At 37.6% G+C, this 61,336-nt stretch overlaps 1 protein-coding gene across 1 annotated transcript; it reads right to left on the reverse strand.

The window, feature by feature from the left end:
* Nucleotides 1-2,003: 2,003 nt before the first annotated feature.
* DCDC2C (doublecortin domain containing 2C) lies at nucleotides 2,004-39,931 on the reverse strand. The gene is made up of 9 exons (XM_064508090.1): nucleotides 39,633-39,931; nucleotides 36,244-36,295; nucleotides 31,808-31,884; nucleotides 26,635-26,793; nucleotides 20,760-20,897; nucleotides 12,345-12,399; nucleotides 6,198-6,351; nucleotides 5,009-5,109; nucleotides 2,004-2,105 (listed from the first exon to the last, which is right to left on the reverse strand). The coding sequence occupies exons 1-9, from the start codon at nucleotides 39,929-39,931 to the stop codon at nucleotides 2,004-2,006; spliced, it is 1,137 nt and encodes a 378-aa protein (XP_064364160.1).
* Nucleotides 39,932-61,336: the final 21,405 nt, after the last annotated feature.

Raw genomic sequence — 61,336 nt, forward strand, 5'->3', positions numbered from 1 at the left:
AACTTCAGCAAAGACGGACAGCGGCTTCAGAACTCCCATAAAACATGACATTGTCATCTGGCCTTTTAAAAATACCCACTCTGTCAAGGCCCTGAGCGCACCAAGAGGCTCTGCCACCTCTCGCCCTCTCCTGGGCGCTTGGCCACGCGTGCTCAAGGCCAGCGCTGGCACCGTGCGGCCGTGCAGCAGGGAGGAGGCTGCTGTGAGAAGGGCTGGGGGAGCGAGCTGGGAGAAGCCTTGCTGGGGGCTCCCCCTCCGCTCGGGAGCTGCAGGTCAGCTCGGGTGCTCGTCTGGGATCCTTGCCTGAGCTATGGTGCAAGTATACACATTTTTCAATAATCAATCAAATCCTGTTTTTAAAATGAGATTTGCCTCTGTTTTCACTTCATTAAATATACTAAGAACCAGATTATAGGCATTCCTTTTATCATAAGTAACAGAAAGACATGTGGTTCAGTGATGGAGAGATTTTGACATAGCAGCAATGCTTTCCAGATTAATCATTATCTCATAAAGCATACACACAAGATGAATTTATTAGCCCTACTGAAGTCAGTGACAAAACTCCTATGAATTTCAATGAAATCAGGATTTCTGCCAGAGCATTCAGCACATAAATCTCAAAAGGTGTCTTTTCTCTTACAATACTTTTCAAGAATGAGTAAAAATCTAAGTCAAGTTTTTAAAAGACAAGTACCTAATTGAGGTAAAACCAAAATAAATATATTTGGGCAAACAGACATATAAATAGACTTACTTCCACTGCTTCCATAGATTTACAGCTGTATGGTTACATTGCATTTTAAATTTCGACTCCAAAAGAAAAAGGGGGTAACGTTTGTATCTAAATGTTAAGTCAAATAGAGTGAAGTTTCCAGTTAAAATTCATTCAATGACACAGAAATTTCATGAGTTACTACTGTAACAATGACAGAAATCTGATTACTGAATCCTACAGGACTTTCACCACCTTTTAATAATACAGATGTCCTGAGATAAACGGTTTAGTGAGATTTCGGGCACATTGGAATGAAACAAAAAAACCAAGCTCATTAAAGTCTGCATTACACCCTTTAATCAAAACTAGATGAATTGGTTTCATGTTCAGAATCAAATGCAAATGCATTACACTCTTCTTTAAAGATCTAGCTTATATTTAAAATATGTACACTCTCACATCTAAAAAAACAAGAAAATCTAACCTCATTCATAGCATTGCTGGTAGGTGCTGCAATTTCTTCCTCTTGTACAATCTCAGCTGCAACCTACATATATAAATATCAAATTAGCTCTTCCTAATTTACAGACTTTGTAGACTAGCCATTAAAACTTCCCTTATAATAGTTGCATTCTTACTTTTATCATTAATTTCATCTTAATTTTTGTTTGTTTACTTTTAACTAATATTCAGTGATAAAATACAAAAAAAATTAATTTCTTTAATTCATGAATCAAAATATATACAGAAAAGCATTTACATATATAGTAAGAAACAGAAGGTCTGATCTAAAGACATTACTCAAGTCAAAACTCTTTTTACTTCAGGGGTAAGTATACACTTCAGTGAGATTTTTGCTTAAGCAAGAGCTGGAGGAGTTGGCTCAAAGTAGTGAAATAATGAATTGTGCTAATTTCATATTCACAAAGAAATTCAGGACTTATAAATAATTTAGCCAAATCAAAATTAATGATAGTGTTTGAAAGTGAATTAGAACAACCATAGGAAAGGAAAGTCTCACAATTACAATACTAAAAGCATTATAACATTCTGCTAAATTGAAAAGGCTAATATTTATCTTATTATAGGGTTACTGAGAAAACACTTATTTTAAAGAAGCAAGTGATTAGAATCTAACTTTTGATCTTGTTAAAATTTACAGGAATTTAAACAAACACTACAGTTTTTTAGTATTTTAACAAAATAAGTTGTCCCTTCCCACTCTTCTCCTGGCACGTAAACTAAATATGCTGGACCACAATCAATTTGTATTTTTAACATGCCATCACTGTGGCATCACTGGTACTAGCAGAGAAAAATAAGCAGCAGTCTTTGGTCCACTGTCCAAATGCTTGATTTTCTTTTCAATACTGTTATAAAACTTTATCTAAAGAAATACAAAAGTTTTATTTTGCTAAGATAAATGCAGATATGTTGGATTTTATCAAAAGGGATTACACATAACCATTCATGGAAAACTGGGTAAAATGGGTAAAAGGCAGAAAAGAGAAAATTTACCAAACGGCTTTGCTAAAGAGGAATGTTGCAATAATTACATGGAATTACGGGAATCTTATTAGATGAATAAAATAAATATGTGGAAACCACCCAACTAAATGCATTCCAAGGACAGTATCATTTAAAGTGAAGACATAATGCAAATGCAAAATAGCTCTTCTTGAAGATGGATCTTAGGAATATTGATTCCCTAAGCAAAGAAAAATATTGATATAGCCCCACAGCAGTTTACCTTATAACAGAGAAAAATGAACATCACAATTTTGTATGACAAGTATGTTCCAAAAATGAACATGTTTTTACCTAAATATTTACTGTGCCCTCTTGTTCACTCAACTTTATTTCATAACTCACTTCTTTTTTATCTTTTCCTCTTTGTGTATTGTTTTTGTTCCCATCACCAAATTTTCTTAAAATTTCCATTTCTCTTTCCCCTAGGTTTTTAACACGTCTATTCCTTGTATTTTCTGTATCTTTTTATCCCATGACTTCCTGAACAATTGACTATTATCTTCCTTTCTTCCTTATCCTCCCTCTTCCTTTATGTCCCCACTCTATTTTCTGGTAGCTCAATCATGTCTTTTCCAGCTACACCATCAACTGAAGCTTACTGCTGTCTAGCCTTACAGCCATTTAGGCATGTATTTCTATAGTGAAGATGGCATGCAAATGAAACAGTGGCAAACTAGCTGTATACAAAATGGCAACACATAATCCAATTGACCTTATGCAATGGACTGTCAAATGTAAAAAGTAATCAGATCGAAGGCAATTTCATATACACAAAAGAATAAAGTAGGAAACTCAACAGCTATAAAAAGATAATAAAATGGTGCTGTTGTTAGTTGTATCAATAGTAGATAACTATCTTCCAGATGTTGTTGTGCTTTTTCCATTTGTGATCTGCACTTTATGGAGAAATTGCATTTTAACGCCAAAGCGCGTATGAATTTTCTACTAAGATCTTTCATGCTAATGCTGTTCCCTGAGTAGTATCTGTTCCATGAATAAACAGATGACTTCACTTTTCTATGCTATCAATTTGGCACTTTAAATTCACTTTAAAATACAAAAATAAAGATTTTAGTGTGAGAAGCAGTTTGACTTGACAGATGAATTTTGAGTGAGAGATTTCAGAAAGGGTGATAGGTCACCCTTTCTAAGACTGAAAGACGCTAGCATCTTTCATCAGATGTTTTTGCAAAAAGGAAACATAAAAGCTATATTTTGTTTTGATCTCTTCCAAAATATTGCTAAAATAAAATATTACAGGATCCTGACTAGTACATTTTTCTCTTTTTTTCTCTATTTTTAGAATATCTGCCACTCCATTTCTAACTAATATGTCAGGGTATGAATCAAGCACATGATTGTTAAGAGATACTTAAAACACAAAACAGTTCCATTGCCTTCCTATTTGTGTGATAAATACAAGGCATCTGTTGAACTGGATAAATCTATATTAAAATATATATTAAAATCACCTTCATTGACTAACTGCTTAGGGAAAAAAAACTTTTTGTTAGAAATCAAACTAGTTTTAACTTTTATGTCATATCATAAAGCAAAATCACAGTGTTCTCCTACGAGGATGTCATATGTGTCCAAATCCATATCCAGATTATTTTTCACTTACATCTGTAACAGTTTATACATTTATAAAGTTTATACGTATATACGTGTATATATATTGCTACAGTTTATACATATTGCCATCCAGGAAGAATAGCAATCCCTAGGATTAAAAAAAGTTAATGAACAATAATGTCTGCCTAGTCATGGTTTCTCCTGTCTTGGACTGCACCAAAATGACTACTAGGCATTCAGGATAGCTACATTAGACTCTTATATTTGCTTTTTATCTTTTCAGATTTTTTAAACATTATAGATATGTGTTACAAAATTATAAAAAGTAGTTTATTTATTGCAACTATTATAAAATGACTGTGATGTGAAAATGTATATGCCTGTAAAAGCCCCATGAATTAACTTAAATATTGAATTAAATTAAATACAATAAATGATTATAATGAATCAGTGATTTAATGATTTAAACAGAATGAGTTACGAACAGAAGAAATGAACATTTTTGATACATAGTCTTCTCCTATGGGCTTGCTGAACTATACATTTGAAATGTACCTCTTTGTTACTGTTTTTAATGAGGAACTATACATTATTGCCAATTTGCCTGGACAAATTAGGATCAGTTGAGTTTTCTTTTAGTCAGTTTAAGCGCCTATAGCAAAGGTATATACCTCCACTCAGCACAGAAAGAGAGCATAATTTGTTTAAAGCAAACCACCCTCCTACCCTCCAGGAGATAAGGCACAAGAAAACCCAAGTGTTCTCTCGCCCTCGCTTCTGAGCACCATTCTGGTATGCATCATTCTGTTCTTTCTCTACCATGACATCACCAAGGTTTTGAATCAAACAAAAAGCTGTATGAGCTCACGGATGAAGGCTCCAGTTTTGATCCTAGAGTATTTTGACAATGGGGAAAGCAGGAGTGAAGTCATAAATCCCTCTGGCAAAGACTCAATAATCAAGAGAAAACTTCCTAAGCCTTCTATTTAACCTTTTTTACCATGAAGTTGTGAGATTATTTTAAAATGCCTAACTTATTTTTCTCATGTTCTAGCAAAATAGCTTTAAAGACAGAAAGCCTTTGCATTTTTAGACATTCTTATTTCAAGAAAAAGGAGCAAGCAGTTCCATCCCAAGGGTTCTGGCCAACTCATGATCACATTACAAAATTTGCCTAAACTGTACCTGATCAATTGGCATCTCCACTTGCACATTTTTGTCATCTTGTACTTCTTCTGCTCCTTGAACTTCTTCTCTTGGTTTGTCTGCTTTAAAGATACTTGGTGCTGAAAAGCAATGAAAAATTTTGCATTGAAATTCCAAATATATGCTTCCACATTCCTTTCACAACTGCATGCTCATCAAATCCTTTAATAAAACTCAGTGTCTTCTTTTATACTGAACTTTCAATTTTACAATACGAAATACCACTTGAAAATGCCATATAATAAAGTAGGTGGGTTTAATGTCTTAGAACTGAGCGAAATATTTTCTGTGAACTACCTCTGAGCTGAGCTGACTTTAAAGAATACATTGAACTTTACCTGAAAAAAATTTTCAGGATTTAAGCACTGTTCATAAGCTCATCTGGAAGGTAGGACCCTCCCCCTCGCACAGCACAATATCTAAGATACCCTTGTAGATATGCAAAATTTCCAAACATTCTAAAAACACAGGAAAAAAACGGAAGGAACAAAAGAAGTACTTCAAGAAAAATGGAAAATTAGGAAGATTAAAAACGAAAAAAAAATTATTAAATATATTTATAGAACAACAAGTTTTTGTTCTTTGCTTTCTAACAATATCAGATACCCCTGGTATTTGAAGTGGAGTTGTGCCATATACTATGACTAGTAGGTAAATTTCTTGCATTAATGTACATCTACAAACATCATCTTGCATTAATGTACATCTACATTAATGTACATCTACATAATGTACATCTACTAGGTATATATTTTGCATTAATGTACATTTATATCTCCTTTTATTTTTTATTTTTTAATATATTTTTATATATATGCATATACTACATACAAAATAGTATACTTTGCCCCACTGTCAAAATGTACTATTTCTGAGGTGTATAAATAGAGACCCATCAATACAGCACACACAAAAAAATGTTTTGTAGATTAAATTGAAGATGTTATCCCTATATCTTAGACATGCTCAACAAACTGCAGCTAATGTTGTCCTAAAGAGAATTCCCAGTTCCCTACTCATTATGCCATCTCAATTACTCAGGTATTTGTGTAAACTGGGGAGTAGCTCTGACAGGAAAGACTGAATTAAGTTCATTCCATAACACTTAAGCATCTCAGAACTGATTCATATTTCCTTAAGTCATCATCTATACGTTATTCTATGTTACCTTTAGCAAGTGCTGGATCTGAAGTCCTTTCAGGACTTGCCTTCTTGCTTTTGCCTTTAAAACCTGAGTTTGCTTTTTCATCTTCTATTTTTGCATTTTTAATTGGTTTTCCTGGAGATCTACTGGAGGATTTTCTGGCCCTTGGCTTCTCTGACTAACAAAACATAAACAGAGAATATCAAAATGGAGACTAAACAGTTTTTGATATATTGATAACCATGCCAAAATAATCTGTTTGCACTTGTGAGCATTTAGCGTTATCAACACCAATGATCAGATTCATTGTATCTATAATCTCTTTTACTTTAGTTTCTTAAAAAGGTCTTTCGAATTCACAAAAGGGAGAAAGCAGCTACAGCTCTTCTACGTATATTCCCATATTTTTGTTATGATGTAAAATCAGCAACTGGATTGTAGCTAGAATGCATGGATTTCATTAGTAACTTTTTAAAAATTATTTTAATACTTTTTACAAATTTATAAGGGATCTTTATATAAAACTATAATGTCTTGATGTGATCTTAACTGTTCCTGTAATTTCCAAAGACAAGTCATTAATTCCTCATCATCAATCCTCTTAAAGGTTACATACTGATAAATTTGTAGTTCTCCATCCTATTCAGTTGCAAAAGATCTACTTTAGGAGGACATTGTCAGTATGATCCCAAAATCTCATTTTGGCCCTTCCTTCCTCATCAGCAGAGGGTTATTAATCTTCTGGGTTCTAACCCACTTCTTGAACTATTTCTGGCCTTTGCCTAATAGCTCTCCTGAATTCATTATGCAAACAAACCTGAATCCCTGCATCTGCCTTTCACTGAAACTGGACTTTGATTGATTCCCTGTTAGGAATTCAAGAGTTACATCAGGCCAGGATATAGATTTAATCTTTCAATGTATTATAAGTAGCCAAAGTTTGCGTAACATCACTGCAGTGTTATTTCTAGTATTATGACTAATGCATCTGGAACTTTCATATATACTGTATCCGCTGTATTACTAGCAGAAAACAAGATAGTACATAATGCAGAAAAGGTCAACTACACAATATAAAAACTGCTCAATATAAAAAAAATTGAAAGTATTTATTAACTAATTTTATTCGTGAAAATTTATTTTATTTTTATATTATGATCTTTCCCATGAAGAGAAATTTTAAAGATTATACCTGTCAAATTTAGGCAATATACAAAAAAGAGGGAATAGAATAAAAGCATATAAAATCTTAATTCCGGAATAGCAGAATAGCCGATAAAATTATAACACCGATAAAAACAAATGTAACTTTTATGACATGACAGACACTCTGCATGCAGCTCTTACTATCAAAAGAGACAATGAATGCGATAGCTTAGTAACAGAAGATGACTTACATTTACGTATAATTATATTAATCTGTAATCTATAACATTTATGAGATAAATCCAACATACATATCAAACTTTGATTGAAAACATTTAGGGGGAAATTCTTCTGTTAGTACTGCTGTTCCTCCACAATTATTCTAACAAGGTGAAGTGAAGATAGTTCTCATCCTCAAATATAGCACAGTCACCAAACAGTGGAGTACAAGCTGTGGATTTGAATCTCATTAAGCTAGGAAAAGGTTCTGAACTCAGGTCTCTCATTTTCCAGATAAATCATCTGATAGCTAAATTGTTTATGAAAATTACTTCTCTCTTCCATCTGCACCCTTCTTCTTCCTGTGTTTTGTAAAAGAGAGCAGTCCAATTCCTTATATGCAGAAAATGACATGGACACTTAGACACTGAAGGAAGTATTAGACAGTGAATTTCAGTTTCTCAGAGACACCTAGTTCAGGGTTTCATGTCAGTACCTAACTCCAGAAAAGCAACAAATTTCAGATATACCCTTTTTATTAGCATTTTCTACTAGCTGGCCCACACAACACCCAATGGTAGCTGTAATGAGCCCCATTACGCAGTGTCTGAAAGCTTGCTTACATGTCCATTTCTGGCAATAGCTGCCCTGGCTGGAGTGGATGGTGTTTCAATCCAAAAAACCAATCCTGATGAACTACAATATAAACTATTTAAGCTAATCCAGCCAAGTTTGAATAAAAAAAAAACCTCAGCTGGTAGAGCTAAGACAGTGGTAGCCTCTTTCAAGACCATAGATGAGCAGCAGGAACATACAGGAGGTATCAGCCTCTTCAGTGGCACTGCTACAGCCAGAAAATGACCAGTTTTCTGGCTACAACTAAAACTCTGACCCAGGTGTGTGTCCCAGCTCCTAGGCTGGGTCCGGATGTGTTTGCTAGCTGCATCACAGCTCCATGCCAGCAGAAAACCCAGAAACATGTAAACCCACACATACATGTACACATGCCCTGGTTTCTAAATGCAAGGGGACTGCACACACATGGTTTAGAAGACAACCAAGTTATCAAGATGCACAATGGTTCATCTGTATTTATCATTTAGGTGCAGCATCTCAAGTCTAGCTCTTTTCATGAACAAACGATGTAACTAACAGTTTTTGAAGGTTAACTCCAATATATGGGCCCCAAAATTTATTTGCTTTCATGCTTGGTAGTTTCAGTGTCTAAATCTCCCTAAAACATGTCAGTGTCTGAATATCTGACTTTGTGCCAAAAGTCTTCAAAAGAACTGCTCTTCTATAAACCTCAGGATATCTGTAGGAAAGAAGGAAAGCAAGAGCCTAGAAACTTCATAATCAGAGTATTCCACCCATCACTTGGTCACAAGTCTCAAACAAGAAATTTAAGATCCAGAATGATCTTTTCACTATTCCAGAACACTGTCAAGGAACTGAAAATAGAGTACCACAGTTAGTGAGCCATAGCTACAATACTATTAAAATTTTATTTTGTCACTTTTGATTAGAATCAAATAATGTTTCACTTTGAAAAGCAGATCTTAGATAGGAATAAATTGCTTTTTATCTGTTTGTTGAAAAATGAAGAAATAAACTCTGAACTTTGCTTTTTGTAATATACCATGATACAGGAGCCCTTGTCAACTTTACTCAAAATTTTGTAGCTTATCTTTAGTAGCCCTAAGCCCAACTGCTAATTTCTGCATTTTGTGAAATTCTGAAACAGCAACAATGCTCATCATCAAGTAACATTTAAATCCTTTCATGTTTCTCTAGTGAAAATGGGACAGAAGTTAAGAATTGTCTACTTTTGGCTTTATCTGAATGTACATAGTAATGTACTTTTAAATATATAGAAGAAGAGAATTTAATGGATCAAAAATACTCCGAAGTAAGGATTCTCCTTTGTGCAAATGGTGAGGTATTTCCTTCACATTATGTGACATTATATCAAAAATAATGAGTAAACTCAAAATCTTCCTGTGCTGGGTACTTAGGTGAATGACTATAAAATTAAAGTCAACTGATTGTTTTGCAGTCACTTTGTGACCTTTAGTTAGCAATAATAAACACAGAATCTTTCTTTCAAATCTATGGATGTTTAAAGGCATAACCTTGCATTAAAAAGGGGAAGATTCACATGGATAGCATCATTCAATGAGAGGAGTATTGCTAGAATGGCTTGCCTCTGTAAATTTTACCAGAAGGAAGAAAATGAGAGTTAATACATAAAAAAGGCTTTTCATGATTGAAAGTTAGTCTCCAAGCATTTCATATTAAAAGTAATGCTTCTGTCTTGCACACAGGAATTGAATTTACGATGTCTTAGTTGGGGAGTGTTCAGAAGAGTTTTCTTACAGCCATTCTGAAGAATGCCAGGTAATTTATATAGGATATAGAGTGCTTGTCAGTCTTTAAAATGTATGCTGTACTTTTTCAAATGTCAGAAACAGCTAATGTTAATAATAGGATTGAAAGAGGGTCTGTTATCAGGGGAAACTACCAGTTTTAAGATATAGCTATCTAAAAGCAACTGAAGAGAGATGGAAGCTGCTGAGATTCAATAATCATGATTTTGCTCCATCCTCCAACTCTTAAAAGTATAAAAAAGTGGCCTTTGAAACAACCAGATAGATGGATCTATCATTAAAAATAATGGGGTTCTATGATTTCCATATGGTAATCTTTATGAAAACTACTTTGGGAATAGAGGACTGCTTATTATTTGTTGTGGATGGGGAATTTGATGTGAGATTTTAAAAAGCATTCTGGATAGATATCAGCCCAAGATTCCTCATGAACAACATTTTTGCTTGTATCAGTGATATGACTTGGATAAACAAGAATATAGGACATAGTTCTGTTTTATGATCATGTTGGAACATTTCCTGACTTCAAAGTGTCTTGAATGTTGAGAGATTGATTCTTAGTTTAACCTTATGCAGTATTTTTATCTGTAATCCAGATGACAATATAATTTCTGATGCTAAAGTTTGTAGGAAGTACAAAGATTACTTGAATAGCAAGTTTAAGGTGGGCAGGATATTGTTATAGAATAATTGCAGCTAACTTAAAGGTCAGCAGGTATGTTTTAATATATCTGAATATGATGAAATATATCTCTGGACAAAGATTTTTGTCTAAAAATAAAGAGCCATTCTTGATTTGAAAGAAGTAGCTGTAAGGAGGAAGTTACTATAGTTGGCCACCTCATTAGAAACTCAGTGCCAAAGATGCAATGTGATAAAGGCTGACAAGTGCAGTAAGAAAGTTATCATATTTCTATGAAGAGCATTTGTTAGGTCATGACTAGCATTCCCTGCCCAGTTCTGGTATGGCATGGAAATATGAAAGTTCAGAGATCTTTAAAATGATCCTGGGGCTGGAAAATAGCTGTTATGTGTGTATTCACAGATATCAATCTATTGAGCTTACTAAAGTTCACTTACACTTACCTGTCCACTTGCACTTAAGATTAGCTACTTATTCATGTGAGAGAGATCTGATAGTAGGGGAGCTTTTAAGTTTAAGATAAAGACACAAAAAATCCAGGGGGATGAAAGCTGAAGAGATAAACGCAGCCTTGAAATAAAATATTTTCTAGTGGTGAGTATAATTAAATACTAGGATAGCTTACTAACAGCAAGGCTGTACTGTCTGTTGCTTGGAGTTTTAAAGACAGTGAAGCCTCTTTCTAAAAGAGATGTTCGATTTTGCTTCTGTGAAAAATCTACATGTGCATACTATGCATCAGATTGGATGACCAAGGATTCACAAATCCTGGACTAAAGGACAGGAAAGAAACAGACACCAAGTCCATCACTTTCTCCAAGCAGGTTCAACCATAACAAAATCATTCCAAACAGATAGCTATGAGGATCCAACTGATAAAAATCTCTCGTGACGATATCCCACAACTTTCTTTGTATTTTGTTCCAGGAATTAACAGTCCTTACAATGAGAAAGTTTTTCTCTCTCCAGAAGTTGATCTAAATGTTTCATAATGAAGTTAAAGATCACTACTTTCTGGGCCTTTACATTCTGAATATGAAGAATTTACTCACATACTTCTTTGCATGTTCACATAATAGTTCCTATTATCTTTAGAGTATATGAATAATTATAATTAACTCAGTATTATAAAGTACCTGTAGCATTGTATGTAGTTTGCAGACATTTAATAAGATGATCTCTTTAAATATTATTTGTACCTTGATATTCTCAGTTAATCAACAGACGTGATGTGTTTCACAGTCCAATCCATAGACAGAAATAGTTCTGCTATGCATGCTTTCAAAGTCTGAACTATTGAAACCAAAACCAAAACAGTTTGGGGTTTTTCAGATTTTTTTTTTAATTTTACAGTATGGTATGTGGATTTTCATTCTAATAAAAACTTTTTTATCTTTTATAAGTGAATATTAAACTACATACTCATACAATTCAGAGAAAAGGTAAAATCAACATGGGGTGACTAGGCAGAATAAAGACTTAAGGACTTGGGGATGAGGATCAATGTAAAAATAACATTAAAAGTACATTTAGGTAAGATATTTTCAGGTTCAAAATTTATACATATGTCTGTAACTATCTACATTTAATTTACTTACAATGCAAATATTTAAATCAACACAATCTAAATTCAAGCATAAATTACAAGAGTTCTATTATCTCGTCAGCTTTTACTGTAACATTACAATATCTCACAATATATCAATTAAAATACTACCAAAACATACCCTAGAAACATATTTAAAATGTATATTAAAAAGTCATGTTTTAACTTACTCTTGCCTTTTTCTTTTTAGATCTTCTTGAAGATGCTCGTGATTCACCATATAAGCTAAAAGGCAAATAATGCGTAATTTGTTGATTTGAATGAAAAGTATTACATGGAATTTCCATTCTTTTATTCTTATTATTAAATAAATCTAATAATGCTGTTAAAGCCTTCCTTCCATCTACTGAGCAGTTTCAGCATGGAGGGAGTATTTAAGCTATAACAAGGGACTACATTTAAATGTAGTACTTTTAGATGCACTTGAATGGTTTAGCTTCTATATTAAATATTGACCCCTACAAATGGAATGTACTACTTAAGGAACTAGTAAGTGATTGGTTTATAAAGTCAAGAAATAGATATATCAATTGTACCAGAAAGGTGTTAGGTAGGTAGTCAGCCTGAAAGCAATATGTCTTTGCTGATTCTTCTTGCAACAAAAAAAATCCCATTAGCTCGTATTTCCTGATTTCCTCAGGAGCCAAAGCAGAAACAAGAATATGTTCAGATCATCTGTTTGCAAGTCTGAGGCTTTTAATCATGAAAACAAAATACAAGTTTTCTGCAAGATAAAATAACGAATTTTGATCTTCAGTGACAACGCAAAATCCAGCTAATCACAATCTAAATCATGGCTAAAAATTATAAAGTTAATGAAGTTATAAAATCATTATGAGTAGACGTACAAGATTTGCTTCATTTCTTTCCTGATATCGTTATTTTTTGAGTAAAAGTCCCCCCCAAAATAGCCACCATAATTTTACCAAAGCAGTGATGATAAAATACTTTTCAACATGATGAAACTGTTCTGTCATAGAGTTAAATTCTGAAAAAATCAAAGTAATTTTAATCTTTTCATCAGAGCTTTTGAATTATCGAGACACTGCTGTGAAGTCTTTTTATGAAGTATTTAGACACTGCTAAATAGTATGAAATCATCAAGTCACTTGATTTAGTTCCCCAAAAGACCTCTAAATGATAGTGACTTGTGTGTACCATCAGTCTTGCCCAGATCTACACTCCTTATGTACATGTAAGAGGCTGAAGTGTTACACTGTGAATCTTGAATTATCAATATTCAATAACTGGGTGAATATATTCCTTAGACTCATGAACTAGATGGTAGTTTTAAAATAGACGCAATTGGTACTTAAGGCAGTCAGATAGAAATACCATCTTATAACAAAAATCAGATTGTTTATGCATTAGCTCTAAAAACGGAGGAATAAAATAATCTTATTGGCAGTTTTAAACCAAACTTTAACCACTGTAAATCATAATGTGTTTTATAGTTACTCAGCTCAAGTATGTACTTACAAATAAGTAATGATTATGCAGTCCATTTTCCTACTACAGTTATCTGTGTTTAATTTTATTAGTACTTATATTTTCTGTGGAACTCTTAATTCTTCAGGAAGCTATTTTTGGAACCAGAAGAATACATGATACTGTGATGGTATCATTAATTGCTCATTGAGTTACATTAAGAAAGACTGGGAAGATACATAAATAAAAGAACATATAGTTTGTCCTGAACATATCTGTTTCCATGAATTAAAGCAGTTAACAAACTTAGAGACTTATTATTTAGAGGCTGAATTATCTGCAATATGACCAGCTACCAGATCAATAAAAGGATATTGGAAAATCAAACTTGATTTTGCAAAGAAAAGATATTTGCAGAGCTAGCAAGAATTACTCCTCACAAATGGAAAGTTTCGCAGGCTGAGCAAAACAGTTGAACACATCAATTTAAAAATGCAATCAAGCTATGGAGGTAAAACATATGCCAGCCACAAAGAACATTTCTGCTTTCAATAACTGTGAAAGCGAATATTATGCCAAATCATAATATAGAAGGAATGCAACATCATGCAAGAAAAAAAAATAACGCTTTCGCAAAAGTGTGTTGCTCTGCAAAGATTAAAAAATTGCCCGAATGAAACTTTCAAGAGCAAAGCAATGATAAATTAGGATTTGAGTTTATCAATATTTCATAACCATAAGTCTTCACCTTTTAGAAAAATATAATAATAGAAAATCTCAGTAGGAATTACAACAGCCAGAACAAGTAGTTTTCGAAGAACCATTTGTAAACTTTCTATCTGTGACCTGAAGACTTCTCTGGAATGACCTACCAAAAACATGGCGAAGTGCAGCCATGCCTGATCCAAAAAATCTAGAATCTCTAGTAGGTCTATTCCTATCAGCAGTCCAAACTATGGGTTATGGCAGCAGGCCCTCCAGTTTCTCTCCATCTCTGTCTCAACTCCTACTGCAAGTGTGGGGTCACCTCTATACAGTACTAGTTATCCAATGTGACAGCAAAGACAGAAACCAGAGAAGTCATTATCTTCGCCTACAAAATCTCTTCAAAATTTCCAAAATTTTTAATTTTTATCTGAGCAAGACAATTAAAGATTTCCACACCAGTTGTTAAACTGGACTATCTGTTAAATCTAAGTCAGTCTCTCAAAAAATTTGACTCATCTACCTTTGTGCTACCTCCCAGCTGGAAATTTCATAATTGCCAGTGCCAGTCCAGTTCCCCTTTGAGGAAGAATGAGAATGGGATGTAATTGTCAACTGCTACACACTGTTAGTTAAGGATGGTTGTAGTTGCTGGTTGATGTAAATGAATTACATTCACTTCTCGTTCTCCTTTCCTGGAGAAAAATAACAATTTGTGAGCAATGTGAATCTTTCATGGACCTTAAAAGGTCAGCGTTTTAGAAAAAAATTCAATGACCTAGTGTCTTAAGCAGTTGCAGCACAAGCGAAAAAGTTTCTTTCTTTCTTTACCTTCTCAACCAGTACAGAACACTGTTGTCTACTCTTATCTCACATTAACGAGTTTTCAAGGGCTCACTCAGCGAGTGTGCCTGTTCCAGAACTACTCGCACCCTGACACTTACAAAGGATGCACGACATCCTAGTACCACTAGTGTAGCACTATAAAGAGAATCTACAACAGATAGGTGTAAGAGTGGCCTCCATTACCTTTTCCAGTGATACCTGCTTTTGAAAATATAGAAACACTCATCTGTTCAGGAAACATGAGTCCCTCTATTCACTTTCTACATCAGATGCTCCACTTGGAATACCAGTCTCTTAATCTAATTATTGAAGTTTGAAAGTCTACATCTATAAGGTTCAGCAGTTGTTTTTTAAACACACACAATAATGACCTCCATGTGGAATTACCAAGAGAGAAAAAAGGTTACACACTAAGTTAAACTGTGTTTTTATGAAGACTACTTGCCTACACAGATCTTCACTACTTGACCTCTGTCCCCATTCACTGGAACAATTAGTGACATGGACGGTGTAATGCCTATCTATGGAGACTGAGACAGCATATGTTACTTCCCAGATCCACACATAAGCAGCAATCATAAACAACAGGCAAACAGTTCTGTGAAAGAACTGTAATTACTAGCACATACAAATGTGCCTTTATTAGACAAGGAATGAAAAATAGTTTTACTGGAAGTACATATCAAGTCAGAAATCTTGAATGTCTGGGCAGAACTTCAATCTGTCATCTCATGAACATCAACTCACTGTGATCACAGAATCATAGCACAATTCAAGGTAGAGGGGACCTCTGGAGGTCACCTAGTCTGATTCCCTGCTCAAAGGAGGGCCAACACAGACCTTAGGACCTTGTCCATTTAAATTTTTAGTATCTCCAAGGATGAAAATTCCACAGCCTCGGGAGGCAACCTGCTTCAGTGTTTGACTACTCTCATAGCGAACATTTATTCCTAACATCTAATCAGAATTCCCAATGTTGCAACCTGTGTCTGTTGTCCCTCGTCCTTTCACTGTGCACCTCTGTTAAGAATCTGTCTCCATCTTTCCTGCCCTCATATTAAGTAGCTGAAATCAGCAATGATGTCTCCCCTGACCTTTCTAAGACTGAACAAATCCAGTTCTCTCAGCCTCTTCTTGTACACCATGACCTTCAGCTCCAGAATCACAGTATCATGGTAAAATAAGCTATATCGCCAGTCTTCAGCAAATGGTGACCTAAGCTAAATCAGAGCAAGATGGAATATACTTGATTATCCATTCTTAGAAGCATTGGTTGACAACTAGCTGCCCTTGGCTAACCCAAAATATGGCAAGGGGATCTGTGAAAATCCTTCACCTTGTCTGTGTAGCAGCAGAAAGCTCATTTATTATGACAAACATTCACCCTAAGAAAATTACACTGAGGAATGAACACTAGCAGAAGAACACATTGGTTCAAATGAAAATAATGTAGTGGTTTAGGTAGTAAATCAGGAGGTTGATACAGTACCTGAAACAAAAGCTACAAAATCAGTGAGTTGGTATTAGTACTTAATAACTGCCTTGGCCTCCAAAAGAAATATCAAGAGGTCACTTCCTTATAAAAGACCTAGCATTTGGTTCGCCATTATGCTAGTGTAATTTCCCCCAACATATTATGAATTGCAAATGAAATGCATTTATTGGCTGAAAGGCAAGATTCTGCAAATTGTGAAGGACTGCCTTAGATTTAAATTATATCAAGCAACTTTTAAGAAAGTGCCAAGAGTAAAAGAGATCTCAGTAGTTACAAGATCAATTGCAAACAATTGATGTATTTTGATGGATGCATTCTTCAGTTTGGCAATACTATTATATTAAATTTGATCCACAAAAAAGAAATAAGAAGCAATATCTGAAAGAACAAAGAGAAATACTGCTAAAACTAAAAGATAATTTTGTCACAAGGACAAATGGATACAAGCATGTCCACGAATATATTCAGGCTGGAAATCAGGTTTCTAACTACTGGGTCAACAAAATTCTAGAACTGAAGCAGCAGAGCAAAAACACATTTGTCTTAAAATGCAGCTTGATTATTTCACAAAAAGGGGTCCTATGATATGGTTTCATACGATGGTGGAGAACTGGTAACACGTCACAGCCTCAGTGGGCAGCTAAATGTCTTCCACTAGCTTTGGTTCAGCTGAGATGTCCATTCCTGAAAGAAAGTTTCTTTTATCACAGAGAACAAGAAATGTCTCCTGGAAGTCATTCTTTGGTTAATAAAACTTTTTTAATAATAGATGTGAACAGTTAGTACACTGTGGTATTCCTTCCAACTGTGTTTTCACAAGAGTTTCTGCTTTAGAAAAGATGCTTCATGACTGAAGAATTTCATATGTTTAGCCAGTTAGAATGTAGGTTTTAGAAGGATTGGTCTGAGCCACTAAAATAATCACAACTCCTTTTGAAGAAAGCCCAGATGGTCTACATCCATGTGTCCCCTCATTTAGAAAGTGTCTGATGGTTCATAAAATTGGGGGGAAAAATGATTTGCTCAATAAATATATTTGCTTAATATATAGGAAATATATAAGAAAGCAACTGTAGAAAACTGTGAAACATTATGGTGTTCAATATTGGAATTTGCAGATATGAAGGTGAATTTCATCAGACTAGGACATAACTAGTTCTCTTTGTTCACAGTATCCAACTAAGAAAAATATATGACTGAAAATAGGTTTAGTTAAGACAAGTGGGCGTTTTGGCAGAGGTAATTTGCTTCACTATGGTTTCCCCCCCCCCAACAGATGCCTCTGCCCACTGATTTTCGGAATAATTTCTAAATTTCTGATTTCAGTGGAAGTAACATCTGTGTAGTGATAGACAGAAATATTTTACTTTACCTTCTACTGGACAAAAAATTAAGTATTTTCATTAAACATTAGTTTTTAATGATTATCCATATATCTGGCTAGACTGATATAACATCTGTGCACATTAGTTTTTCACAATCATTCAGAAGCCTTGGCTAGAACAGAATATACCAGCTTATCTTTCGATAAACACATAATATCTGTAACTCCCTACTCTGTGATGCATGACAATTTAATTCCAGACAATTCAAGACAATAATCACTTTGCATAACACACTGAATGTAGGCTGAATTTAACATTACTACTACTCAATTATAGTATTTATATAAAAATCAGGAGGCTTCAGGAATTGCTAATAGATTTTTAAAAACAGCAGAAAATCAGCCGGTGTCTAAATACCACCATTACAAGAAGCTGAAAGAAAGTTCAGTCTCCTACGTTAACAAACATTTGAATACAGACACTTTTCAGTTCAGCAGTACTGAATTAACTATTACTAAGACAGGATTCATTTATATAACTTAATGCATTTTTCTTGGATTTTTTTTATTTTAATTTACTGAAGCTACCACCTAACTGATTTCACCACAGATACAAACAATACTTATGATATCGATTACAGAATTTCCCCAGGAGGACACAATCAGGGCCTCTTCAACTAATAAAACACATGTATACTGCTCATATGCTCAGTGTCACAACCCAATGACTTAGTTCTTTTATGAGCTCTAATATTCTAACACAAGTCAGCAATTTTAAAGGTAAACTGAACATTAAACTAATAAAGTCCTAAAAACAGAACAACATATGGTGACACAATGAAATCTCAAATAACTGCCAAAAAAATAAACTATTATCAAGTAAGATAGCAAATGTAAGATCTGAAGAAAAAAGATGCATGCTGACAACCAGAAATATCCTAAATAAATAAAAACAATATGGGAGCATTACCACCGACAAAACGATTAAATGTGGTATTTAACATCCAATCTACCTGGCAATTCTCAAGGGTGGCTGCTTTAGCATGTACCTAAACACTCACATAAATTCTACAGCACAGAGAGTCTTGTGCTGTCCATGTTAACAACTAGTGAATTTCAACTACAGAATATAAAAATTGTAATACAAATATAAATAGAATATAGAATATAAACACTGTTTTGTCATTTTTATTGGACCTTTGTTTATTTTTTCAGATTAAAAATTACACATAACTTAACATCTAATATTCTGACACTTATTTCAAAAAAATTTTTGAATTTAGTCCCCTATGTATTACTGAGAAGAAGTTTGGTAAGAATATAATGACTGAAAACATCTTTTCCTGGATCTAACCTCCATGAAATCTTTCAGGCTCATTAGTTAATTTAAATGAGTAATCAGAAGTCATGCACTGTCAGTTAATGAGCCATTGACAATAATAATTGAGAAACTGTGTATGAAGTATAAAAATTAAAATGAAGTTGCAAGAATAAGAGAGGTTAAAAGTAAAAGCTGAAATCCATTGTATGCAACATTTTACTCTATATAATTTAAGCAGTTCTTCAATAACATGGAAAATTATCAATACCATTCTTTTCTTGACACAGTGACCAAAAACTCAACATGAAAATAGTAATAGTAAAGGTCTTTTGAAAATGCACAAATACTATCTACCTAATACATCAACTATATCTTCACAAACTAACCAGTTGAGACTAATCAGCAACACACAATAGCAAGACTTCACCAAAAGTGCTAAATTCAGTAACTTCTAAGTCATGGGAGCAATCATTCATCAGGAATGGATATTCGACACCTTATATTAAGAAGCATCTGTATTGAACTAAGAAGATTCTTGCCAAAATTATAGGAGAAAAATCAATACAATAGTTAAATTCAGTATTATATTTTCCCCTTCAATTTAAATACAGCAAAAAGAATCTTCAGGTGCTCCAAGAATATAATTCTGGAACAAGAATAGAAAATCTCTCTTAAATATGATTGACGATATATTTTAAAACATTCAGAATATATTAAAACATTAAAACAAAGCATTTAAATACACTATTAAGTCTTTGATTTAAAATGAAACTCAGAAAAAACAGGGTTAATAGCACAGAATACTTGCCATTATATGTTAATGCTAATGACACAGCGTATACCTCAGTGTCCAAGAGAGGGTCAAGCCATGTCTTGTCTATGTTTTTGCATTCAATAATCCACCAGTTAGCAATAATAATGCTCAAAACAATAGCAAAGAAAGAACAGCATGTACATCACAATTCAAATTATCACCAAAACCAGGAACTTTTCGGTGAAATTAATGTCACTGTCGCAGTACTCAAACTGAGAAAAGACAACGTACTATACACAGGAAAATAAAAAATAATGTAAAATCCATTTCTGCTAAGTGCTTTCACTCCGAATCAACAGAGTCAAACATACTACTAACAAAGTTACTAGTGAATTGTATGCTTACATGCTTTGTTTTGCAGCAGAGGCCAGTATTCGCCTCTGATGATCTTACATGCCTCAGTTACAATCTAAATTGCTCTAGTCTTCTTCTGTAGTCAACAGAGAGAATATGGGCAGCTCCAGAAACGGTGATTCATTCCACACAGTTGCATATTCTCCACTGAATCTTAGTAGACCTGAGAAAGCCTAAGTTCCTAATTCACAAGCTAATGATAAATGCCTAAAACTAGGTAGGAACATCTGGACTTGTGAGTTCAGCATCTTGCAGGACTAAAGTATCTCACATGGGATTGTATCAAGAAGAAACTTACCACCGAACCTCTGACGGAACTCTAGAGGAACGCCAGTATGGTAACGATTTGAAATTTTCTCTGCCCACTGCAACATAAAAATGATTATCTTCTAAGCCATCTGAGCTATGCACTGCATGACCATCCATCGTGTACAACCTGTTATCAAAAGAAACACAAGGAATGTAAATGAGTAGTTCTGTTACATGTATTATCCATTCAAACTGTATGTGTATACTACCTAGGACTCAAGCCGGGGACTTTTGGTAGTCCTGTAGCAGTTCTCCCGTGGATAAGCTCCCATCCCACCTCCACCACACATAGTGTCCCTCTCATCTTCACTACCCCCATTAAAATATGAGCACAACACAGGACGTATAAGAGCTCCTGGAAGAAGCTCACCTCAGGCATATCAGTCTGTATTTCCCAGTCAAGAAAAGACTGTCTGAAACTGCACAAATTTCCAACATACGGGTCTAAACTCCAAGGAAAATAAACTGATGATACGCAACAGAGATTCATCTCCTGACAGAAGGGGAGATCTGTCTCCTCTTTTACACAGAACATAGCAGGGGTAATCATCACTTAAACATTATGTCCCATGACATAGAGGAGAAGATTCCAGCACATTTTCCAAACCTTTCACATCTCAGAAATGTTGATATGTAAGCACCACAGTCGTTCCTGCAGGCAGGTAGTACTGCATAGTACAACATGTAGTTCTGGTGGGATATATGTCTCAAAGGTAACTTTTTAAAATGTTAATCAGGTACTATAACCTCTGGAAGGAGGTTGAGATCATATCCAGAATAGAGACTTACATCAACGTCCTATTTGGTAGGTGTGAAGCCACATTTGACATACATACACATGCAGTCTAGCATAAAGAGTAATCTGGATGTAAAGGAGCAGGAGTTTCAGACCTGCCAGACAAGCACTTACAGTTGTCTGAGGACAGACAGATCCACTCCAAGGAGTGAAATAATTCTTTTAGATCCTTAAGGGAAGATCTTCCACAGCTTATTGCATTTCTCTGAGCATGCTGAAAGAATGGAGCCAAGTGGTTTGATTCCCCACTATTTGCAATGTTACAAACCAGGCTTCATCCAGGGTTGTCTGATGCAGCATTCCTTATTCAAGCAATTCATTTTCCATGCAGGCCATCTTATTAGAAGTCCTGTAATTCATCAAACTGTAGGAGTACTACAATGCATCCTGAAAGCCTGTTTGACATCGAAAACTGACACAACACAGAGGAGTATAGACATCTCTGAATATGCCCTAACCTTTACATTTCCTGAAAGCAGAGCTGAGCCTGCCAGGCTCTTTTTGAAGTTCCTGCCACTGCAAGCAACTTTAGGGACAGGTATGAAACTAAGAAAATACACCCTGACTGAAGGATCTGGTAATGGCCACCCACTGCTAGATCAAAGCTTTAGGAAAAAAGGCTCACTCTAAAATGGGTAGGCTATTTGGTAAAGCTATCCAAAATACAGAATGCAAGCAGTTAATACCAGTGAAAGTGCTGAGAGGGACAAATGCAGACTCAAACAGAGTGCTAATTAATGCACCCTGTTATCCAACAGCAGGAAACAGCAGTGTACATGCTAAAATTATCCAGCCAGAGAAGTTCCAAGGAAGATCTCATGTCTCTAGCTGACAAATCACTAGAGAAAAAGAACTAATGTAGAAAGGAAGACATCAATGGAAAACTCTCTGATTCTTTCTAAAGCACATGCTAAGCCTGCTCATTCTGTTCTGAAACAGGGAAAAACTCCAAGGACATCAAAGGATGTGGGACTTAGCAACAAGACCATGTTCCATGGAATCATTAGGTCAAGGTTGATTCAAAACCGATCAGACTGGGAATGGCAGAGGAAAAGCATTCATTGGCTTGAGAGCTAGCCTGATGGGACCAAGCCCTCTCCCTCTGTTTCCCAGGGTTCGGGCATGCTCCACCTTCCATCATGATTCTGACAGAAAGGGTAAGAGAATAGTTTGTAAAGACATACATTCACACTGAAATGGTGCCCCACAAAACTGATGTGTGCAGGCAGGCCATCAGCTGATGTGCAGTCTCAAAGTCCACAGTTTAATGACAATGGACTCTGAAAGGAAGCATGACAATTCAGCAAGACCACATTCCTTAGAAAAACCTTACAGACGTCAGCCAATGGTATACCTCTCTGATTGCCTTGAGTTCTGGTTGAATAAGGCCTAAATAAGGGGAGACTTCCTTCTTGGCTATTCCATAAAACCTTGTCACATAGTGAACTATTCAGTGAGAAACAATCCTTTAGATCCCTTGACAACAGATATGTAAAGATGAAATCTCTTTACAGGAACTGCTCCTGCCTATGTAAAAAGATAACATGAATCTAACAACTGAAATGCACAAAACAATTGTAACTGTGAATTTGTGTAGCTTTGAAAAAAAAATGCAGACAAATTAGTGTCTTATTTTAAGTGAGACTGACACCATCTGGATGAAAATTGACTATGAGTTCTAAGAATAACCATTTTCTTAAAAAAAAAAAAAAAAAGACAGAGAGAAAGAGTATAGATCAGATGTTTGGGTTTAAACCTTCTCTGTTCTTCTAGATAAAGTAATTGCTACCAACAACGAACAAAAGGAAGAACATGTCGCCAAAGGTTTTCCCATTAAGAAAATGAAAACTTGATTTAAATCTTATCACAGTACCAGATTTTTAAGTAGGGGAAAGTGTTTTGTTATATCTGTCATAAACAGAATGCAGGACTGCACAAAAACCTACAAAATGAGGAAGCAGAGTAAAATAACCATCAGACGGATGGTTCGGATGACTGGATGGATTAGTTCACATAACTGAACTAATAGAAAACTTCATATCCAATAAGAACGTAGCATCACAAGCAGGCAAGTTGACAACTGGGTGTCATAACAAAAGTATACACCAAGCTATGAACTTTGATTATTTAGACAGAACGCTGCCATTTGCCACATGCAAGGATGTACTTAAGCACAGAATATCCATCTTCATTCAACTCCCAGAGCCATCCAACATTGTCTTGAAAGATAAGGCAAGCCAGTGTTGATTCTAATAATCTCAGGATGGACCGACTCTGGTTTCAAAATCTCTTGCATCCTTTTGTAAGGAGGCTCAGTACGTCCCTCTACTCCCAGATCCACTTTCAATATAGACACTTAAATGCAAAGATCTGACAGAGACATCGTAATAATACACCTCTTGAAAAGTCCCCAGAAGCAAACTAATCTGCCTTGTGAAGCAATGTCATTCTGAAAAACTGAAGACTTCTAATATCTGGAATTGGACTCCAAGCTTGATTCCTTTTGTAACCAGAAGGTATCTGTCATTGGGCCCTCTTCCTCTAGGATCAACTCTAGCAACTCCCTCCTTCCTCTAGAAGCTTTTTGATCTATCCATCTGGAGGTGGACTTGCAGGACTCTCAAGTCCATGTATGGGAGCCAAAAGTACATCAATAGGCAAGGAGAATTTTGAGGGCAATGAAAGCAGACAACATCTGTTATAGTTTATTTTGGCTCAGAAGATCTTTTATTAGATGCTAGCCTTTAAGACGCAATCATACATACAAATCTCAGTTGCCTAATCAGTGGCATCTAATGCCATTGCAGATGCCTTACAGAATCTGAGACACACAAAAGATGAGAGGGGAGCAGGGCATGGGACTCCTGAAGCCTCATGTCACTCTGAGGCAGCAGATGGAAAACAGGCAGGATATACTAGAGGATCTCAAACAGCTGTCATTACCTATAAGAATTTCACCTCAGAAGTTTTTATGCTGGCAGCAGTAACAAACTGTCATGATAAAAAGATTCAATGATGTTGAAAGATGTCTTAATGGCATAGAAATAAATATGAAACAGTTTTACACAACAGGAAACACAGAAAAATGGCTTAATAAAGCCAACCGACTGAGGGGAACTGAAAGGGAAGCATATGCCATGCCTATTTTACAGTAGTATAGACTCCAGCAAAAGGAGGAAGGCTTGGGGCAGTTCCAACTGCATTCTCCATTGCATTATGTATAGGCAAATCATGGCAAGAAACACAGATGTAATAAAGTTGTTGTTGGCATCTTAGAGGAAATAGTAGATGATTGAGGCAAGGCATTTTGAAAGGGCATCTGGGCTTGACCAGAGACTCAATATGAGCCACAGAAAAAAATCACTGTGACCCAACTGTAATGGTGAGGATAAAAGATAGATGTGGTGCACATTCTTCTCTTTTATACTACATGTCACATATGGAGGAGATAGAGAAGGAATGCATCCCCACAGTGAATAACGAGGCTAACAGCTCCAGCACTTGCACATATGTACACTCTCTCAAAAGAGAAATAAATGTTATGAGATAAATAGAAAATAATGTAATATAAGCATCAGCAGTATTTCAATGCTTCACAAAACCACGATTCAAAAAAAATAAAAGGAGTACAATAATAGGCTTATAAAATTCAAGTTCCAAACTAAAACATTAATTTAAGAAGTCTACTCAGTCTGTAAGGCCTTGAACAGCAGGTTCTACGTGAAGTAAGACAGTGAGAGACAGCCATATTTATAGAATAATACATGCTAAAGTTACAAAATGATTTGTACAAAGAAGTAATATTCTCCGTGGAAAGCGATGTGTTCACAAGCTGTAAATGTGTGGTTTAGTAGTCTGCAGTCCTGAATTCTTCAAACATTGTTACAGATATGGAAGCAGAACAATTAACTAATTCTAAGTAAGCATAGGTCCTGAGAGATATATGGGCAAATAATGTAACAAAGAAAACAGCTCAGTGTAAATTCCTTTTTTATTTGTAGCTTTCAAGAACAATTCTGCTGCCAGGTAAACACTTTCAACATATGGATAGATCTCAACGGAACAGTTGTTTAGAAAGATGGTTGCTTCAGAAAGAATCATTGAGCCATTTTGAAGTTAAAATAAGTAAGATGGACGTAATAACACCTGAAAGATTTTGACACCTTAAAAATTTCCCCTAAGAGGACTCTTTGAAGTGTAAGGATTCTGACCCTTACAATCAGAGGAGAGACCACATAAAGGAAAAGATATTTTATCAGTTTTTGATAGATTTCTAAGCACAAAAGATAAAAAATTTCATTTATGTCCTGAGAAATTGAGCTTTATCTAAAAAGGTAGAACACTTTTCTTTCATCTTGCTTAATTTCTCAAGTGATATACTTACTTACCCATATATTTTTGTTTACAAACTGAATATGATCAAAAATAAATAATCATTAATAGAAACCACTGACTCAAGAAGAAATCTGTCTGAACTTGCATCATAATTTTAAATTTTAAATCCCATTTCACAATTGAAACAGCATTTAATCTTGTCTTTACTACATTAACACTTGCCCATTTAATCTTACTGACCTATCTTGTGCAGCTGTAAGAATCTCTTCTATGATTTCTATAATCTTATACATTAATTGCTGTAGTTTACTAGGACGTCCATTTCTTAAACTAAAATACAGCATACACCAATGCTCTGTAAATATCAGACCAACTCCTACTAAATAGGAGCAAGATATCCCAGGTCATGTCCTCATGTTCAGTATTATGTGATTGCATATTAGTTGCATTCATGGTTCCAGCTGGCTGGAAACATGGACTTTGTTAATGTATGATTGTCTGCACTGTGGCCACACACAAAGAAAAAAAGAAATACACATTGTAAGGATTGTTAACTCTCAGAAGCTTGAAAAAACCCTGCTTTTGATAAATAGCTTCTTCATATATTGCTAATCAAACAGTGGAACACCATAATCTGATGTGTGCTATGTGAATGATATACGAACAAAAAGAGTGACGAACTGTCAGACTAAGCATTTTTATTGGGCATATTAAATTATTCATTGTTTCTTACCTGTGAACACCTCCTGAACGAAGAAACATTTTTTCATTAATTAGGGCAAGAACGCAATTCCAGTTTTTCAGAGTAAACCTGGGTATGATAAATTTTATAGGTGGCTTGATCATCTCTCCATTGCTGAAAACACTGCCAAAAGGCAAAGAAGGCATCTTTCTTTAGTAAAGAAAGTAATAAAAACCAGAAAGACAAAATATATCAATTTGACAATACGTGGTAGCCTCGATAACTATTAGCATTGCCAGTTCATTTTAAAACTCAGCCTATTTCATTCAGCTTTAAAACTCATTCATAAAAATATAGGACTGTATCCTTAATATGCTTCTATCGGACATGATGGATGAGTCAACAGCAAAATATATCGTCCTTTAGACTTCAGTTACTTTGTCTCCATGTTATCCAAAGATATCCTCATGATCTCCAGCACAAATGAGCACAAATGAGTAGTCAGCATGGATTTATGAAGGGGACATTATGCGTCATCAACCTGATAGCCTTCTAGGATGAAAAGACTAGTTCGGAGAATGAGGGGAGATGAATGGATATTGTTTATCTTTACTTTAGCAAGGTTTTCAACACTGTCACCCATAACATCCTCATTGACAAACTGATGAAGTATGGACTAGGTAAGTGGACAGTGAGGTGGGTTGAAAACTTGCTGAACTGCCAGGCTTCAAGGGTTGGGATCAGCAGCACAAAGCTCACCTGCTGGCCAGTTACCAGTGCTATGCCCCAGGGATCAACACTGTTTAACATCTTCTTTAATGACCTAGGCAATGGGACAGAGTGCACCCTGAGCCAGTCTGCAGACAATGCAAAACTGGGAGGAATGGTTGCTACAGCACCATCAGTGGCTGTGCCACCATTCAGAGGGACCTCAACAGGTTGGAGAATGGGCCAACAGGAATCTCACAAAGCTCAACAAAGGGAAATTCAAAGTCTCGCACCTGGGGACAAATAACCCTGGGCACCAGTAAAGGCTGGGGGACATCCAGCTCAAAAGCAGCTTTGCAATAAAGAACTTGAGGGTCCTGGTGGACAATAAATTGGCCATAAGCCACCAGTGTGCCCCTGTGGCAAAGAAGGCCAATAGCATCCAGGGCAGCATTAGGAAGAACGTCACCAGCAGGTCGAAGGAGGTGATCCTTCCTCTCTATTCAGCACTGATAGGGTCACATTTGCAGTGCTGTGTCCAGTGCTGGGCTCCCCAGCACAAGAAAAACATCAACATACTGGAGTGAGTCCAGAGAAGGGCCACAGTGATGATGAAGGGACTGGAGCATCTGACATATAAGAAGCTGAGAGAGCTGGGACTATTTAGGCTGGAGAAGAGGAGGCTCAGGGGGAATCTCAGCCATGTGTATAAATACCTGATGGGGAGGAGTAAAGAAGATGGTGCCAGACTCCTCTCAGTGGTATACAGTGACAGGACAATAGGCACAAACTGAAATATGTGAAATTCCACTTAAACATAGGAAAGACTTTTTTACAGTGAGGGTAGTCAAATACTGGAACAGGTTAGCCAGAGACTTTGTGGAGCCTCCATCCTTGGAGAAATTCAAAACCTGATTGGGCATGGCCCTGGGCAACATGCTCTTTGACTCTGCTTTCAGCAGGGGTCTGAACTACATGATCTCCAGAGGGCCCTTCCAACCTCAACTATTTTGTGACTCTGTGTGATTCTGTGATCAGTAGTACACTCTCTAAACCCATGTCTTATTTTCCCATTTTTTCCTTTTCCTTTTTTCTCTTCTTTCAATATAGACTCTTCTCCCAACTCCTGATTACACTTAATCAAGAGAAGAATGCTTAGATTGCTTTCCTCTTCCGCATTGACTAGAATCTCCTTATTAACAATTATGTTGTCCCATTAAAAAAAAAAAAGAATAAGGCCACCTCTCTCAGCCTATAGGATTATGCCTCCTTTCTGTTTGAATTTCTTCACTTCTTTCTATTATTTCAAAAATTTAAGTTTCTTCTATACCTTCTGAAGATTCTCTGAAATTCACAACTTGTTCGTTCATGCATTATTTCATACAGTTCATACAATATTTCCCTTTCCTGTCACTAATGACAGCAATCTTAATATTCAGTTTACCTAATTTTCACTCAATAAATCTATTCACTTTTTTGACATTGCATCTTACAGCTGAAAATCCCTCACAAAGTTTCACCTACAACATTTTTCTCTAATAAATAATTCTCTAATAACAATTTATACCTTAACATCACAACATGTGACATGGCAAAAACATCTAATACATGCAAATATTTTCAACTACGTTGTAATATTTATAATTTCTACCACAAGTTCAATATTCTATTATAGCCAGTCTCTCCCTCAAAACAACAATGGCACCATAAAAAGCTAGTTACGGCCTAACATAGCTGAGAAGCTGATCCAACTTATAAGAAAAAGTAACTGACCTACTATGAATACAGCATTTTGGTAACAGGTTACCTTGTTTTGTGACTGAAAAAAAGGGATTGTACAGAAGCCAGCACTGTCAAATCTACAGCTGCAGAAAATACTGTTTCAGTAGGGGATTTTCGGTCTAGGCTGAAACTAGCTATTTCACACTGACAATTGCGCAAACCTGCTCTAAGGTGCTTTAGAAAGTATCTTGTGTATCTTCATCCCCACAAACTTTTAATGATCACCCATGTAAATAAAATAGGAATCTGAAGCTGCTTCTGCATAGTATAAGAGACTTAACATAATTTAAACAGCATAACATTCAATTAATTAACATTTATTAATTTAATAATTCTTTATCCAGATAAGATTTAAATGCTCAGTATGGAACAGCTTTTTCCCTTCCTTTTCTTTTGTAACTGCCAATGAATTACTTTGTTATTTGAAAATCAACACATTTTATGTTTTAATCACCCATTTAGCTTCGAAGTGCCATAATACCACTTCCTCTATAGGTAAAAATACTGTGGCAAGCAAAATGCTTTTCAAGAACACGTATTCAAACTTTTTTAAGCCAAAAAAAAAAAAAGGCCTAGGACAAGTCCTAGCACACTGTGTCAAGTTTCAGCCAAGAGCAAATATTTATGTCTGGATGCCACTTTAAAACAACATCTTGAAATAATAAAGGTTGTATTTGGAAAGAAGTTTGGGGCCATCTAGTGGAACTTTCAGTATATTAATATAAAACCTGGGGATATACACTGAAATAAAGCGTTCAATTTGCCAAAAAAAAAATAATTATCCCATTCGTTATTTTGAGAAATTATTTTCTCAAATATACTGTAAGTAGACAACTTTTGTAGATCTAACATAAGAAAAAAAATAGAACTTACTATTATTGTGAAATATAAATGTGCAGAATAATCCTCTGAGGGATGATTTAGAAACTTCATCCCTAGAAACATATAAATCTAGACTAGGCAAAGAAAATATACTGTAGAGTACAAGGCAAGGCAGCCATGGGAATGAATTACATGACCTAAAGAATCTTTTACATCCTTAAATTCTGTTATCTTCATTTGCCTATGGAAGACATACCAGTGTTTGAGAATTATTCAATAAAATAAGCACTCTCTTCCTCTCCTTAAAGGAGCAATTCAGCACATATATAATGTTAGAGATGCTCTTCAATTTATATTTTTAACCTTAGCTCTTGATTTTGACATTGGAATTATGTATGACGGCTTCATTACAAAAAAAATAAGTATTTTGACATTAGCCTGATGGTAACATTTCCTACATCAAATCTCTTCTCTGAGAATTAAAACAACTTAGTATTTATTTCCAGGTACAGTTAAAAGATTATTGGCTTTAACCAGCAAACCCTTCAATAGGATTTATCATGATTGCTTCAAAGATCTCTACAATACAGTTCCAGATAAGACCATACCAAGCTTTGAGGATAACAATCTACTTATATACATGAAAAATACATGCCACTTTCAGTGTTGTCTTGAACATAGAATTAATTTTACATTTCTACTTATCAGAGTCCCAGTCTACTGATTCTCAACTAATGATGCAAACACATTTATTCTTCCTGAGCTTCTCCTGTAACAGACAAGTTGTTATGTGGAGATAATAGAAAAGGTCATACAAAAATGGTTTAGCTTAACAATGACCTAGCAAAACCTGCAGACCCTTTTGATCTCTCTGTTTTTGCAACTTGTTATAATTACATGTGTGTGCACACTGTCATAATTACCTGAATTATTAGTAGGTAAGCTGAAATTGAATTAAAAATTAGATATCCAACATTTACAAACTTCTACTAGTAGCCCTTCTCTAGTTATACCACTTGGAATGCTCATCATTTTAAATAACAGCTGTTCTGTTAAATAAATCTTAACATAACATTCTAGCACTGAGACACAAAGTATTACTATCCTTTCTGCTTCATATTCAACACTTTACCTCCCCATTCTTGCACAGCTGAACCGTTCTCGTCTTACTATGTAGAAAGCATCACATCTCCAAAGGAGATGACATTACTTGAATTTTGTAATACACATTACTTAGGTAATGGAGCTTGTTGGTTAGAACAGTAGCCACAGCCCACCCGTTCTTGTGCCTAGTGAGGGTGAGCTGAGACATATGGGACAGAAGTGTGGTTTATCATTCTGGTTTATTATTCTGAGAGAGTTTATGGAATACAGGACATAAATCTATAAGAAAACAGGTTTTGTTAGCAACTAACAGAATTGCTTGCTCATATTCTCCATTCATGACACACTACTGCTTTAGAAATCTCTGTGTTGCTTTATGATTCCAATAGATTTTTTCTAAATAACCCCTGATTACGTGTCATTTTACCATGTTATCCATGATGTACACATTTTTTATCATATAATAGTTTCAAATATTATATAATGGGTCTTTTTGTATTTCACTAGCACTGAACAAGTATGCACACAATATATTCTGTCATTCTCACCTCATTTCTTTTATCCTTAAGAATACTTGGGGGAAAAATTGACATACTATTATATCATCCAAACTTAATTCAAATCAGTAGGATCTAGGAAGTATGTAAATATAGACAGAATTTGAACATTCTGAATTATGCTTGGTATACCAGAGTTTCACTACAAACATTTAGCTTTTAACTGAACATGGACATTTGGGAGTTTGTATATAGTATTAGAGTAGAAAACTTAAAAGCAAATGTAAATGTGTGGTTTATAACACACTTACTTGATATAACGTGGCTTATTAGAAATACATTGCCATCTGGAAGGCACACGGATAGCACTGTGAACTACTGGTTTAATCTGCAGAAAAAATAAATCATACATCATTAGCTGATGCAAGATGTTTAAAATACTTTATTCTCACAAGCATTCCTTAAACATAAACACTAGTCCCAGTTTCAAATGCTATCTTTGTTCAGCACAATATGTTACATTATCAATATTTTGGAAAATCTGTCATACTTGAAAAATCCCAAGATTTTCACTGTTCTATGTCTTCTGTCCTAGAGAACCTGTGTCATGTTCATTCATGATTTGTCCAAAAGAGGATTCTGTTCTGAAGCAACAGACACAATTTAATCAACCAGGGAAGTCGCTGTCAAATGGCCTGATAAGCTCTCTCCCCTGAGGAAACAACCTGCCGCCATAGCATTTCCAATACTTGCTAAGCTAAGAAGTGAAAAACTGAGACTTGGAATCAAAAAGGATTTCCCACACAGGAGTCCAAACCAGAATAAAGACCTAAATATTTATGGTAAGTAGGCCAGTAATTTTAAAACCTGTTTTCCCTGCCTACTGAAAAACAGACATTCCTGGCAACATTTTGTTTTATGCCATATAAAGCCCTCTTCACATCATTAATGATGCTGAAGTGATTATAAACTTTTATGTAACTTCGACCTATTCATCCAATGGCTACTGACATAGCAAATAACAGAATCTGATCAGACTAAAACCAGTAATAACTGTCATTATCTTAGTTTCACACGCACCTCTGTCACACAATATGGAAGCATTTGGTTTTGGAGCTGTACACAAATGATTCCGTTATATCCCCAGACTGTTACTTTCACTCTTTCACACCCCCTTCTTCCTCTGATCCAACAGTAACATATATGCTGTGATGAGGAACCAGTACGAACAAAGATTTTGCTGCTAATGTTGATGGCAAAAGTAGGAAAGCATAAATCTTCTCTCCAGCTTAAAACCTGTCCTTAGATGTAAAAGCTGTAAGTGCAGTGGAAAAATAAAAGGTGCTTAGAATCAGTTAGTCAGAGATCTTCCATGATGGCATTCTATCAGCAGATGTATAAGGCAAGGAGATGGTTAGACATAAAAATTCACAACATCCATTTTGACTTTCATTTCATATTTAGCCTTTAATCAGGCTCACTGGCTATATCTATACCAACATACTAAAAAGGTCCAGGGAGCTGAGGACATAAGGCATGGAATAGCTCATATCCATACCTAAATTCTCTTTATGGGATATTCTATACAGCTCATAGGAAGTGCTAACCTTAAAAGACACTGGGAGAGTGCCAGCTGGCATTGGCCAAATATGTGTCAGGGACTATGTGAAAAAATTAAAAATTTTGTTCTATCATATGCCAGGGCTCAAGCCCACATCCTGGCCCTGTCCATACTAGTATGAAGGTGGCCACTGAGTACTGCTACTGTTCTAGATGGAGTATATATATTAACTACTGTTGATAGGCTGCAATTTTTTTCTTTTTAGTCCTCTTATTTCCATTATAGCTATCAATTTTCTAGCTGAAAAGAATATTTCTGGAGCACAACAAAGCTCTTAGACTGGTCAAATACAGTGGAACAATGCATCACAAAGTCCTGGTCTCACAGGTCCCATCCAGACACGGACTTGCTGCAACTATACTAGTAAACGAAACAGTGACAACGCCTATTCTCCAGCTCCAACACCACTTGACATCATCTGACTATTCCATAATATTAAGCTCACTTAGTCTCCAAAACACAGTTCATGCCTATTTTGAATGGTCTGTGGCCCATTCTAACTTCCAGCTGTGAACTGGTGTACAAGTTGGTCCAGGCCAAAAGCATGTCAGGGACTGTCCTAAAAATTTAACAGATTATCAAGAGCCAGTACTCAAACATGTTCTAGGAGACTGTTTAAGGTATTAGTACAGATTCAGTCAAAGGGAAATATGCTCTGGCATTGTGTAATTGAGCACTACAGCCATCACATACAGATCTCCTCCTGCCCATGATCCTGGTGTTCTTTCAGTGGAAGAGAAGGTACAAGAAGAGGAGAATAAACACATAGGTCTCATCATGACACACAACCAGGACACAGCTGGAGTGACCACCTCAACCCAAGAACTGGTGGTCCCAGATACGTAAGTCATCCTCTCTGTAATCACTTAGATCTGGTCTCTGCTTTAAGTCTATATAACTGCACAAACAGAATTTGGATGGGGAGAAAATAAAATATAGCAAAAGTGGCACTTTCAGGGTGGTATTCTCTACTGCCGAAACAGTATTATAAAGTATGGCAATAAAAAGCTGTACAAAGAGAAGCACTGCTATCCAAATTAGATACAGATGTTCGTTTCATTACAATAGCTTTGATAATGTAGATTCAAGAATACAAGTTCACTAGTGTTTTTTTATTCACAGTAATTAAAATGTAATTTTAAATATGTTTTAGTATAGCATTTTACAGACTTGGATTTTATTAATTTATATCAAAGATATACCAAAGTGATAACCCAAAATTTCAAGAAAAAACCTTCTTATATAAAAGTTGCCTGGGACTAACTCTGTTTTCCAGTTTACTTTCAGTAAAAATGGGACAAATTCAGTGAAGCCAGCAGCTCAGCCCAGTTCATTTTCATTGTATTTTACTACGAATGTAATGACAGAGGGAAAAAATAACTGTTGAAAATCTCTGTTTTAAATTGTTTTCCAATTATAATACAAAATGTAGAATCTTACCTAAGGCCCTTCCCATTTAGCTTTTATGAATCCAAAGCCTATTTGCATTCAGCGCCGTATGGCAGAATGCAAAGAACCTATGCAGAGGATAATCACTAGGTCTAACTGGCTAAGCACACCCAAAGGAACTCTATATTGTACACAATCTGTACCACGTTGACTGAGACTAGGGTTTACATCAAATGTGTAGTGAGACTGGACTAAAAATCAAACATTCTGTGAGACAGCACACATATCTAGTGGTTGAACTCTGCATTATCTGCACAGGGACATGACTTGACAAAACATATATTGGACTCATTATATACATGATACAGATTTACTCTGTGTATACACATGCAATATTCAGGGCTTCCTGTATGTCTAAAATTGCCCTCCTTATGTTTGCTTTAATTCTAGCAGAAGTCTTTTATACTTAAGACTTATTTTGAGGATTCAAATGGGACTTAAACAGGGCACATCTTTTCATTTTATCTGTTATGTCTCAGACAATAAAGAGTTATCGTAACGATAAACACAGCAAAGATGTGGCAATGCAAATGTACATCTTGCAGGTCAAACTGCCAAAAATGACTAAGAGAGGATATGCAGTTTAGCATCCCTGCATCTACGTCAATACTGGCCTCAAAAACTTGCTATAATAAATGGACATTATACAGTTAAAACCCATTGCAAAATAAGAAGTTACAAAAATGGGCTATATGTACTCCATGTGACTAAGCCTTATTAGATATAGCTTTACGTTAGGTTTTAATTCTGAACTTTTCTCGTCCTCTGTTCCAGTTCAAATTCCAATGAGCTAGCTTAATGCCTATGTGGTCTAAGAAAACCTCTTTGGCTGCAGAGTGGAATAGAACATGGAAGGCCTTACTTAGCCAGCATAAGTTTCAGGTGAGATGAAAACCATCCGAGATCAAAGGACATTGCAGTGCCTGAATCTCCCAAATAAACTGTGAGCCTGGCCATGCTGTATTTTGGACAAAGCAGGAAAAGAGCTGGGAAATTTCCCCAGCTAAAGCCAAAGATTCAGGGGCAGGTCACACAAGCTGTATGAACATAGTGCATCTCTCAGAACAGATATTGGTCTTGGTATAACTGATTCTTCTTTGATTCTTAGCTGAAGGAAGACAGTGAACAAACTCTTGAGGTTCTGTCTAGGCCTATTTATTGTGTTTCTACAATCAAGAGTACTGATATGCTCAGCAGACAGTGCAACTCACTACCAATAACTAGTCTGGACTAGATGATCTCCGGAAGGCTCTTCCAACCTCAGTTATTCTGTAACTCTGAGATAACTGCTAAATGTGTGCTAAATGTGTGTATTATAGCTAATGCTGTCTGAACTACTATGTACTTGCACAGGCTACTGCAAAGAGCATAGAAGTGCAATTACTCTTAATTCTACTTGATCTACTTCTTGTTACTCTTAATTATGAAAAATTCAGAAAATAATTTATTGTCAGTCAACTGATAATTAAATAGTTAGACAATATAAACAAATGAAAATTAGGAGAAACTGCAAGATTAACATATCTTTGTATCAAAATTTAGGATAATAAATATCTGGTGTATTGATACTACTACCATACCATATTCTTCCCTTAAATATTATATTTTAACTGTTAAATACAAATGATACAAACAAAGTAATGAATGGATATTTTTTATAGTAATTTAAACACTTACCATCACTTCTTTCCTTTTCCCCTGTTGCTTTTTAATTCCTATTTCAAAATAACTGTAATGGAAAAAAGATAATGTAGGTAAAACTTGTTCATTTGTGTATCAAAAGAAAAGGGACAATCTAAAAATACTTTGGCCTCATTGTAATATCCTTATCTAGTGACTAAGAGAAAACTGCTAGTAGCAGTACATCAGCTTACAGCAGTTGGAAACTAAACATTACGCACTTTGCCATCACAGTAGAACCTAAATCTCAGCCAGGTGTAGGGCTCCCTAAGTTTGGAGGAGTTAGACACCTAAGAAGGGTTACTAAAAAACCCACTCTTTAGCCAGGAATTGCCAGCCGATAGCCAGCAAGAAGTACTAGCCACATACAATTGTATGAAATCCCACACAGTAGTTTATGGAGAAAAGGAATGGGTGAGAATCCCCTCTATCAACTCTGGGTCCTAAGCCTAAAATTCTCCCTGAAATCTGCTATACACCTTCTTATGACCACAGCTGTGATTGTACCATCCATCTCCAACACAACAGCCTACTGACTAATGTACTTGCCCAGAATGCTATGTATGTACGTGTGTGTGTATATATATATATATATATTTATATTTATGCATATAGAGAGAGTGTCTTGCAGCTGGATTTACTTCACAGCTCCAGTACAGATTTCTGTAAGTCATCAATTAAAATTCAAATTTTGAAATGGTTTTGACTGTCTAAACAGGCTGATATATATGTACAACAGTAGATAGGCATCATCGTGTACATTCCAGTGATATTTTTAAATCCACAGTTCAGGCATCAACAAACTCTCTCTATGCCAAAAAAATGTGTCACACTTTATTTCTGCAGTCTTCATTTTCAGAGAAATCTGACCAAAACTTCCATGCAATCTACAGTGTCACAGCACAGCTAAACAACTATTCATGATGGCTAGCTAAACGAATTAAACTAATTTTGTTCAAGTTGAGATCAGATAACTACCTAATCTTGTTCAAGCAGAAAAGACTCTTTAATTTCACAGGAAAGTGATTGTTTCAATAGGGCTTAACTGCAGGGAGACACCTTTTCACACAAAACTTTGCAACTTTCAGATCCTCCAGAAATGCCAAAAACTAACACAGGACCACCAAAAAACAGTGCTAGCAAAAATTGACAAGCATGAGAATGAGATGTGGCATGAGGAGAGAGAGAAATAAAACTGTCTTGGTAGCTAATATGTAAGGTTATCAAAGCAGCTATGCAAGTCCAAGGGAGTCACGGCTAAGTACCCCTTGCAGTGGAGGCAATTATCTTCAGCCCAGAAGAGAGATATGCCTGTCCAAGGCTAAGTCTTACTTGTCCATGACTTCCTTTCTCTTGTTGCCATAGGCAATACTCATGTATAAAGAGACCTTTGGAATTTTCAAGAAACTATGTATATCAATTTCCTTAAGAACAAAACATATGAATCTCGGTTTCACATTCAAAATACATGGCAGTAAGTTTCTGACTATCTCCCTTAGTCATTTCGTTACAATGACACCGTGAAGAAAAACTTTTTGTTCCTGGGTATTCCTGGGAATATGGCTATTCACACAAAAATCAGCTATTCTTTAAATACTGTACAAACAAAAATATTTGCTCACAAATGTTAATATGCCAAAACTGAAAGCATAAACATGTTTTATCAGTCACTCAGGATTTGAATTCAAGTGACTGAATTCTGTTTTGCAGCAGTGAATTAGTTCTAGCACTGCACAAAAAAAGGCCACTGCCCATCTTTGTTGCTCCAGTTTCCCCAAACAGCAGTAAGAGCAGTGCATGCTTGAAGCTGACGAGGCTCCTGACTCCTTTTCCTGTACTCAAGATTCTTCAGAGCAACAGTAAAACCGAATAAATCTTACTGGTTTTAACCACCTTCCCTTTCAGCAAAATACAAACATAGAAGACTGTAGTTGTCTGTACATTTGGGAAGATAATTCATAATTTGCACAGACATTCAGGATAAAACATGTAGCATCCTAAAAGCTCAGTGATCTTTTTTGCCGTAATTTACTGTCCACTGTGAGTGGCCTCAATGGCAAAAAGTCAAAGCATGGTTTCTCTGCTGTTACAGATTTGCCTTCCCAGAGCAGGAGCATCTAAACGGTGTCTCTACCAATGCCCTAGTGTTCCATATGGCAGCAGACTAAAAATGCGACGGTAGGTTAAAATCAGCACTGAGAAGCTTTAGAGGGTGATGAACTAATTACAGCATAAAGAAAGAAAAAAACTTTGATCTGCACTATTTCCCAGAGGAGCAGCTTGGCTGAGTAAAGCTTGGGTGCCTTCTTCAATAATCAGTTTGCCTTGTCATTGTAAAGTGTGGTAGGGAAGTGTATTTTTATACCTCCTTTTCTACTCTTCCTTTTGTATTTTCAAGTGCATTTTAGCTGATACATGGTAACTTACAAAAATAAAATCCTGACAACGATAAGACAATTTATGACTAAACTGGTAAAGACAAGGAAGAAGTACGTTGACTGCTAAGCTAAAAACCATGCAGTGACAAAAAATAATTCTTGCACTTAAGTAAGTAGGAACCATCATCTGCTGCCATGAAGAGAAGGGCTGCAGGCCCACTCTTTGCAGGGGATGTCTCCGCCAGCGGGCACTGCCAGGATATACGGCAGTCAAGAAATGAACAACTACAGCCACGGCCAGCACCGCAGAGAGCCAGCGTCTGTCACCAGCTATGCTTTTCCACTGTTTCTATTTCTTTGGACGTGTAAAATCAGCGGGGCGGGGGTTCACATTTCTTCCCTGGGAGGGTTTTGATGCCACAGTGTTTGGAGGGCAAACACTGCCAAGGAGTATCACGGAGACACCTTCTGTGTAAGAGGAATAAATGAAATGAGTGGTTGGGAAAGCGCTCCTACGGCACCACAGTGGGCTGTGCGGGACGGGCTGGCATGGTGGCCACTGTGTGACGGGGCAGCATGGTGTGCACCGCGGGACGGGGCAGCGTGGTGGGCACCGCGGGACAGGGCAGCACGGTGGGCACCACGGGACAGGGCAGCACGGTGGGCACCGCGGGACGGGGCAGCACGGTGGGCACCACGGGATGGGGCAGCGCGGTGGTGCCCTCCTGCCTTTGCCCCAGGCCCATGAGGCAGCTCAGCGCCCTGCAGGCCAGATCGCTGCCCCCCACCACCAGCGGTTTCTGCTGCAGGGGGAAACTCTGTGGGCCGGGGATGGCAGCTGAAAAGTGCCGCCACTGGCAGGTTTGGCACGTTTTCTCTCCTTCCTCGCCGCGTGGCCTGGGCCGGGGGGACAATGCAGCCCGTTTGGGGCCTTGGCTCGGGGGCCCCCCCGCAGCCCAGGAAGGGCTGGGTTTGCGGGGTGGGTACGGCCGATGGCTCCCCACTTACTCCAGCTTCTTAAACCTCTCCAGGCCGGCGGCCACATATCTGCCGCCCTGCTCGAGGTCGTCCAGGCCGCGGAGGCGGTGACCCTGGCGGGGGGTGTAGAGAGCCCGTACGCCGAAGGGCGCCGCCACCGCCTCGTTGAGCTGCGCCAGCAGCGCCTCGAAGGTGGGCACGTGCCGCCGGTTGACCACAAACTTCTTGCCCGGGTAGAAGGGGTCGCCGTTGAGGTAGACGAGCACGGTGCGCGCCGGCGCCAGGTCCCCACGGCCGCAGCCTGGCAGCGGGGCCAGCGACGCCACCATGGTGCCCCGCTGGGCGACGCTCGGCGCAGCGCGGAGGCCTCGCCACTGCCCAGGCCGCCCGGCGCCACGCCCCGCCCCTCATTGCCGCCTCACCGGCCTGACGCGGCCGCCCGCGGGATTGTGACTGCAGCCGCGCAGCGCGGTGAGGCCGCCCTGGCCCGGGGCCGCGTTATCCGCTATAAACCACCGAGTTTCCGCTGTATTTCTCCGGACCAAATACCCACCGCAGCACTCACCCAGCACAGAGGTGTCCGGAGGAGAACTGCAGTACCGATAACTGCATCACTGTGTCACTGCCTTAGCGATACGCGTATCTCAGTGACACCGTTAGAGTATTGTTTCTGAAGTCAAAATTTTTATGTAAACTTTCTCATGCATAAACAAAAATACAGATTTAGAAGTCATGCTTTTTGTCAAAACTTACGTTGTCAAATACATGGATTAAGCACAGTCAAATCCGTGCATTAAGGACAGTAATATTCATGATTAATTCTTAAATGTATAAAATGCCAAATTCTACGGTAATACCTTATCTACAAATTTAAAAAAAAAAAACCTCCATATAATAATACTCGATTTACAATACACATCTAGTCATGACAATCTCAGTGGCCTAGTGCTATTTAAAATGCAAGTCTAGAAAACATAACGTTGTATTTTCTGCTGCATTTTACTGCAGATTAAATGAGTACAATTTTTTAAAAGCGATGACAGCTCAAAAATAGTATAAGCAATATAAGATATTGCTTTCTATAGGTATCACAAGCCTAATGCAATGGCATTGCATCACATCTAAATGGTCAAAACAGAAAATCCTCTGTCATTTGAGCCACAATGTGTTCTTTCTGGCAGAAAAAAAGCTTCAGGATGCTTACCGCTTTTGCCTTATAGACCACAAAGTATATTTTTACAAGCATTATATTAAACATGCAGTTTTGAAAGTGTTAATCCAATAAAGTAGAGAAATAGGCAATATTATAATAAAATAATGCTGGACAAAAGAATGTTAGGGGTTTTTTGTTACAAACATAAATTCACTTTTAAATTTCACCAGTATTATTTAGGTGTATTTGTTTTTGTTTGTGTAGACTACAGGTAACACCACGTCACATGCCACAACTTACTCTGAATGTTCCAGTTAGATTGCAGTGAGCTTGTTAAGACAAATACATGTAATTATTAACCAGAACCAGAACTAGAAATAGAAGGAATGAACAATATGTGACATTTCAGTGACAGTCCATCTTTAAAAAGAAACACACACAAATAGCAAAGGTAGCAAAGGGAAACAAGCCAGCTCCCTAGCAGTTTGCTATATTTGCATACTCAGTATGAAAGTATTTTAGAATATCAAAAAATGCATCTAGAAGATGTTTATGGTTATGAAACAATTCAGAGGATGGTTAGTTATTAAAGGGGAATATATTGGAAGTACAGACATTAGTAGGGAGATAAGCTTTTTCACTGACTTACAATGAAACATTAATAATAAAGAAAAATATGTTATTATTTATTTTCATTTTTTAAATGACTTAATTCTTCCATTATAATATCTGATGCCATACATTTCATGGACATTACAACAGTCACAGAGTTGTTTCAAGGGTTTTTTTTTTAATTTTGATATTTAGTAAAAATGGTCAATGCCCACCCAGAGTGCATTGCTAGTACTGATTAGTCATTATTATATGAATAACTATTTATAAAATATATTTATTCATCGTATTCCTAGGCTTATAGACTCTATTATTACACAACCCTAAGCAAACACAGAATTGTTCTATAATTACTTAATAATTTATTTTGCTGGGGGAAAATCAGATCTGCTTTAATGAATAGGTACATTTTCAGTAATATGTTTATGTTGATATAATAATAAAAAGAAACTACCATCTGTAACACTTAAAATTACTCATTCCTTTGCTTTTAGATAACTGAGCACATGGGAAGGCTCATCCCGTTTATTCCTCCATCAGGAACAATACAAAGTTTTACATGAGCAGTTACATCCTGCATTTGTGTGACATTGCCATCAAAGAAGTGCATCTTATTAGGCTTTAGCTAAACAAAAATTTAAGGCAAGAATTATACTACCTTATGTTACCATACTCAATTATGTCCTTTAATAGAGCAAGATTTAAACAAGAAGATGTTTTTATCTACTAATCATTTAATTCAGAACAGATCTTGATAAAATTTAATAGTAGAATGAAGAAGCTACAAAATTCAGCAAGAAAATGCATGATGATTGTTTGGCATCTTCTGATGCTCTGTTCCTTTCAATACACCTGAAAGTAAACTAGGCGAGCAAGACATACATCCACTTTATTATGTGTTTGTAGTGCCTGCCTCCCCGCCAGTGATGTAGCATTCCTCCTCTCCTCAAGGACTGTGCAGGGAATATGGAAACTAACTTTGATCTGCTGAGTTGCAGGACTCTGCAACCACATCTATGCCAGTAATAACAAGGAACAGGATCTGTTGTCCAGCTCTGAAGCCAGTTGCTGCAGGGTCTGTACAGCTAAATTGTTTTCAGTCCCTGAAGAGGATGAATGTATCCAGACTGTCACTGGCCACATTAATGGCCAGTCGGTTCCCAGGAGTGGTTTGGGAGAATGCTAGTTGACCTAGGACAAAACCGTGCCAAGGAGCATCCCAACAGTTCAGCCATATGACCAGAACACATGAAAATGCTCAGACACGTGCCCTAACCTTGTTTGGTGCTTTACTAAAGATATAGTCAGATAATTCTACCCTCCTTCTCCAAGTTCACCATGATCATTTAATCTAACTATGGTAAGTTTATTTTTACAATAGAAAACAAACGGATCTATCTTAGACACTGTTTAAGGTTCCATGTCTTAGTTACACATTCTTTTTCTCCTCCTGTGTGTTCAAAATCAAAGCCTTCAGTTTGCAAGCATCTGGGAGGTTACCTAGTAAGGAACAGTAACATTTTTGCTACATGATATTAATTTTAGTCTGAGAAGATTAATTTATAAAATAATTTCTGGCTTTTATATCTGGGGAATTGGGTAACTAACTTCTCAAATCACAGACTGATTGATTACTTTGTGCGCAAACATCACCTGAATATCTCATTTAAAAGCTACTTGCAAATATTTCATCTGAAAAAATGGCAATGATTTTCTTTATTCATAAATACTACTGAATTATTCAAACTTTATTTTGTAATTCTGGTCAATAGTAGACAAATTCTGCGTAATGCATTTCATCAAAACATTAAATTCATTGCTTTGCATTTAGTCATTCAATCAAATCAATTTTTCTGTCAGTGCTGTTTGAATTACTTTGTAGTTTAGCTACAAGTGTACTACTGATTGTATTACTTAAAAGAATTTGTTTTCTTTTCCTAAGAAGAATTAATATAAAGGCTAAGATTTTCTGGTCCATTATATTAGGTTTATTCAGACTTGCCCATAGTAAATCGAATCCTGGCCCTACTGAAGTCAATAACAAAATCCTTCTTGGCTCCAAGGAAGATAGGAGGTCACCTGTGGAATTCCCCTGAAGCTTTCTTCCACTTAGAACTACTTCTACTTGACTTCACCCAGAATAGCTCCATACCAGTCTTCCTCAACTGCACAGACAGAGAAGCTTTGTGGTAGATCTCAGGTGAGGGCATATCACAGGATGCACAGCATGCATCATATATCCAGGCACTCTATAACACAAATGCACACACACTCACACTCATATGTTTTATACATAAATATATATACAGTAAAATACACACTGCAAAATAATCCATTTTTTACATATGAGTGGCATCTATTTCAATATGTGATGGAACAAGCATATGCCAGGCAGAAGATTGCCCATTCTTCCTCCAGCAACAAAAGAAAACCTTTCTCAGCAGTCTGAAATTAAAAGGAGGAAACACACTGGTGAATCATAAAAGCCAAAAAGACAGGAGCAATGCATCGTGTGCTTTAATTAATATTAGTAATTAGCTCTTCCCAAATGAATCTCATGAAATAGAATTCCTCTCACAATGCATGTGTGTACATTACTCTATGTAAGTCTACCTTTGAAATGAGGAAACTTCATATTTGAAGGGCTGAATAAGGTTTAAGATCTATAGATCAGTATAAATATAAGAAGTTTAAAGAAAAAACTCTGAAGAAATTCAATATGATTTGTCTCTCCTGACTAAACTCAAACATAAAATGGAAAGGTACAAGAGGTGAAAGCAGGGACCAGTGACCCAGGAGCAATAACGAGAGACAGTCCGAGCATGCAGGGATGGAGTTAGGAAAGCCAGTGCCCATCTGGCTTTGAATCTGACAAGGGACATGAAAGGCAGCAAGAACGTTTCCAGGTACATCAGCAGCAAATGGAGGACTAGGAAAATTATGGGCTGGCTGCTGAATGGGGCAGGGGCCCTGGTGGCAAAGGACATGGAAAAGGCTGAGGCCCTGAGTGCCTTCTTCACCTCGTCTTTACTACTGAGATTGGCCTTCAGGAATCTCCAGCTCCTGAGACCGGTGGGAAAGTCTCGAATGATGAAGTCTTACCCATGGTGGAAGAGGATCAGGTTAGGGAACATTTACAGAAACTGGACATACAGAAGTCCATGGGCCCTGATGGGATGCATCCGCAAGTGCTGAGGGAGCTGGCCAAGGCCACCACAAGGCCACCCTCTATCTGTAAGTAGTTTAGTTGTTTATCTCTGCAGTCAAATCCAGTGCTTTTCTCCAGTCACAAAAGACTGGTGGTGAGGCCAGAGTACATCTGCCACGCAAGAGGAAAATCTGACTAGGAGACTTGGAAAAATGTGTTGAAGGAAAGCCACAGTGATGCATGACATCTCTGTGGCAAGGATTTTGTTCCAGCTATTAGCATCTCAGCTATCAGAAGAGAAGGGATGGAGCCAGGATAGGCAGAATAAAAGATGTGCCCTGCGCTAATTCCCCAGTCTTCCTCTGAGGGTGTCACTTCATTCATTCTTCCTGAAGCAACTCAGCAATCCTCCACAGCCTAAGCACAGCAGTAGGATCCACCATACCTGCCCCAGCTACTCTGGCTGGCTGCTGGTTGCTACCTTTCACCCTGCATGAGGATTTTTTTTCTTATAGGCCAGAAGATATGATACCCTTAAAACACCTGTTAGTAGTTTCACACGCTGCATGTTATCAGTGATTCTTGTATGTGATAAAAAGCAATGAAAGCAATTGCTGTTTCTGCCCTCATTTTCCTTTATTATCATCATGGAGTTACTTAATGCCAATTACTAACTCCAGAATGCACTTCCTCCTATAGTAGCATCCCTGTAAATTAATTGTGCATTGTAACAATCTACTAGCTCTTTCCTTATAAAATCTAGAAGCTTTTCATAAACTACTCTTTTACATTGTTTCAAACACACTGCTTGAATTGAGATATGAGGCACACAGTTCCCAGCAAAGCAAGATTTACATCAGATCGATGGATAGTATCAGGTACTCCCAGATGGGTACCAGTTATGCCTTGTTGAACAAAAAATGCCAAATTGTTTTTTTTTTAATGAGGAAATCAAAATTGGTTGTTCTTTTGAATGACATACAGAGAATAAAACTTTCCTTTTGTTTGTAAGTAAGATTAAGAGATACACACAATTTGTAAACTTCAAATGCAAATACCGTTCTTAGCACATAAAAGCATGGCACTGTTGAGGACTTTGTAAAAATGCAGGTTCTAAAATAAAAATCAATTTATGGGTGTAAAAGAATTTTTAAAAAAAACCCTAAAACACATTCCAATTCATTTTTGAAGAATTTGCATGCAATCAAAACTTACAGAAAATCTTAATAGTAAATTTAGTTGGTGTTTATGAGTACCATCCACACTCACTGATTTGGCCTCCAAAACAGCACTAGATTGGGATGTGGAAGGGAGTGGGGAGGGAAGAATTTTCTCCATCTTTTGATGTCAAAGCAAAAGTTTAATTGAAAAGTCTTGAAAAAAGTTATTTCAACGTGTATGATTGTTTAATTGCTTGAAACATGGATAAGTGTACATGGTAAGGAGAAAAGATGAGCAATGTGTTAATTGGGATCATGAGCTATAAAGGAAACACCAAAAAGTTTTGGTGGTTTTTATCTGGACTTTTGGCCCAGCTGATTTTATAAATAAGAAGCATTTTTAACATTCACACCAAAATCTAAAATTGGTGTTTAAATAATTAAAATTGTTCAGTTGCAGGATTTCAGTCTGGATGCATCTGTGTTTTGAGATAACCAATATCAAGTTCAGAAACATTTTTGTAATTACTGTGATAAATATTTTTCAAATCAAAGTAAGGAAAAAAAGGAATAATTCCTGGCAACAAGGGTCATCATTGAATAGGCCTGTGACACCACAAAAAGGATTCAGACTGCCATGAAGCTCTTCTACAGCACAGCACTGACAAATTTTACTCACCAGTTAAACAGCAGAGTGGATAAAAGCTGAAGCTCTGAATTCTCAGTGGATGAAAACAAATCAATAGTTTCAGAGGTGTTTCATGCTATAAATTAGTCATTTCGAACTTGAGCCAAATGAATACAATTTGATCATCTAAGAACTAGTAAATATTGTAATAAAGTTACCCAATTTTATTGTGTCTACTTCCTTCCTTCTGAGTGTGATTTACGGGCTACTGTTCCCTATAAGCTGACTGATATTCAGTGTATTACCTGGAAACCCTTTCCTTGTTTCCTATCCATCTATCCATTTTCAAAAATATATAGATCTAGTTTAAATTCCGGACTGTGCTTCTAAAAAAATAAGCATAAGGAAACATATTCTATTCTCAGTTAAACCCAGGCAGCTATTTATACTGTAATAAACTGAAGACAAATTATTTCCCAACATTTAACAAACAGTTTTCAAGTCATCTGACTGATGGATCCTATAAGTATCATTTTAGTGTCTAGGAAAACGTCACAGCTAAATTGTAAGTTGCATCAAGCAAAGGTTTTATGTTGATCTACGTAGAGAAGTCTTAGGATTTTCATTTCAATATGTTAAATTTTGCTTTCAGTTCTAAAGTGTTATAAATTCACTGTAATGCAGCTGATTTCAGCAGGAGTTTTATATATCTAAATACTATAGAAATAGTTTACTTAAGTAACAAAACCTATCGGAGGTAAAGTGAAATTTTAAATTGCTTCTTAAAGAGAGGCCATCAGAAGAAGGAGGTGCCCAAACAAGGCTTTGTGCCATTATTTACCCTGTGATAGAAGGAAATGGTAATTGAGAGAGAAGTTCTCACGTGATTCACCAAAATAATTCTCAACCGTATTGTTATGCCTGAGTTCTGAATGCAGATTAGTACCTTTCTGAAGTTGTTATTATAGCAGTAATGAGCCAGCAATTGAATTAAATCCATAACCAAAAATCAGAAAGTTGTGCAATCACAATCAACATTGTATAAATTCTTTCTCTACCAGAAGAACAGCCACAGGCCAGAGGAAAGATGTCTTAGAAGTTACCTGAGCATTTTCACTAGTGAGTTTGCTGTACAGCCTACTTTAAAGTCTCTTTCACAAGTGTAAATGAGAGACAAGACAGTGGAAAATCAGGGCCTTCATTTTCAGATCTATCTTACATGCTACTGTTCTTGGTGTAGTGTTATGCCTAGGTATCTCATATTCTCCTTTGTTATATAAAAAACAAAAACATAAATGCAAAAATCTTTTTTTTTTTCAGATTTGGAGTGTATCGGAAATTTCCCAGAAGCAGTCAGAAAGCATGGATATGACATGACCAAAGCATTCTACAGGAATATGCCAATTGTGTTGCAACGTTAGAGGAAAATTACTCTTTTCTTGCCACTCTGCCCCCTGCCCATCTCCTGGATGCTTAGCTACCAAAACCCTTTATCTAACCAACTCCTGCATTACTTAATCTCTTGAGCTCTTATGGTCTTTGGTGGGTTTTTTAAAAGCAGTTTGCCTGGAAAAGTGCTTAACCATCATACAGACTCCTTCAGCTGGTGTACCTTCAGGCTAACCACCAGGCAGATGTCAGTCAAGGCAGCACAACAGTCAAGGTGAATTCTCTAGAGCTAACGCCTCGCTCTCCAGCCAGCTGGCTCCAGCACACCACAGACCACACAGCTAACTAAAGTCTCCCAAACTGTCTGAGCTACATGGGTAGCTGGCTCCTTAATAACACAGCTCTCTGGATTTTCCCAATAGCTTCCTATGGTGGCTCTTCACCTTCCTGGTATCATGGGTTCCTGGAAGCTGGTTATTAGAGAGCTGGTGAAGCCAGGATTTAAAAGACAAAAAGTTGAAAAAATGCATTTTAATTTTCCCAAATCTTTTTTTCCCTAGAAATTCTGCCTCATGGTAATTTTTGTGTTTCTGAAATTTTGACACAATGTTGGATTTGTTTTTTAAATGCGAAAAAGATAATGGTGAGAGACTTCCATTTTTCCAGCCCACTGGAGCTTGGTTTTGACCTTGACAATTGTCAAGGATTCATTGTTATTCTTTCTTTTATGGTCTTCACCTTACAATTCTCAAAGGATGGACCTACATTGCAAAACATATTTAGCTGTCTCTCCTTGTCCAAAGAATAATAATCCTGCTGAAATGGTGTCATTATGAAAAGCAAAGGGGGAAGGAGCAGCAAGGATACAGATATATTTTGAATAAACAGTACATGTTCTATTGAAGTTTGCTCTCCACAGTCTCCTTCGTTTGACAGTTTATGTGAAGTGACCAGTGAAGGAGCAGGGGTTAAATGCCAAAAATTTTCAAACCATTGACCATTTCAAAGACTTGACTTTCACATCAGTCATCATATCCGCTTCTTATTGGTCTACCTTTCAGAGCCATTCAGTCTTCATTTATTTATTTAATGCTTTAATCTTATTTGGGGAACTTTTGTTTCTTGCCATATTAGGTGACAATTAGAGGTTCCACGGTTGCAGTGGAGTTTCAGGATGACATATAATCTCCAGGGGACAGGTAGATAGTTTATCCTACCTCTCCTTATAGAGAATATGCAGAGGTCAACTCATCTCACCTGGAGAGTTGAGATCCAAGAATGACAGTCACAGGAAGTAAGGAACGTAACTACAAGATCATAAAATTTACAGTACAGTTGCCAACTTCAGTGTAATATCAGCACACAACTAGACACAAGCTATTTTTTATGCACATCATGATTACTTCTCCTCTGACCCACCCCACTGGTTTTCTTTGTTTTTTATGACATGAAAACTCTGCAAACTCGGGTAGGCTGAGCATCAGCCTACTGTAGCTTTAAGAGATTTTCTGATGGAGCAAAAATGTCACCTGTTGCAAATAATGCTTATTAAAAAAAATCAGGAATTTAAAACTTTTTTTTCGTGAAAATCTGTATGCCAAACAAAAAAAAAAAAAAAAGAAGCAGCATCCACTTATAGGGTTCCACTTACAACCAAGCACTTTTTCCTTAAGACAGATTGTCTTTTTGTGTCTTGCATTCTTGATCTATAAAACTGAATTGCTCCTAAGTAACAGGTTAAAAAAAGGGCCTCATGAAATCAGTTTGCAGAAGGAAATGTTAACTTCCACTAGTATATCTGCAAAGCTATGGGTGAAGGTTGCCCTGCTCTGAGCAGGGGCTTGGACCAGGCGACCTCCAAGCTATTCTGTGATTCTGCAGCTTATTGCCATGATATTCAGTGCACCGCACACCTGCCCTGCAAACACAGTTCACCTGATAGCTTGTGTAATGTGACCATTGCAGGAACAAGGGGTGAAATGGCTTTTACTCTCTTGACTGAGCAAGCAGGCTGCTAAGACATTACCATTCCAGCTCTTCTCCCTGCTTCTCTGACAGAAACTACTGTCGTCGTCTCCGCAGCAAAAGAGCCAGATGTGTGTCCACACCTCAGTCACCCCATTTCAGCGTATTAACCTCATCCGCTGTGAAGGCAGTCTCGTGTTAATATGCAAGGTGTGACCAGGCATGGGCGAAGTACAGAAAACTGTCCCATTTTGCTTGCTCTGCTAAGCAGTGGCAATCTCAGAGAGAAATAGGGCAGGCAGGAGTAATAACATTTGAAATTGCTACAGCTAAATCTGTCACAGCCATTTTACAGGTCTTTGAATATAGATAGGAAGGGTAATTTCTACCCTGTGGTCCCAAAGCTGCATGCATGTTCTCTCATGGTCATCTACTGTATGTGTAATTCATATTTTTTCTAATACTTTCAGTCATTCCACATGACATTACAAGCAGTTCAGTTCCAAGATATTCATCTGCATATAACAGCAGCCAGCTGCCCTTCCTTTGGCAGATAGCAGCTTGTTTGAGCTCTCCCTCTTCTGAATTCATAAATGATTCAGTAACACATCATAAAACTGATCTGTTAATTATGACAAAATTTAAAGAATACAGTCTCCCTTCTTTTGTGCGTAACTCAAAGGAATTCAGCAGGATATTCTTTCATCTTCTCATTAATCTCTCTCTCACTTGTAATATGTAGATCCATTCACTCCAAAAGCACCCAAAAAACAGTATATGCTGCTGACCTATAGCAACTTAAGGGGAGGCATAGGGAGGAAAAGAGAAGCTTTTCCCAAGCAGAAAATAACTCCCTTTTTATGAGCTCTGCTGAAGAGCATCAGTGCCCACCCTCAGAAGACAGGAACCACATTTCCAAGCTTTCAAAAGGTGCAATAAATATTTCAGTGACTTGTATTAGCATGATTTCAACCTGTACATCCACCTAAAACTCCTGAGAACAAGTACTCTTAGGGAAAAATTTTAATTAAAGCAAAAGACTATGCTGAAGACTTTCAGGTTTTATTCTGATCTTTATCACAGGTTCCCTGTGATATGGTTCATAAATCTGATTATTTCTTTGTGCCTTAGTTTTTTCCACATGTAAAATACAGATTACCTACTGTGCAGGGATATTAAGAATCTTAACTTGTTAGAAGCTGTAAAATATTTTTTGGTCTTCAACTAGAAATAGAATTTTACCTTTTCTCTTGTATCTTCACATGCTAAGTCATTCAGATACACCAAGTCAAGTAATTCCTGAGATTTTTCTTCTTTGAGATGAACAGACACCTTTCAGCTAAAAGCAGAACTTAAAGATTATTTGTTTAGCAAGTTCATGAATTCTTTTCTGCCTTTTTGTCAGCCAATAAAAATTAATATGCCTGGCATTAGTTATTAGCTGCAAAAATAGAATTTACGGGAAACTCTTTCACCATCTACAGGCTTTACAGTGTGCACATATTGGAAAATTTAGATGACATGTATTAGGTGACATAGATTTATAGAATTTAATCAAGAAAAGTTGTATTTCCCTCAAAGATGTAAGGCTGATACATACTCACATTTTTATTCCTGAATCATTTTATCAAAAGATGCAATTGTCACCATCATAATGTTCATCAGAAAGAATGATTCCCAGGGGCCCTGGCAAGATAGGAAGCACTAGTGCTAGGGGCTGCAAAGCAAGCAAGGGGCCTTCATCCATGCCCTGCATAATACAGACTCTCAGAGGGCTCAGATTAACTCAGGAAAGTGTGTCTGTTGGTGTGGGACGCTACCTGCATCAGAGACACAAGCAATAGCTCCAGGGAACTTCTACCAGGGAATCTACCTTCAGTCAGAGGCTTAGTAATTTATTTCCAGGGCTTCAAGCATCAGTTGTCAGAATGCCATTTTTGGAGGACAACATAAAGCTAAAGTCATGGTCATGCAGAGGTCCATGTGGGTGGAGGCTGTGGAACCCACTGAAGCCTTCTAAGATAAAAATATGCTATCTGATCTCTGCCTGTTCTTTTAGCAGATTTCAGCAGTGGATGTCTTCAATCACTTAATTCCTAAACAGGAGCAAATACAGTAGTGTGGGAAAAGGAGTAGGGCAGCAGCACAGGAGCAGCACAGGAAGAAAAGAGGATAGGGTCATATTCATGGTCCTAAAATGAGAAAGGTATGAGGGAAAGACAGAGGAGACCATGGTGTGGGGTATGGGGGAATGGCCATACTGAATATTTGGCATGGAGCTGGGTCGAAAGAAGTGGGGGAGAGAGCACTATGACAGGAATAGAAAAACGGGGTGATTGAGAGCCCCTGCAAGAGAAGGAGAGGGGAGACTGGAGAGTCCTGGCATGCTAGGAAGATGAAGTATCAATAAAAAGGTATACGGTGAGTTTCCGATAAGGATCAGACAAGGAAGGAAACATGGAGCGTGAGGACATGAGAGCACTAAATTCCTAGCGTGGGGAAGGTAAAAATGGGAGCAGCAGGACTGCTGCTCCTGGGAAGAGGAAATGGGGGAGTTAAAAGCCTGGGCACATAGGGCTCTGGGGAGGGGAAACTGGATACATTGAATTGAGTGCAAAAAGAGAAGAGAGGGACCCTGAACAGGGCATGGAGGAAGGCCAAGAAGGAAGACGGGAAGTGCCAATAGCTGTAGATGAGAGGAAAAGAACAGGGAACCTGAGATGGAAAAAGTCTCAAAAATATTTAGAAACTTTTTTTTTTTCAAATTACCTTATGCCTGTTTCCACACCAGTGTCTGCTAGAGACATCCTGTTAAGAGATCAAATTTGGGAAAGGGTCACAGAGATCCCAAAGCAAAGTTATGCACTGAACAGCAAGCGGTCTTTGGACTTAATACTGATTCTAAAAGACCAAACATTAACAGTTTATCTTTCCTTATTTTGGAACGATATTTTATGTTCGTGGGTGTAATTCTTTTTGCAGTATAAATACATATGGCTATTTATACCTTAACAGTGCAGTAGTTAGCCTAACGGACTCACAGTGAGATTTCATTCAGGGCATATTTTCCTGGCCGTGTTTGGCATGTGTTGCAAAACCCATGAGCACAGAGCAGCACTAGCACTTGCGTTACCAGCCACAGGAGACTCACACTATTATTACATGATTTGCCCTTGGTGCTGAGCCAGTCCAGTGGTGCCGAGGCTACAAACAAGAGCTGCAAGGGATTTGGCTAGAAAATCAACAAATTCCTGGGAGCTACTGGAAGTCAGCATCACTGTGCAGCCTTCATGCTGGGCAGACGTAGGCGGGCAGCTGGATCAGTGTACGCTGGCTGAGAAGACCACACAAAATCCCTTTAGCACATTTCTCCTGGGTTCTGCTTCACGATCATTATCAGCAATTGAGGGTCTACACCTTGCTATACCCTGCCAGGAAAACAGAAGTGGCATGATCTTAGCAGCACAGAAACACAGACCTGGGAGGGACCAGAAGAGACTGTCTAGCCCAGTGGCTACGAAGGGGCGAGGTGTGCCCATCTGTTGAACTTTTGGGGTTCCCAGCCACCACTGCTGGAACTGGCGATTGAGAGGCAAGCAGCAGACAGCAGGAGTGTCGGCTGGGGTGCCAAGGGCAAGAGGACAGCAGCAGGCAGGAGAAGGAAAGAGCAGGGGCTGGCAATCAGGCAGGGGAGTAGCAGCAGGAAATTGGAAGCGTTAGCACAAGAGGTAAAGGCAGCAGCAAGAAGGTCTAGTGCAGCAGTTACAGGGACCACTGATTTAGTCCAACCCTCTGCACAGGGGCAGAATCCAGCTTTTCTTGTTTTCAGAACAAGCGCAACAGAACTTTGTCCAGCTAATAGGGAACTACCACTGAAGAAGATACCACTGTTTCACTAAGCAGCCTGTTTTAGAGCTTAACTGTCCTTTGGTTAGATTTTCCCTGATATCCAAAGCAAACCTTGCTAGCTTCACATTTAGCCTGTTTCCTCATGCCATTGCATTAGTGGGCGTTGGAAACAATCAGCTACCACCTGATTTATAAAGAGCTTTTACGTCTTGTATCATACACTTTCTTACTTAGCTCTTTTCTAGACTAAATACATTTCTTAGCCTTCCTTAGCCTTGCCAACTGTTGGACAGTTTTTTTGCTTCTGCTTTGGATTCCCAAGACTTTCTCCATACCTGCTGCTCAAAATTGAACCCAATTTTACAACTAAGGCCCTACCTGCGTGAGGGAAAAGAAAATAACTCCCTTCTATGTCTTACATGTAGCATCCTTACATGTAGCATCCAACATGTCTTACAGTACATCCCAGAATGAAATGTCTCCTTTGATACACTATCAAAGCTTCAGCTCATCTGTAGTTTGTGACTGACCCTAACCCTGAAACCTCCTGATCTTTTTCTGCCTTTCACATTTAATATCTGGGCATTTGTTCACTTTTTCCTATCTATATTACTTTTGCCTTTTCTTTGTTGTATTTCATTGGTTGAAATCAGATATTCTCCACTGAATAAAAATCAATTTTAAACATGATTCTCCTGCAGTTCTTGAAATCCTCCTCACACTAATTTAGACCAAAAAATTGAATATCTTCTATTATACCATTCAAAACATCAGTATAAATATTGAGTAGAACTGTGTCCAGAACAAGCTTCACAGAGCTCCAGCCTGCAAAGCTCACTCATTTTGAACCCCAAAACAGTGATAATGGTTCTTTGACAGCAGTTTTTCAAGCAGTGCATCCACCTGGGGATTAATCAAAGCTCTTCCTTGTTTTGCGTATGAGTGTATCACCTGGGATTGCATCAAGAAATATGCCATCTTCCCGGTTTCCCCTATCTACCAGATCAGTAAACATGTCAAAAATAGGTGTATTTGATATGATTTGTTCTTGGCAAATCCACAATGACTATCTCCATCAATTTATTATCTATCTGGTGCCTTAACTTAACTGTTTAACCATTTGTTCTGGTATCTCAGGCTGCCTGATGTGTTATTTTCTCTTTTCCTCTTTTTAAAGATGGGTACTTTCTAAAGACAGGACTATGTGCAAGCTTCTCTAAGGCTCTGGGACCTCTTGATCCTCCAGGAACATCTGAAGATGATCACTAATAGTCCAACAATTGCTGTGGGAACTTTCTTCAGTTCTGCACTGAATTCCCCTCACCCAGCTGATCAGAACACTTCTGACTCATCTATTCTTTAACGTGCCCTTTCTCCATTCTGGCCTGTGCTTCTCTTCCCTTGTTAAAATTAATTGCGCCAAAGATCTGATCACAATTAACCTTGAGACAGTAAAGCTTTCAGCCTTTCCTATTTCACCAGAGCAGACAAAAGCTTTTTCCATCAAATTAAAAAGAAATACGTAGCCTGTATAGCAGCCGCACCTCAGTAAAGCACTATCATAATGTAGAGCCAGGCATTTTTTCTCGGGGTAGTGCAAAGGCAGTTGTGCTTTCCAATGGTGCTACTGGATTTGCAGGCCTGACTCCTTTCTCTCTGCTGGTTAGCTTTTGCTGCTGTGCCAGGACCATGCAGTGTGTCCACATCCACACTTTTCCAGATGGACACTCAGAAGGGCAGACATATCACATGCCATGTGCAGGAGAGTTTTTGCAGCACATGACTCCCCTGGCAGCCTAAACCCTTTCAGACAGGCTACCAAACCCAGATTTTGTTTCACAAAAAGACATGATTTTTTTTCTTTTGCACAAAAAGTTGTTCATGAAAGGGAAAGTGGTAAGGAAAGGCCACTGGGGGTCTTTCTGTCCAAAGTGCAAACAGCATTATGCTTGCAAGATCTTTTGCCATGACAACCTCAAATCTTTTTCATAGACCTTCCAGGCTGTGTTCACTCTTTCTGTTCGCCCCCACCAGCTGTCTTGCCCTCTGACACCAAAGCTTATTCACAGAGGAGCTACTCAACTCTTCCAGCTACTTTTTGCCCATCTTCAAACTAGCTGGTCGGTTTCACTCCTTTCATTCCCTATCTCCTATCTCCAGTCAACCCCACCTCAAGCCAATGCTCTTTACATCTCTGCAAATCCATCCCTTGTTAGTTGGGCCATGGTTTGATAATATATTAAGTCCAGGTTTAGGACTTTTGTACTAGATCAGAAGTGCTGCAACACAGCACTGACCCTACATAAACTTCCTCAGCAGATTCAGATATGGTCAGAAACATTTGATGCATCAACTTTGTACCGGCTAGCTTTATGCCAGATCAGGTGTCTTCCCATAACCAGCATGAACTTAGCATAAAAGCATGAAGTCAGGCTAACCCCTATATCATGTGCATAACCTGTTGAAAAGAAGCAGACCTAGAGATCAGTTTTGTACTGCTGGATGACCTGATCTTCAGAAACCTGAAACAAGAGTCTTATTTGCTTCAGCAGTTGATCTGTTGTGGAACTAAAATGAGCAGAAACAGAGCTTCAGACTTGCCCTCAGATCTTTCCATGTCCCCAGTGGCCTTCTGAATTTTTCTCGTGGTGTCCATACAAAAGGAACCTTTTCCTTTCCTTGTCTGTCTCCTGAGCTCCATGAGCTCATCAGTTAAAATGAAGAGTTGAGGATCAGTTTGTAAAAACCCAGTACTATCCTAACTAAAGCTGGATTACTGGTAAACTATGCTATGTTTCATTTTACATTTACAAGCTGGAAGTCTGTATCCTTTTTAATAAACACTGTATATTGCCATCTGGGTTATGAAGCACATCCAGCGCTTCTCCATCAAGCTTTTGCTACTGAAGCTAGTCAAGCATGCTACCCTGCACATAAAGGTCACTGAAATTGTCTTTGCTGTGGCTGTGTGCAGCTTATTCCTTCTGCTGCCTATTGTATCTCCCTGGGCTGCTATTTATTGCTCTGCAGCAGAGGCAAGGAAAGGAACAATGGATTCCCACACATCACAGGCAGCAGGGAAGGAAGAAGCAGTGCCAAGTGACCATTATCCTTTCTGTCCTGCAAAAAGGCGAGGTATGAAGAAATTCAGCTTGCCTGTAATGTTGTGATCATAACTGCCAGTTTGGGAAGGGAAGAAGGAAGAGCTATTTTCTCCAGACAGAGCACTTGTTTTTTGTCTACTTGATTCATGGGACAGTATCACACTGGGCTGCATTACAGAAGATGCATCTAGATCTGCCATGAGACAGAAAAATCACCTGTGTCATGTCACCTTCTAGCGGAGGTCACACCTCCTTCACAACCTCACATATCCTCTCCATAACATCACACAACAAGCACAGCTGCTCAGCAAGGAAATGCGTGAGTGGAGGTTCTATATACCAGGGGTTGGAGTGGAAGCTCCTGAGATTTGCTGGATAAAATTCACCAGATCAGATGGAAATATCTGCTCTTCACCTTGGTTTCACCTTAGGGTAATGGAAAGAAATAAGCAGTCAGAGCAGGGAATATTCCCATCCAAATTTAGACATCTAAAATAGCACAGATGACTCATATCCAGAGTGCACTTATTTCTCTCCAGAGACTGTAAAGAGAGCTGGTGTGACTACAGATATCTACATGTGAGCTAGTCATACCTCCATTGAGAAGTCTCCATGTCAGTGCTGACGTACATGCTCTCATTGTAGCCAGCAGAGATCTCCTGTCAAAGCAGCTAGCAGTACTTAGTGGGAGACCAAATCAACCGTGACCAGGGGCTCATTTCAGCTGCTCACACAGAGGCACCCAGTGCTGTTTGAGACACCCTAGGACATACAAGACACCCTAGCAAATTTATCATGCCATCCTCTATTCAACTGTTGCAAAAAAGGTATGTTTTGACCTCAACTAGGCAAAACAGCTACCAGGTGAGGTGGTCTACTGCAGTGGTGCTCCCAGCACAGTAAACCGTACACACAGTCACTTACAGCCGATTGAACCATCCCCTCTTCAGAAGCTGGCTATGAAGTCAGGAGTTGTGAAGGTGTAAAACAACCTGTAAGAATATACTACAAATTAGTACCTAATTCAAACAAACTTTTAAAAATCAGTTCAGGGTAACTAAGGGTAAAATCAAGTCACCAAAGCCACAAAAGCAAGGAACTGCCTAGTTAACTATGCCTCTTGATTGCTTCCCCTCAATACTTCTTACTTGAAATAGTACTTTCTCCTTTTCTAGGCTAATTTTGTAGATAATATCTTCGTTAATATTGATTACTACTGTGTGTTTATCTTTGATTTCCTATAATTTTTGTAATATTCCTAGCAATAAACCTAGCCTGCGTAATCATTATCATACTCTTTAAGATCTTTAAAAATTTCCTAACAGGTTTAAAAATTCCATCTTATTCCTCTCTGTAATCTTATGACAAATAATTTCTCCCTGTCTGCTCCCTATTAAAATTTCTGTGAAAGCTTTTGTCTCTAAGCTTCAATCATATGTACACATTATTTGTTTAAACAGCAGAGAAGGCCATTTCTTTTGTCTATATCCCATCTGAGCATAAACTAGGTAGAGAGAAAGGGAAGCAAAATACAGCCAATGTGGAAAGACAAAAAAAAGTTCTATACATACAAACATAAAGCAAGCACCATGCACCCAGCACAACGGGTGGGATGCACAGAACTCTGTGTCGCCCGGCTCTGTTGATGCCCATTCTTGCTCCCACAGAGGTTAATGGAAGAGTCAGGACACTGCTGACATTTTTTTGAAAATCCTGTCTTCATCACTGGTAAGTGATCTTGATAAGGCAAAAACAGGCATGGGATCAATGTGGATTGAGTAAAACATGATAGAATGATAAAAAATGATAAAATATCATTTACACTCAAATCAAAGTGAAGGCGATTCAAAAGGAATAAACATGGGCATGTATGGAAAATGTTCTCTTTTATGATAAGAGGTGATTTAATGGTCCCTTTTCACTGCAACTGGCATACTAGCAACTGGACATAACAAAATACAAGAGTTGGTCCATGCACACTGGGAATAAGAAAGGCTGTTTTCCTGTGGTTTCTCCTACTAGTATCTCAAGTATGTAGTGCCTAAAAAGGACAAGGTCTGATCAAATCTTTTCCTGGAGTTAGGATTTCATATAGTCTGTGTGCAAGGTGATTCTTTGGTATTTAATAGCAGATGAGTTCACACTGCAGCCATGCCCTCAGCAGAGACCAAGGGAAACCTTTGTCCACTACCCACTTACCTCTTTACACATGTTTAGGGACTTCGTATCTCCAAGACCTTCTGGCACATCTGGTTGAAACTGGCTAACAGGTTCAAAAGTTGTTAGCTGGATATACAGCACATGATCACATAAGCCTTGTTCTTCAAAAAAAACCAGGCTAACGCTGATGACAGAAACAGGGGCCACTAAACTGATATGGATACTACTAGCAGACAAAGTTCTGCAGGTGGCACCAGAAACAGAGGTCTGGGCCCTGGTAAGACTGGCCAAATATGAAGTCAACAAAGCACCACAGCAGGTGTGCCCAGTATCAGCTAGTTGCAGATATGCCACAATACAGCCTGGTGCAAGCAAACTCAGGCTCTACTTCATTCAAACAACAAGGTCACTGCCAGACAACACTAACCTCATCTACTAGCAACTCAGCCGTTTCATTTTAATTTAAAATCATGAGGTAGATTGGTCTCATGGGTTAGATTTGTTGATCTTCTGTTTACTCTAAAGCAAAAATTGTCCAAACTTAAAGGAGATTCGTCTTAGTTAATGCCATAAACTTTTTTTTCAAATAATCCATTTTAAATAGCTTGTGATTCAAAACAACTGTAGAAGCAAATCAATATCCAAGATGATACAATACACAACATATTATAAAAGCTTATAATATAATTCCCTTGTGGGTCTGAATAGATGAAGGAAGAGAAGGAAGAGACGTTTTAAGAAGAAAACTGAGGATATTGTAGGCACCCCTGTCCCAAAGAGTAAGTAGAAAAGAGATGTTATTGCTAAGGGTTAGTTGTGAAGTCAACATAGCAGCATTGCTATGCATATATGTTGCATATGCAATATATGCATTTATGCTTTTGCAATGCAAGGCTGAGAGATCCAGCAGTTTTCTTCCTGTTTCTGAAAGGTAAGACATAGCCACAAAATCAACATGCTAAAGCAATTGCCTACAATTGCCTGCAAGGTCAATAACAAACTTTTCTGCTTATTCAGTTGTAGATATTTAGAAGAGACTTTATCTAAATAATGCACAAGTTACTACATTATTTTTTTTATCTAGAGAAGAAGAGAAGGGATGCTGGTGGAGCAGCAGTGAATGGAATTAAATAAAATCAAACAAGCTGAATATAAATAGGCAAGGTACTTTGTAATAAGAAAGTTAGTATTTTGCATTTTCATATCTTCTTTCATCACAGGGTGTACTACAAACATAGTCAACTGAATGTATTGCTCAATTTCCCTCTTCCAAAACTTATCATTCCAGCGATACTAAAGAATGAAGCAAAAACAAAGCTGGATTTGTGGCTCTTGTGATGTGTAACAAACTTTTTCTTCACTAGATGGCACCCATCTACTCCTGTGAATCAGTGTTCAGTGTGGCAAAAACCAAAAGCTTTGTTTTCCAAGAAGAATATAAAATTATTCTTTAGGTTGAATGCTTTTACTGCTTCTTTACCCTGCTCATTATACTCCTTGTGTACTTTTAAGGGCGAAGTATCACATTACCACAAACATCTACTTCAGCCCATTCAAGTTCAATATTTGTGTCACAACTGATTATAGCCCAGAAATTTGTATGAGAGATATATCCACTATACCAAGTCAGACTTTGAATCACAGTGGTCAGAATAAACTACACACATCAAAATAATTCTCTCTTGCTTTCTCTCTGAAATAAGCATAAATCTAGAATTCACATACTGTGCCAAATCCTCAGCAGGTATAAATTGATTTAGTGTCACTGAAGTTGATTGATGCCAGGTGAAGATCTGCACCTGCAATTTAGATGCTGGCCTGCAGAGCACAGCTTGGCTTGTTTTCTTTTTCTTGACTCCAAGGCATGATAATTGAACTCATTTGAGCATGCTTCTCACTTCTTAGTCAAAACTCCCATTTGTGCATTGGTATTGGACTTAAAATCAGTGCACAACTCTTTGTCGTAAATCAAAATGATCTCTTCACAAAACAGCGAAGCAAGTTGACTGAAGACATCAGAGCTGGGAAATCAGTTGTGCAGTACATCGGTAGCTGCAGTGAATATCATGGTAACTCTGATTCAAGCAGAAGCAAACTACTGCTCCGTTCCATCATTTTATATTTAGTTGCCTCTTACCGCCACTAGATGATAGTATGGTAACATACGTATTGCTCAGCTGCACACCAGACCTTCCCTTTCTGAATTCTTGGCAGTATTCACATTTTTATATGTAAAGAATATACAGAAAGGCATCAATGCTACATAGCTAACCTTTGAACAGAAGTCTTAAATTATGTCCCCAGTGACTTCCGTACATTAATGAATAGTGGATGCTATTATTTGGCCATAGACCCAAACTGGGCTTTATTTAGACACAGACATGCTGCTAAATTGGTCTCCTCCCTCTCTTTTTGTAGACGCCCATTCGGAGCTGTAGTGAGACACTTCATCGCAAAGGGCAGGTTCATTTTGTTTCCCTCCGAAGAAGCCCACGAATGGCTCGAGGTAACATTTACACTCCACCTCAGGGGCATCCCACTTGCCGTTAGTTCTGCCCATCTGCTT

Source organism: Dromaius novaehollandiae, chromosome 3 (genome assembly GCF_036370855.1).
Source record: "Dromaius novaehollandiae isolate bDroNov1 chromosome 3, bDroNov1.hap1, whole genome shotgun sequence".
Taxonomy (NCBI): domain Eukaryota; kingdom Metazoa; phylum Chordata; class Aves; order Casuariiformes; family Dromaiidae; genus Dromaius; species Dromaius novaehollandiae.

What these genes read in the sequence shown, in the direction of transcription:
- DCDC2C (XM_064508090.1), bottom strand. Translation starts at nt 39,931, where the DNA reads ATGGTGGCGTCGCTGGCCCCGCTGCCAGGCTGCGGCCGTGGGGACCTG. An exon ending in GAGAGGTTTAAGAAGCTGGA is followed by an intron (nt 36,296 to 39,632) that starts GTAAGTGGGGAG and finishes TTTCCATTACAG; the next exon opens with TTATTTTGAAATAGGAATTA. An exon ending in TGGAGATGCCAATTGATCAG is followed by an intron (nt 2,106 to 5,008) that starts GTACAGTTTAGG and finishes GTATTTCTTTAG; the next exon opens with ATAAAGTTTTATAACAGTAT.